The following is a 72,089-nucleotide window of genomic DNA, read 5'->3' as shown; positions in this document are numbered from 1 at the left end:
TTGAAGACTCCGTCCCGTGTCCGGATGGGACTCTTCTTGGCGTGGAAGGCAAGTTTGGCGATCATGAGTATAGATCTCCTTCTCTGTAACCGACTCTGTGTAACCCTAGCCCCCTCCGGTGTCTATATATACCAGAGGGCTTAGTCCGTAGGATGAGACAATCATAATCATAGGCTAGCTCCTAGGGTTTAGCCTCTACGATCTCGTGGTAGATCAACTCTTGTAATACTAGTATCATCAAGATCAATCAAGCAGGAAGTAGGGTATTACCTCCATTGAGAGGGCCCGAACCTAGGTAAACATCGTGTCCCCAGTCTCCTATTACCATTAGCCTTAGACGCACAGTTCGGGACCCCCTAGATCCGCCGGTTTTGACACCGACACCGCCCATAACTCTTTGTGTTCTACTTGTGCATATCATCTACACATAGACCTGGCTCGGATGCCACTGTTGGTAAATGTAGCATGCACTTTCAAAAAAATTCCTACACTCACGTAAGATCTATCTAGGATACGCATAGCAACGAGAGGGGGAGAGTGTGTCCATGTATTGTCGTAGACCAAAAGCAAAAGCGTTTGCTTAACGCGGTTGATGAAGTCGAATGTCTTCTCGATCCGACCGATCGAGTACCGAACGTACGGCACCTCCGAGTTCTGCACACGTTCAGCGCGATGATGTCCTTCAAGCTCTTGATCCATCAGATGGTCAAAGGAGTAGATGAGTTCCATCAGCACGACGGTGTGGTGACGGTGATGGTGATGTGATCCATGCAGGGCTTCGCCTAAGCACCGCGAGAATATGACCGGAGGCGTAAACTGTGGAGGGGGGGCACCGCACACGTCTTGGAGATTTTGGTGTGTCTCATAGGGGTGCCCCCCGTATATAAAGGAGGGAGGGAGAGGAGGTCGAATTAGGCGCGCCCCAAGTGGGGGGGTCTCACTTGGACTCCTAGTGGGATTCGCCCCCCCCCCCTTCCTTTTTCCGGAGGGGAAAGGGGGAAGGAGTAGGAGAAGAAGAAGGAAAGGGGGGGCGCCGCCCCCACCCCTTGTCCAATTCGGTTTCCCCCTTGTGTGGGGCGGGCCAGACCCTTGTGGGCTGGTGTGCCTCCCTCCTATGGCCCATATCTTTCCCCGGATGGTTCCGGTACTCTAGTATGTACCTGACACGCTCAGGAACCCTTCCGGTGTCTGAATACTACCTTCCAATATATCAATATTTACCTCTCGAGCATTTTGAGACTCCTCGTCATGTCCGTGACCTCGTCCGGGACTCCGAACAAACATCGGTCACCAAAACACATAACTCATATAATGCATATCGTCATTGAACGTTAAGCGTGCGGACCCTACGGGTTCGAGAACTATGTAGACATGACCGAGACACCTCTCTGGTCAATAACCAATAGCAGAACCTGGATGCTCATATTGGTTCCCACATATTCTATGAAGATCTTTATCGGTCGAACTGCAATGTCAACATAAGTTATTCCCTTTGCCATTGGTATGTTACTTACCCGAGATTCGATCGTTGGTATCTTCATACCTAGTTCAATATCGTTACCGGCAAGTCTCTTTACTCGTTTCGTCATGCATCATCCCGCAACTAACTCATTAGTCACATTGTTTGCAAATATGATGTGCATTACCGAGAGGGCCAAGAGATACCTCTCCAATACTCGGAGTGACAAACCCTAATCTGGATCTATGGCAATCCAACAAACACCTTCAGAGATACCTGTAGAGCATCTTTATAATCACACATTTACGTTGTGATGTTTGATAGCACACAAGGTATTCCTTCAGTGTCCATGAGTTGCATAATCTCATAGTTGGAGGAATATATATTTGACATGAAGAAAGAAGAAGCAATAAAACTGAGCGATCATTATGCTAAGCTAATGGACGGGTCTTGTCCATCACATCATTCTCCTAATGATGTGATCCCGTTCATCAAATGACAACACATGTCCATGGCTAGGAAACTTAACCATCTTTGATAAACAAGCTAGTAAAGTAGAGGCATACTAGGGACACGGTGTTTTGTCTATGTATTCACACATGTATCAAGTTTCCAGTTAATACAATGCTAGCATGAATAATAAACATTTGTCATGAATAAGGAAATATAAAATAACAACTTTATTATTTCCTCTAGGGCATATTTCCTTCAGATGTGTGGTGGAAAAATATGCATAAAATATCATACAATGTGGCAGGGGTATCCATGGTCCATAAGATCTCTAAGCCTCACATATAGATATGCCAAGTACCCTACAGAATCAGACATGTAAACCAACCAAGGGTAGATCGGTGACATCCGCGAGCCCTACTCCTGGAGGTGATCAAGCCTTGCGTCAAGACAAGGTGCATGTATAAAGAACCTTGAGACCCCAACAGAAAGACCAAGCAATTGAGATTATAAGACCCCAATCATAATATTCTGAGGAGTGCCACCACAATGATCGCCATCTAGCTAGGATAGATCGAGTCTAACTACTACATCATTGTAGGAGTTGCATTACCATGGCGAACATAAATCGGGTATATCATTGTCTTTGTGAAAGGATCGAGAAGAGGTGTCTAGAGGGGGATGATTAGACACTCAACTAGTAAAGGTGGCAATTTTAAGTTTCTTCAAGTTGAGGTAGAGTTTTCTCACAAGTTTAAACATTCACAATACATTTCAAGCAAGCATGGCATGAGTATGAGCAGCGGAAAAATAAAGCATGCTAATTGCAAGAAAGTAAAGGGATGGGATTGGAGTGTGCAAACGCAATGTAGACACGGAAATTTTTGGCGTGGTTCCGATAGGTGGTGCTATCGTACATCCACGTTAATGGAGACTTCAACCCATGAAGGGTAACGGTTGTGCGAGTCCATGGAGGGCTCCACCCATGAAGGGTCCATGAAGAAGAAACCTTGTCTATCCCACCATGCATGGCCATCGCCCACGAAGGACTTGCCTCACTCAGGTAGATCTTCAAGAAGTAGGTGATCTTCTTGCCCTTACAAACTTCTTGGTTCAACTCCACAATCTTGTCGGAGGCTCCCAAGCGACACCTAACCAATCTAGGAGACACCACTCTCCAAAAGGTAATAGATGGTGTGTTGATGATGAACTCCTTGCTCTTGTGCTTCAAATGATAGTCTCCCCAACACTCAACTCTCTCTCATAGATTTGGCTATGGTGGAAAGATGATTTGAGTGGAAAGCAACTTGGGGAAGGCTAGAGATCAAGATTCTTGTGGTAGGATTGGAATGTCTTGGTCTCAACACATGAGTAGGTGGTTCTCTCTCAGAAAATGAGTAGTGGAAGTGTAGGCACGTTCTGATGGCTCTCTCACAAATGCAGATGGGGGTGGAGGGGTATATATAGCCTCCACACAAAATCCAACCGTTACACACATTTGAACCAACTCGGTCAGACCGGATAGAAGAACTCGGCGAGACCGATTCAGCTCAAAATGTGAATGTTAGGAATCTCAGTGGGACCGACTGGAACTACTCGATGGGACCGATGTGCTAGGGCTTAGGGCAAACGTCAACTCGGTGAAGATGATTACATGAACTCGATGATACCGATTTTAGCAACAAGCAAACATGGAGTTGGACAAGAAAACTCGGTGGGACCGATCTCTTATCTCGATGAGACTGATATGTTATGAAGGGAAACATAGAGTTTGTAGGGCCATCTCAGTGAGATCGAGATCCGTATTAGTGTGACTGAATTGTCTAGGGTTTCTGGCAGTGGCTATGTCAACTGAACTCCGTGGCGCCGGATAGATCATTTTGGTGGGGCCGAGTTTGACTTGGAGTTTTGGACATATGTTGAAATGAGGAAGTGGCTGAGGGTTTTGGAGCAATATCACTGAGCACTTTGAGCAAGTAGACCATCAAGCAACACCTCATCCCATTTTAATAGTATTGGTTTTCCTATGAACTCAATGTGATCTTGGATCACTAAAATAGAAATGAAGAGTCTTGAGCTTTTGCCAATCTTTGTCCTTATCATTTTGAGGGGGTTCGACATCCTCTTGTCCTTGTCATGCCATTGTTGAACTCGTCTGAAATATACTAGATAAAATTATTAGTCCAACAAGAGATATTTTGACATTAATTACCAAAATCACCCACGGAGCACTTGTGCTTTCAATCTCCCCCTTTTTGGTAATTGATGACAACATACATAAAAGCTTTAAATAAAGATACGAAGAGTAACAAGTAAAGCTTTGGGAAGGCATGTAACATGCATAGGCTCCCCCTACACGTATGCAATCACGTGAAGATAGAATATAAGAACATGTGAATGCATAAACATGACAGAGCAAGCAATGGATTACATGTATCTTGGCTATATGCATCAGAGCAAATGATGTAGATAAAAGGAGGTGTACTTTCATGTTCATGAATCCTTCTTTGCAAACAATATGTACATTAGCAAGAGATCATCATGCACATGCGTGTGATGCATATACTTACCTTGTGGTCTTGAGCTGGCTTTGGAATAGGTGGACTTGAGAAAACAGGGTTAGATAACATAAGAACACTCTAATTAAAGCAACTTCAGGAAACCACAAGAGTACCAAGACTGGGATGACATGTAATGGGTGAGTACTTAGTACTTCATTTGGATATAGACATGTCCCCAAAGATTTAAAGATATGCAATGAATTCCAAAAGATTTCGTTCCCTAGAAATGAACTCTTTCTCCCCCTGAATCTGATATTGGATAAGGGGAGAAGGTAGGGTGAGAGAAAATCAGAGCAAGAAAAGTCAGAGCTGACTACAGATTAAAGAAAGTAGGTTTAGTAGTTTGGAAATTAATCAAACTCACATGTATTTCCCCTCTTAAAGACATGTGACTTCTCTCCTCTTGTACATGTGCATCTCTTTAGAAGAGGCTTTGATGCTCTCTCTCTCTCTAGTAAGCTTTGATTGAGCTTTGATGTTCTCTCTCTCCCCCCCTTGACATCAATTTCCAAGAAGGGTTTCATCAGGAATTTGAGTTAAGTGGTTTTGGTCCTTGAGAGACATTACAAAGCAGCATGTATCTTAAGATTCGGGTAGAGGATAAGAATCATTGAGTGGAGCCAGGAAAAATAGGAAAAGTGCAATGGCAAAATGTTTTTCTCAGAAGTGAAATCGGTAAAATCGAGCTGCTTCCATTGGTGACGCTGAGTTGGCTGTGTCCCGGATGATGCATATCGAACAGACCGGGTTAATCCATGTTGGTTGTACCAATGAACTATCCACAAGATATCCTTGTAGTTTGGTCTAGCCGATAGGCTTGGATCGGTGAGTCTGAGTTCAATGTAGAGGAAAAGTTTTTTCAACTCAGCTGTCTTGGCAAATAAAATTTCACAAAGATTTCCAAGGAATTGTGGGCACCCCGGATCAGAGCAACTGGTTTACCTGGCATTGCCAGCCCAGAGATCAAGTCTTCTGGCAATACACAACAACTTGGTACAGAAAAACAACTGCTTTATTGAAGCATAGAGTCGATATTACATCAAGTAGCGAGGCCAAGCGGCACACATGGTGCTGCTAAACATATGTACATTATTTAGTAGACATGAGCAGGGGCCTCGACATCATGATAAAACTACGCGGCAGTGTAACAACAACGTAGAAGGACTCCATCTCACAGGAACACTGATGTGGACACGGTCTAGACTGCGATGCACGGTGCAACTCCAACTTCGATATGACTTCTCCTGAAACTGGCATGACACACCAGGTAAGTACTTTGAATGTACTCGCAAGCTCACACAAACAAAACAATAATGACAAACAACAACAATGATATTTAGGCAGGTTTAATGCAAGAATTAACATGCTACTCATGAAGTGATTGTGCTCATAAGAGGGCCTTTCATACCCTCTTACCATCTCGGTTACCTCGTAACCACGAACCTCATCATACCAAGGTGATCACCTCCGAATCACAAACGAAACCATTTCGATGGTCTCAACAACTTCAACATAACCAGTGCCATAAGAATACATTTAGTGTGCAAGTTTAATATTTCTGTTGATCCATAGTGTGACCTACTATGAACATGTGTCCATGACCGAGGATGCGGCTATCGATAGACTAAACACACTCTGCAGAGGTTAGCACACTGTACCCACACCATAGAACCCATGGCCTTGAATTCCCATTCGGGTGGACCAACGGCATTCCGACAGATCCAATCAATTGCCATGACACTCTCCCAGCCACTCCGACCAACTCCCCTTTGGGATAAGTCATGGGTGGCCCCCATGCCACTTTGGACATCCACGGCCACTGTCGTGGTAAAACAATCATCTGAAACAGGGACATGGTACCATAACAACTACGGGCACACAAGGGTATGCCTGCCTACTAGGCCAGGGTAGCGCAAGCACATAACCTTCCCTAGTTGGAGGCACCGGCGAGAGGCATAACAATAGACCAAGAAAGGGCCTCCCCATAAAGGCAAATGTGGTTGCACTTGGGAAGCTTGATTCGGTGGCACCATGACTCGATCAACAGCATGTTCAAGTTGGTTTATTATCAGGTTTCATCTTGCAAACAATTTTCACCGAGTCATAGCATGCCATGAATATTGAAAGTGCAACTATCCCTAGGTGGTTTTGGTAATTCATAACAACATATAGCTCATTGAGCTAATGCTATTCCAAGACTATTATTTCAGGAAAGCTCAATGAATGGCATGGCATGGATGATGAAAGTGGATCCCTCAAAATACTAAGGACAAAGGATTGGCTCAAGCTCAAAAGCTCAAGACTCTTCATTTTACATTTTAGTGATCCAAGATCACATTGAGTCTATAGGAAAAGCCAATACTATCAAGAAGGGATGAGGTGTTGCTTAATGAGCCTCTTGCTTCATGTGCTTAGTGATATGCTCCAAAACCCTCAACTACTTTCCCACATCCACAAATGACCTAAACCTAAAGCCAAAATCGGTCGCACCGATTCTTTCAATCCGGCGCCACCGATTCCAAAAGTCATAGCCACTGCCACAAACCCTAAGCAAATCGGTCTTACCGATAGGGATCTCGGTTTCACCGAGATGGGATTGTAATCTCTCTGTTTCCCTTCATAATGTTTCGGTCTAACTGAAGTGAGCGATCGGTCCCACCGAGATTGCAATGTAAACTCTCTGTTTCCTTTGTGTAACATTTTGGTCTCACCAAAAAGAGAAAATCAGTCCCACCGAGTTTACCTGACCAACTCTCTGGAAAGCTTATTACCAAAATCGGTCTTACCGAGTTTGTGTAATTGGTCTTACCGAGATTACATTATGCCCTAACCCTAACCGAATCGGTCTCACCGAGATGCATGTCGGTCCCACCGAAAATCACTAACGGTCACTAGGTTTACTAAATCGGTCCGACCGAGTTTAACTATTCGGTCCCACCGAGTTTGGTAAATTGTGTGTAACGGTTAGATTTTGTGTGGAGGCTATATATACCCCTCCACCTCCTCTTCATTCGTGGAGAGAGCCATCAGACTAAAACTACACTTCCAACTTACCATTTCTGAGAGAGAACCACCTACTCATGTGTTGAGGCCAAGATATTCCATTCCTACCATATGAATCTTGATCTCTAGCCTTCCCCAAGTTGCTTTGTACTTCAACCCACTTTCCACCAGATCCAAATCCTATGAGAGAGAGTTGAGTGTTGGGGAGACTATCATTTGAAGCACAAGAGCAAGGAGTTCATCATCAACGCACCATTTGTTACTTCTTGGAGAGTGGTGTCTCGTAGATTGGCTAGGTGTCACTTGGGAGCCTCCGACAAGATTGTGGAGTTGAACCAAGGAGTTTGTAAGGGCAAGGAGATTGCCTACTTCGTGAAGATCTACCGCTAGTGAGGCAAGTCCTTCGTGGGCAACGGCCATGGTGGGATAGACAAGGTTGCTACTTCGTGGACCCTTCGTGGGTGGAGCCCTCCGTGGACTCGCGAAGCCGTTACCCTTCGTGGGTTGAAGTCTCCATCAACGTGGATGTACGATAGCACCACCTATCGGAACCACGCCAAAAACATCCGTGTCTCCAATTGCGTTTGAATCCTCCAAACCCTTCCCTTTACTTTCTTGCAAGTTGCATGCTTTAATTTCCGCTGCCTATACACTCTTTGCATGCTTGCTTGTATTGTGTGATGATTGCTTGACTTGTCCTAGAATAGCTAAAATCTGCCAAACTCTAAAATTGGGAAAAGGATAAGTTTTTATTGGTCAAGTAGTTTAATCACCCCCCTCTAGACATACTTCAAGGTCCTACAAGTGGTATCAGAGCCTTGGTCTCCATTTGCTTTGATTTCCATAGCTTTTGGTGGTCATAGCCTTGGTTTCACAACCTAGGAGAGTATGGCGTCTAGCGAGGGAAATTATCACCGTAGAGGTCCTTACTTTGATGGTACTAATTTTGCTAGTTGGAAGCATAAGATGAAAATGCATATTCTTGGACATAACCCCGCCGTTTGGGAAATTATTTGTATTGGCTTGCAAGGTGAATTCTTCGATGGGAGAGAACCGAACCGTGAAGCTAATGCGGAAGAATTGAAGATGCTGCAATACAACGCTCAAGCATGTGACATCATCTTCAACGGATTGTGCCCCGAAGAATTTAACAAAATCAGCCGTCTTGAGAATGCAAAGGAAATTTGGAATACTTTGATTGATATGCACGAAGGTACCGAGTCCGTCAAGGAATCCAAGTTGGATGTGCTCCAAAGTCAGCTTGACAAGTTCAAAATGAAGGATGGTGAAGGTGTCACTGAAATGTACCCTAGGCTTGCTCTTATCACAAATGAGATTGCCGGCTTAGGGAGTGAAGAGATGACCGACAAATTCATCATCAAGAAAATCCTAAGAGCATTCGATGGAAAGTATGATACCGTGTGCACATTGATCCAAATGATGCCAAACTACAAAGATCTCAAGCCAACGAAAGTTATTGGAAGGATTGTTGCTCATGAGATGTCACTCAAGGATAAGGAGGAACTTCACAACAAGTCAAGTGGTGCTTACAAAGCCTCAAGTGAAGTCCCCACATCATCAAGTGAGAAACAAACCTTCAATGAAGAATTGAGCTTAATGGTGAAGAACTTCAACAAATTCTACAAGAGTAGAAGCAAAGAAAGAAGCTCCAAGTCAAGGTCTTACAATGACAAGAGATCTTCTAGTCAAGAGCGCAATTTCTACAATTGTGGGAGGCTTGGACAGTACTCCAATGAGTGTACGGCACCCTACAAAAGAAGAGAAGATTCTCCAAGAAGAAGGAGCAAAAGAGAAGAATCACCACCAAGAGAGAGGAGGAGTAGAGATGATCGCTATGAACGAAAACCCTCACGGAGAAGCAAGGATTCAGAAAGGAAGGACAAGTCATCAAGGAGCTACACAAAACGAAGACATCAAGCTCATGTTGGTGAATGGGTTTCCGGCTCCGACTCCGACAAACACTCCGAGAGAAGCTATCACTCCAACTCTGAATATACTCAAGATGAAGGTGTTGCCGGTCTAGCACTTGTGTCAACCAACTCCTACGACCTATTTGATTCACCAAATGAAGGAATTGGAAGATGCTTCATGGCCAAAGGTCCAAAGGTAACACATCCCGAGTATGTTGATTTTAATAGTGATGAAGATGACTTGCTTGTGGATGATGATTTACTTGTTGACAACTCTAGTGAAGAATACTATGATGAAACATAAATTAATCATGCTAGTCAAACGAATGACAATGATAAGGAGAAAATTGAGCTTCTAACTAAATAACTAAACACTCTTAAGTTGGCTCATGAAACTATCTTCGAAGATCATCGAGAACTTTTAAGGGCTCATGAGAAGTTACGCTTTGAAAAGCTCAATCTTGAGCAAGAGCATGAGTTCTTAAAGGCAATCAATGATGATCTCCGCAAGAAAAGTTCTTCTTACATTGCCAAGCGTTTACTCTTATCTACTTACATGCCTCAAGTCAAGTCTAGTAACAAGTACAAGAAAGATACTTCCTCTAGTAGTAACAATAATAATGTTGAATCCAATATTGTTGCTTCTAGTAGTTCTCTTGATTCCACTAATGATTCTCTTAGCCAAGTTATACTTGAGCAAGAAAATAGTTAATTGAAGGGAATTGTAGAGAAAGGTGTTTACAAGAGCCTTGCCGGGAGTAAGCAATTCGAGGAAATTGTACGCAAGCAAGGCAGGCACCGGAAGAATCAAGGTGTTGGTTTTGAACGAAAGTTCAACGCCAATGGAGTTGAGTGGGAAGAAGATCAATACCCCAAGACAAAGTTTGTTCCACAACAAGAGAAGTATGATCCTACTTCCTTCAAGGGGACACAAGCTCAAGATGATCTTCCACCACAAGACCACAAGAACAAAGGCAAGGACAAGCTTCAAGAAGAGATTGATGCATTTGAAGAAGCACCTAAAGCCTCATTCAAGTGGGTCTCCAAGACTATGTCAAGTTCTACTTCATCAAGTACAACTACAACTCCAAGGATTCCCATCAAGATGATGTGGATCCCGAAGAAGAAGAACTAGAGAGTTCTTGAGGGTGACTCCGCCAACATTCTTCACTCATATCATTTTGGCAAGAACAAGTGCAATCAACCTTCACAGCTTGCACTAGTTCAAGGAGTCACAAACCCTCATGTTGGTAAGGCAAGGGACAAGGTAACCTAATGTTTTCATAGACATCATCTTGTGTGTGCATCACTCTATGTTTATGGATATTCTTGTTTGTTCCTTGTGGGACTAACCCATGTAGGTAAGTTGAAAGTGCAACTCACTCCAAAGGATTGCTCCAAATGATCTACATCAACACTGAGCATCTACATCTTCAACACCTACATGAAGTCATCATCGACAAAACCCAAGGTTAGTTCATCCCTCTAAGGGGGGATCTCACATCTAGGGGGAGCTTAACTCAAAGAATTGAGTCAAAGCAACTCTAATGGTGTGAACACATTAATGCATTATGTAAAAGTGGTAACCCCACTTGAGCTTAAACGATGAGTATGACCTATGATAAAATGTTCTCATTTGACTCCTAAGTCAATATACTCATATATAGATGACCTAGTCATCGCCAATTGTTTGATATATGCTAGAATTGGTTGTGCATCCTTTGCCACATATTTCAATTGCCATCTTATTGTGTGAGCATGTTGGTGCGTATTTTACTCATTCAAGGACATCCACTTGTTGTTTTGATTGTTTGGTTCATTTCTTTGTGCCAAGTGGATGGACAAGAATGCCTAAGAACCTTCTTTAGCTATCTATGCTTTTCTCATCTCAAACTCTATTCATGCTACATCACAAAATTTGATCAAGTCAGATTCGAACCACTCTGCGTGAGGAGCACTCGGAGTCCCCGATTCATCATAGACTTAAACTTCCAAAACCTCTTAGTGATTCTCGGTCTGACCGATCCTTCCATTTCGGTCCTACCGAGATCATCAAGTTGATCTGAGTTTTCAATCTCGGTGCAACCGATTTGAACTTTTCGGTCTCACCAATTTGCTGTAACTGAACACAGTTATGCATCTCGGTGCCACCGAGTTGTTCCACTCGGTCACACCGACAGGGTCGGGCTATATATAGCCACGGGCAAAATTTTGGAAATTTCTCCAAAACCCTTCGCCCGCGCAACAGCTCGCTCTGCCATCGTGGTCTCCGGATCGTCTCCTCGTCGCCAGCAGCCTCCTGTCGCTGGTCTTCACCGCCGTCAATGGATTTCGTCCCCGCCGTTGCCGCCGTAGCAAGTCCACCGCCAAGTTAGCGAATGGACTTGATCTTTGTGCTATCCACGTCTAATTCCTAGCACATTGCTTTCATATTGATTCTTGCCACGATTGAAACTCTTCTATCCAGCCAGAGTAGTTCATAGATTAGATGTGATTCAAATTTTTAGGTTTAGGTTTCCGCCGAAACCATCTCGGACCCACCGAGTTGAAAAACTCGGTCTCACCGATTTGGCTTATGCCATTGCACTAGTGACTCTCGGTCTGACCGAGAATTACTAATCGGTGCAACCGATTTGAGAATTCTGTGAAACCCTAGCAGTCTCGGTACCATCGAACTGAAACTCGGTCCAACCGAGATCATTAGTTTAGGTTCCAAAACTGCTTCGGTATCACCGAGTTTGAAAATCGGTGGATCCAAAATGCTTTCTGTGGAAAACTAAAACTGAACTTTTGCGTCATTCTTTTGCAAAAACCTCTGCATTTTGTGATGCTCATCTTTTCTATCTCATCTATAACTCTTCACAGGGTCAGCAGTCAGCTTTTGCAGTATGTCTGATCATAGTGACAGCCAGAACAGGCCAGAAGAGCAGATGGACTTGAGTGAGGGCACTAGTCCCTCCAGTACTTCAAATGAAGGGAGCAGAAGTACTCCTAGCAATTTGCCTAAGGCAACAACTAGGCAAAGGAGGAAAAGAACTTCAAATTCAGAGGATGGAGACTACAAGGTTGAGGAAGATGAGGCTACCTCCAAGAAAGTGGTGCTCAAGAAGGAATATGGCTCAGCAAAGGATATAAAGCCAGACATGAAGATTAAAAGGCATGCAAGAAGGCAACCAATGCCCAAGGCCAGAGCATCAACTCAACTGCCTGAAAATCCTGATCCCAAAGGGCCAGCTGAAGAAAGCAAGAAGAGGAAGGAAAGGGTCAAGAAGACCATGGCCAGAGTTGTTGGGCAACCTTCCATGATGGAAGAGGAAGAGCTTGTTGCACCAGCACCAAAGGCACCTAAGCTTATGGGTGATGCAATCAGATCAGGGGCTGCAACATCTAAGCCCAAGTAAGCACCCAGAGCTGCCCCCAAGGCCAAGTCTGCACCAAAGAGGAATACCAGGAGTATTCCAGCTGCTGAGAAGAACAAGGCCCCAGTGCCCAATGTTGCTGAGGAGGAAGATGAAGAAGGACAGTGTCAGGACCCCGATCCTAAGTCACACCGATCTAGCATGTAACACATCATATCACTTTGCGGCCTCACGCACGGTATTCCCACGGGTGCCACCTTACCTGGCCCGGGACCGTTTGCGCATTTTGGCTCACGTATATGATAGTGCCGCTAGCATCCATATGACAAAGAACCCAGGCTGACATGGCTAGTCGTGAACCCAAAGTGGCACTAACTTACAGGGACAGGCATACATGACCCAACAACGAACGCGTTGGTCATCAGCGAGTGAATCCAGGCTGTAGCAACTGGGCTAGCAGGACTCCGGTAAACCGGGCTGTAGCGGGATAACAAGACTCCGGTAGACACCGCGTGACATTTCCCCGAAGGGACAGACACAGGAACGAAGAAGGACACATGCCGGCCAGCCTAAGTGTTCCGGAGCAGTAGCAAGCTACCATGGCTCAGTGGAAGCACTAGGAGACATTTCCTGGTATGAGAGGCTACCAAGGATAAACAACTAGGTTGTCAGATCCCACACATACCAAGCATTTCAATAACATACACACAATATGCTCGATATGTGCAAATACAACATGGCATCACAACATGACTCTATGACTCAAGTATTTATTCAATAGGCTCCGAGGAGCGAGATATTACAAACATGGGTCTCATGACCCAACAATCAGAGCATACAAGTCAAACACAAGCGGAAGCTTAACATGTCTGAGTACAGACATCTACAAAAGAAAAGGGCTGAGAAGCCTGACTATCTACCAGATCCTGCCGAGGGCACAAGATCGTAGCTGAGGTAACAAGCTAAACGCCGAAGTCCATGCGGTACTACTAGCGAGACTGAAGTCTCTCTGCAAAAACATAAATTAAGCAACGTGAGTACAAATGTACCCAGCAAGACTTACATCAGATCTAACTACATATGCATCATTATCAACAAGGGGATGGTGGGGTTTAACTGCAGCAAGCCAGCTTTGACTCAATGGCTATCCTAAACTACGACTGCAAGTAACTCTTTTGAGGTGGCGCACATGAGTCCACATATTCACCATATCAATACACCACTATGGATCCGCCCCTGTCTCCCTACGAGAACGCCATCCATAGCACTCACGCTTATCTTGCGTATTTTAGAGTATCCACTTCAAGTTATCTATGAACTGTACAGGCAACCCGGAAGTCCTTTACCGCGGACACGGCTATTCGAATAGATAATGTTAACCCTGCAGGGGTGTACTTCTTCACACACGCTCTCACCACTTACCGCTGTTTACATGACATGTACTCGGCAACCTTCAAGCGGAAGCCCAGTGAGGGTGTTGGCCACGACCTGACTAACCACACAAGTCTCTCGTCCAGGTTTATCGCCTATTCGGGTTCCATCCGCAAGGAGATCCGGCCGGGGTGTCGCTCACGGCCCCAAACGATGTGTGTAGGGTTCCCAAGCCCACCATTCGGGTGCTACTTGGTACACCGGGCCACTGTGCCTAGTCTGTCCCAAGCCCACCTGTACCGGGTGCCACTTGGTAGACTACTAACACTACCTACAAACACCAGAAACTAGTTGCAACTCCTGGACAGATATGAGGTTGATTAATAAGTCGAGAGAGCTTGGAGCGCCCGGAGCCCAATGTGTGGTAGTAACTGTTCATGGATCACAAACACATAACTCAGTTCCTGAGGACAGCTGCAATGAGACAACCCACCATGTACTCCTACATGGCCTCTCACCGCTACCTTTACCAAATTGTGTTCACACACTTAGCTCACACACAGTAGGACATGTTCACACACCTCTGATTCATCCCCGATGAATCAGACCTGACTCAACTCTAAGCAGTAGCAGGCATGACAAACAAGCATGAATGAGTAGGCACATCAAGGCTCAAACAACTCCTACTCATGCTAGTGGGTTTCATCTATTTACTGTGGCAATGACAAGTCATGCAGAGGAAAGGGGTTCAACTACCGCAGCATGTAACAGTTGAATCGTTGTTGTCCTAATGCAGTAAAAGAGAGTAGAAGCGAGAGAGTGGGATTGTATCAGAATGAACAAGGGGGTTTTGCTTTCCTGGCACTTCTGAAGATAATATAGCTCTTCATCGGTGTCATCGATCTCATCGTCGGAACCACGTCTACTGAGAGGGGACAATCACCGGCAAACGAGAGGGAACACAATCAATGCAATGCACAATATGATGCATGATCATGACATGGCAAAATGTGTGTATTGGGCTAATGCAACTAAAACCAGATGGGTTTGAGTCATTTTGAACCAATGGTTCAACCCCAAACTCATCTTATGAATTTAAATAGTGCTTATCATGTTTTTCACTAAACAGCAAGGTTAAGTTGTTTAAACATGCATGAAACCAGTACAGATGGATATATTGGATTTTTCTGATCATTTTTCATATATAAATTATTTCATTCTGAGTTATGGTTGAATTTCTATGATTTTTAGAAGTTTTGGATATTTTCTGAAATAAATAAATCATTTCTGATTTATTTAAAACTCCAGAAAACATTTACTGCATCAGCATGACGTCGTTGTGACATTAGTAGGTCAACAGACCGGGTCTAGGTCAAACCTGACGTGTGGGGTCCACACGTCAGTGACTAACTAACTAACCTAAATTAATTAATGTTAAATTACTACTAACTAAAATGTCAGTTGGGTTAATTAGACTTAATTAAAAAAACTAATCTAGGATTAGCTGGGCCAGGGCCCACTTATCAGCGACCCAAGGGAGGTCAAACCCCTGGTCAACAGGGCCTAACCAGCCGGCGGCTCGTCGCCAGTGGCAACAGGCGCGACGGAGGGCTCGGGTTCGCTCCCCCGGCGCCCAAACGAGCGGCGGAGGGCACCCGCGGGGAGCTGGAGCTCGCCCGCATCCAGCGCAGCAAGCAGCAGCGGCTAGGGAGGCCGGAGCTCGTCGGTAACAAGCTCGGGGCGGCGGCCGGCGTTCGGGCGCAAGTGGCGGCGGCTACGGGGTGCGAGAGGAAAAATGGATGGAGGGAGAAGAGTCAGTGGCTCACGGCGGTTGCGACAGCAGTCGGAGTGGGCTCGGGGAGGCGTCGGAGGCGACGTACGGGCAGCGGCGATCTCCGATGGTCGACGAGGGAAATGGCGATGTTGGCGGCGTCCAGGGGCTTCCGGCGTCTTGAGGATCGGTGAGGAGGAAGAGGGCATCGGGGCGGAGCTCGTAGACTGCTTGGGGTGTCGTCGGGACGGTGGTGGTCGCGGCAACGGCGAACGGCGGCGATGGGCGGGTTCGGTGGCGTCGTAGGGAGAGAGCAGAGGAGGGAGAGAGGTCCAGGGAGAGAGGAGAGGGGCCAGGGGGTCCAGAGCGGCGCCGAGGAGGGGCTTCGAGGCGCCTCGGTGAGGCAAGCGAGCAGCCTGCAGGCGTGGCGCCTCGCGCGCGCGTGCGCTGTCCCGCCTCTGCCTACTGGCAGAGGTTAGGGATGACTGGCAGGGCGCTGTGGACTGGGCCGCATAGTAGTAGGCCGGCCAGGTGGGCTTTGGTGGGCGCCAGGTAAGTTGGCCCAGGTTAGTCTCTCTCTCTCTTTTATTTATGTTTTTCTATTATTCTGTAAGTTTGTGGCTTTATTAAAAATAGTTAGACACCTTCAAAAATCCTAAAAATAATCATAGGATCTGTTTAGATTAATTCCAATAGCCCACACTTATTTCCAGAATTATTTGAGCATTTAAAATATTTACTAGCATTTAAATGCCCAAATGCAAAGTACATATGATTTAATTCAGTGACCAAATATATCATGGAAAAATGTGCAACACCTCTGGTTATGGTTCTAGCATTTTCCAGAAATGATGAACATTTTTTAAAGCCATTTGGATTTACTGAAAATATTTTTAGGTTGAACCTATTCGAATTCCATTTCGTACTAGGGTTTGGACATCCCCATTTCAGGTTTAAATGAAATTTTAAACATGATGCAGCAACAAGCTAGTCCAAGAGCATAGCAAGGCTAGGGACGTGACAGACAGGTTCTAAGAAAACTCAAGCCCAAGATACCAGATCACAATGATGCCCATCCTATGGCTGAGGACATGAAAATCAGGAAGGATTCAGGGTTGAGACTGTGGAGAATGGCAGATCCATATGCCACAAGGTGAAGAACTGCTGTTGATTACAGGTTCCATACAAAGGAACAGCATGACTTCTATGAGACAATCTTATTGGACAAGAAGCCCATAGTTTGTGACATGAGGTGGGTTGACTGGAAATACATCAAGGAGAATGAACAGCACTATCCTGGAGTGCAAGACAGCTCTGTTGGTTGTGGAGTTGCAGATTTTGTTGGGCAAAAGCTCACAAATTGGAATGATGAACTTATCATGCAATTCTACTCCACAGCACATTTTTATCCAGATGGGAGAATTGTTTGGACGTCTGAAGGTACAAGGTACCAATCCACTATTGAAGAATGGGCAAGTCTGATCAATGCCCCAAAGGAAAATGATGATGATCTGGACATTTATGCAAAGAAGAAGATGGGACACAATTCCATGGCTCACATGTACAAGGAGATCCAGACAAAGCCCTAGAGACTTTCTCTTTTGGATCAGTCCACTTTCTGCTGTCAGGGCTGGCTACTATCAATTGGATTCTGAGGCACACTCTGTTGCCCAAGTCAGGTGACCATAGCATGATCAGAGGGCATGCCATCAACATGATACATTTATTTGATGTGCCACAAAAAATCAAAGTCATGAGCCTAATTGTTGAAACTATCAAGAGGACTGCAGCAGATCAGAAGAGGAGCTGTGGATATGCACCTCAGATTCAGGAATTGATCAACTCAAAGATGGGAACTAGCAAATATCAGTTGGATAAGGAACACTTTCCACTTTATCCAGACTTTGAGGACAATGAGGTTGTCATGAATGAAGATGATCCATCATCAGTTCAAGCTCAGGAGAAGAAAGAAAAGGCAAGGAAGGAGAAGGCTGCCAAGATGCCAACTCAAGAGGAGGCATCTGAATATTTCTTGAAAACCAAACAGGAGCAGCTTGGTTACTTGATAGCATCATCTCTGAGGATTGAGAAGGGGTTGGCCACCCTAACTCAAAACCAGGAGAGCCTGGAAAGAATCATGGAACAAAAATTCTATGATTTAGATGTCAAGGTAACTGAGATTCAGTCAGTTGTGGAGCAGCTGCAGGATGACATGCAGGAGAGGAAGGGCAAGACAACCACCAATGTGTTTGCCAGAGTGCACAGAGCCCAGAGGTCAGTTGCAGAGCCAGTGATAGACACTAGAGCAACAACTTCAGCACCAGCTACTGCCCCTTCAGCTCCAGTGCAACCAGCTTCAGCATCAACTCCAGCACCCTCTACATCAACTGAAGCCTTCGTCCTTGGAGTCATCAGGACACCACCACCAGAAGATCAAGTCTGAGAGTCGATCTAGCACTATGCATTTTCTATGAACTTTTTGGTAACTTGTTGTCAAAGGGGGAGAAAAATGTATAGATCATAGGCTTCGGGAGAGAGAGTGTTGCTTTTGTTCTCTCTTTCTTTTGGTGTGTTTATCTTGTTTGCTTTTGGTTGAGATACTATGCTTGTGAGACATTGATGATCATGTGTTTGATCATAAACTACACTTATGCATGCTTGATATTATCTTATCTATCTTATGTGATCACTCACTATGCTTGGTGATGAGTGCATGTATTCATTGTTTATTATTTGAGTGCTCCACCAAGATGTATGTGACATGCGAGAGTAACCCATGAGCCTAATTCATTGTGCATTTGCAGTCCAAAGCAAATCTAAAACTATGCACAAATTTAGGGGCAGCTCTTGCTTATCACATACTTCTCAAAGCGACGATGTTATTTAAATTTTATTATCATTTGTCGAAGCTTTGATGTATGTGTTTTCATCAATTACCAAAAAGGGGGAGATTGAAAGTGCAACTATCCCTAGGTGGTTTTAGTAATTCATAACAACATATAGCTCATTGAGCTAATGCTATTCCAAGACTATTATTTTAGGAAAGCTCAATGAATGGCATGGCATGGATGATGAAAGTGGATCCCTCAAAATACTAAGGACAAAGGATTGGCTCAAGCTCAAAAGCTCAAGACTCTTCATTTTACATTTTAGTGATCCAAGATCACATTGAGTCTATAGGAAAAGCCAATACTATCAAGAAGGGATGAGGTGTTGCTTAATGAGCCTCTTGCTTCATGTGCTTAGTGATATGCTCCAAAACCCTCAACTACTTTCCCACATCCACAAATGACCTAAACCTAAAGCCAAAATTGGTCGCACCGATTCTTTCAATCCGGCGCCACCGATTCCAAAAGTCATAGCCACTGCCACAAACCCTAAGCAAATCGGTCTTACCGATAGGGATCTCAGTCTCACCGAGATGGGATTGTAATCTCTCTGTTTCCCTTCGTAACGTTTCGGTCTAACCGAAGTGAGCGATCGGTCCCACCGAGATTGCAATGTAAACTCTCTGTTTCCTTTTTGTAACATTTCAGTCTCACCAAAAAGAGCAAATCGGTCCCACCGAGTTTACCTGACCAACTCTCTGGAAAGCTTATTACCAAAATCGGTCTTACCGAGTTTGTGTAATCGGTCTTACCGAGCTTACGTTATGCCCTAACCCTAACCGAATCGGTCTCACCGAGATGCATGTCGGTCCCACCAAAAATCACTAACGGTCACTAGGTTTACTAAATCGGTCCGACCGAGTTTAACTATTCGGTCCCACCGAGTTTGGTAAATTGTGTGTAACGGTTAGATTTTGTGTGGAGGCTATATATACCCCTCCACCTCCTCTTCATTCGTGGAGAGAGCCATCAGACTAAACCTACACTTCCAACTTACCATTTCTGAGAGAGAACCACCTACTCATGTGTTGAGGCCAAGATATTCCTTTCCTACCATATGAATCTTGATCTCTAGCCTTCCCCAAGTTGCTTTCCACTTAAACCCTCTTTCCACCAGATCCAAATCCTATGAGAGAGAGTTGAGTGTTGGGGAGACTATCATTTGAAGCACAAGAGCAAGGAGTTCATCATCAACGCACCATTTATTACTTCTTGGAGAGTGGTGTCTCCTAGATTGGCTAGGTGTCACTTGGGAGCCTCCGACAAGATTGTGGAGTTGAACCAAGGAGTTTGTAAGGGCAAGGAGATCGCCTACTTCGTGAAGATCTACCGCTAGTGAGGCAAGTCCTTCGTGGGCGACGGCCATGGTGGGATAGACAAGGTTGCTACTTCGTGGACCCTTCGTGGGTGGAGCCCTCCGTGGACTCGCGCAGTCGTTACCCTTTGTGGGTTGAAGTCTCCATCAACGTGGATGTACGATAGCACCACCTATCGGAACCACGCCAAAAACATCTGTGTCTCCAATTGCGTTTGAATCCTCCAAACCCTTCCCTTTACTTTCTTGCAAGTTGCATGCTTTAATTTCCGCTGCCTATACACTCTTTGCATGCTTTCTTGTATTGTGTGATGATTGCTTGACTTGTCCTTGAATAGCTAAAATCTGCCAAACTCTAAAATTGGGAAAAGGTTAAGTTTTTATTGGTCAAGTAGTCTAATCACCCCCCCCCCTCTAGACATACTTCAAGGTCCTACAAATATGCAATGAACCATATATGCATTATTTCACATAACGGTGATATGAACTAGATCAAGCATAACATCACATTCCTCTACTGCATAAACCTAGTTATTCAACTACAATGCTACTGACAACAGAACAAGCATAGCATGAACATGAAACTAGCATCAAATAACTTTATAGGAATTTTCTATATGCACTAAAATAACCATATTCAAGTGAAAATCATAGTTATTGAAATGACATTCTTGCAACTATTTGTGATGGCTTGATTTAGTGCATAGGAGGGTCACACTCCTCCTGGTTCTCCTCAAGGCAACAAGTTCCTTCTAAAATAATTAAAATAGAAAATAGAAAATGTCACATAACACTGTTTAATTCATCAGAAAATATCCATAGCAAGCAAAAATCTCATCTTTTACATGCTGATAGAGGAGTTCAACACAAAACCAATGCAAAAAGAATCATATCATTTGGACTTATAGAATAGAAATTAGAGCAGGTCAAAGTTTAGTCAAATTTCTGAATTAGATTTGAATTTTAGAAAAATTAGAGAGGGGGTGATGTCGAACACATAAACCAGTGAGGTGCCTCCACTCATACTGCTTCAGGAGGCGGCTGAGTGGCTGACCAGTGGGCCCCCGCGGTCAGGTTCAAAGAGGGAGAGAAACAGAGGGAGGGAGGCTCGTCGCCGACGATTCTCCAGCGAGGAGGGGTCAGCTGCCGCCGGTGAGCGATGGATGGATGCGCAAGACTACAACGAACTTGCACATACCCGTAGCTCTGCGAGAGGTGGACGGAGAGCATCGTGGTGGTTGTCTCCAGAGGCGTCGGCAGAGGGGGCTCGTGGAGTTGTTGAATCTGGCGAGGCATGGCCGGTCCAGCAGCTCTAGCAGCACCAGCGCGACCAGTGGAGCACCACAAGCACCCCGGAGAGGTTGGAGGAAGACGAGGGGCGCCGAAGGAAGCAGAACACCGAGGCGGGGTTGGTGGCGAGCTCCGGAGTAGAACGGCGGCCAGAGGACCACCTGACCTGGCCACGGCTATCTAGAGGAAGTGTGAGTGCCAAAGGAGGGTGGTGTGGTTGAACGAGCTCGGAGGGGTCCTATTTGTAGGCGGGGTGAGGGAGGGGATCAAGAGCGCCAACGAGCTCTTTGGAAGATGTGCACGGTGATGAGAGGCATGAGAGAGAGAGAGAGGGAAGTGGCCAGGGGTCACGTGGCCATTGTGGGAGCTCGCACCCGAGCACAGGGCTCAATGGGAGACAACGACAGTGAGCATGGGCTCATTGTGTGCTCAGGCACGATATGCTCATGGTCATTGTGGCGAGCTCCGGCATCGACGAGTGGCAGGGAGGGGTTAAGGATGATGAGACGAAGTAGCAGGCGCTAGGTGGCAAGCTGGTTTGGCCTCGGGCACGGGCACGAGCGAAACAGAGGCGTTGGCGCCACCCAGAGCGAGTCGAGCACCGGTCTGGCATCGTGTCCACATGCGGTCACTACGTGAACTCTGGCTATGCAGCGCGTCGAGGAGTAAGATCATGTCTGGTGGCTTGTTCTTGCAGTGTTAGGTCAAGGAGAAGTGATGGTTCACTGTCAGGCCGACCAGATTGAACAAGAGAGTCTCAGCAAGTTTCTGGACAGAAACTTGGGAGCCAAGTAGAGAGGATTCTAGAGAAAGTTAGGAGCTAATCTTTGGGGGTTAAGCTTCTCTTAGGAAGGTAATGATGCCCTAAAAATTTCAGCTCTAGAGGATCAAGGAAAAATGCACTTCCTTCACAACATGCACTTTCTGACCAGAATGAAAAAGATTTTCTATAGAAAAAATATTCCAAATAACCATGAAATATTTTTGCACAGGAAGGTTTGCCAAGGTCCAAAGAATATTCAGGAATTTTCTCAGATTTTTGTGGGCAAGAAAAATGAGGGTTGCTTTGGAGTAGAAGTGACTAAAGTGTTATTTCACAGAGAAAATGAATATTTTTCATTTAAGAAAAATATTCCCAACGTCATATTTTGATATATCAGAGAGAAAGATATGGGTTTTAAGGTGAGATGAGTCACTTGGGTGAAAATCAAAGAAATGTCCAAGTGATTAAGTCCAAATGAGTTGATTCAAAACTCAAATTAAATTCAAAAATGCAATAAAATCCAGAAAAAGAAAAAGGGCCAAAACCAGGGTGTCACAAATTGACTGAAGGATTTGTAATGAATTAAACACATAAGTTACAAAGAGAAACAAACATAAGAAAAGAGGTCTAGATGAAGTTTTTTTTATAAGGGGAACAAGATAGCAAGAAATATATGCAAGAACACAAAGAAACACTAGAGAACTTCATCTAGAAGGGGTCAGTGACAAGTCACCTATGTTAGAGTATATTGACTTAGGAGTCAAGTGAGATCACTTGATCGTAGGTCATACTCATCGTTTAAGCTCAAAATGGGGTTACCATTTTCCGTTTAAGCATTTTGATGTACTAACATCTCGTTGAGTTGCTTTGACTCATGACTTGGGTCAAAGCTTCTCTAAGATGGAGTGACATACCTTGGGTTGTGATGTTGATCTTGATCATGTAGTCGAACTTGTGTTGGATGCTCAAGGTTGATGTAGTCCATCAAGAGTTTGGAGCACAACTTAGAGTTTGAGTTCATCTTTCTACATGGGTTAGATTTGTAAGGAAGAGCACTTGTGTATCCAAAATGTTAATCATGAAACTTGATACAAAATGAAATTTGATATATAGAAATTGTCAAAGGATATGTTGAGTGGATTCATGCTTCCTTGTATTCAACATCCATATAGTGGGAGCTTGGTGATGTAGAGATTGCAGCAAAATGTGAGTGGATTGCAATCTCATATATTTGAGCTTATCCAAGTACCTACAAGGGTTAGATAACATGCAAGGGTACAAGTATAGATCCAAGACATATGATTATCATCATAAGAGAAATATCAAGGATTAGTCATAAAAAGGCACATGCCTTGCATGTATCCAAATGGAGTTCCTACTCCAAGTTTGAGGCATCAATGATGTTCAATTCACCTCTTAAACGGCAAAATATTTTCTCATCAAGCGGTTTGGTGAATATATCCGCCAATTGCTTGTCGATACGGACATGCATAAGATTGATGTCTCCTCCTTTAGCAACATGATCCTGAATGAAATGATGACGAAGTTTAATATGCTTAGTTCGAGAACGTTGCACGGGATTGTGAGCAATCTTAATAGCACTCTCATTATCACAAAGCAATGGAACATGTTTCACATGTATCCCATAATCCTTAAGGGTTTGGGTCATCCAAAGTAATTGAGCACAACATGATCCGGCGGCAATGTATTCCGCTTAGGCAGTGGATAAGGATACCGAGTTTTGTTTCTTGGAGGACCAAGACACAAGAGATCTACCAAGAAATTGACAAGTAACCGGAGTGGACTTTTTATCAAGCTTGTCACCGGCATAGTCCGAATCGGAGTAGCCAACAAGATCATAAGAAGACCTCTTAGGATACCAAATGCCAAAATTTGGTGTATGAATTAAGTATCTCACTATCCTTTTCACATCTTTAAGATGACACTCTTTAGGGGCCGCTTGATATCGAGACGGGAGGCACATAGATATAACAATGACCCAATCATAGAGCGATAAACCTTTTGGTCACCGATTTGCCATCCTTAGTCAAGTCAAGATGTCCACTAGTAGGCATGGGTGTTTTCATACCTTTTCTTTCTTGCATGTTGAACTTCTTGAATAGGTCCTTGGTATACTTTGTTTGAGAAACAACGGTACCTTCCTTAGTTTTCTTGATTTGCAAACCAAGAAAAAAAAATTGAGTTCACTCATCATAGACATCTCAAACTTCTCCGACATTAGCCTTCCAAACATTTCACTAAAATGAGGGTTAGTCGAAGCAAATATAATATCATCCACATAGATTTGGCACACAAATAATTCACAATTAACCCTTTTAGTAAAAAGTGTAGAATCAATCTTCCCCATTTCAAAGCCTTTTTCAGTAAAAAAAACTTGGTCAAGCATTTATACCATGCTCTAGGAGCTTGTTTAAGACCATAAAGAGCTTTGTGAAGTTTGTAAACATGATTACGTTTCTTAGGATTGACAAAGCCGGGAGGTTGTTTAACATAGAATTCCTCCTCAATTTCACCACTAAGAAAATCACTTTTAATGTCCATTTGATACAAAGTGATGTCATGGTGATTGACATAAGAAAGTAAGATGCATATGGACTAAAGTCTAGCAACGGGGGCATATGTCTTACCATACTCCATACCTTCGAGTTGAGTATAGCCTTGGACGACAAGACGGGCCTTGTTACATACAACTTGTCCATCCTCATCTTGCTTATTCTGAAACACCCACTTGGTTCCAATGACGTTGTGGTTTTCGTCCGGCTTTTCAATCCAATGACGTTGTGGTTGTCGTCCGGCTTTTCAACCAATGTCCACACTTGATTCCTCTTGAAGTTGTGTAGCTCTTCATGCATAGCATTTATCCAATCTGGGTCATCAAGAGCTTCCTCAACCTTCATTGGTTCAATACTAGAAATGAATGAGTAATGTTCAAAAAAGTTAGCTAAACGAGTTTTAGAGCGAGTGATTGTCCTGGTTTGAATGTCATTGAAGATTTGTTCGACGGGATGATCTCTTGAGACTCTTGCTCTAACTCGTAAGAGCTTTTGTTTGGGTTGGCATGGAACATCCTCTTCATTGTCTTCTTCTTCTTGTCCTTCTTCGTTGTTGTGATGTTTTTGTACTCTTGTGGAGGTGGAGAAGGAGGTCGATGAGGTTCATCTTGTTGTACTTCCTCGTTTCCTTGTTCTTGACGTGTTCCACTTGTTGATGCCTCCAAGCCAACTTGTGCTTCACCTTGTCGTGAAGTTGAGGCTTCCACTTAAACGGACGAGGTACTCTCTTCACCTCCGTTGGGCGAATCTTGCCAATAGACAAGTCTTGAATTGCTTCCGAAGGATCTTTGTCTCCTACATCAATTGGCAATTGCTCTACTTGCGAGCCTTTAGATTCATCAAACTTCACATATACCGTCTCTTCAACCTTTCGGGTGAAATTGTTGTAGACACGGTAAGTGTGAGAGTTTGAGCCATAACCGAGTAGGAAACCTTCATGAGATTTAGGGGAAAAATTTTGAACGATGATGCTTATCAAGAATGTAGCGCTTTAAGCCAAATACTCGAAAGTATCTAACTTGGGGTATGTTACCAGTGAGAAGCTCGTATGCCGTCTTGCCGAGAAGCTTTTGAAGGTATAATCGATTCATAGCATGAAAAGCTGTCTCAACCGCTTCCGCGCAAAAGTGTCTTGCCGTCTTGTATTCCACAGGCATCGTTCTTGCCATCTCAATAAGTGTCCGGTTCTTCCTCTGAACAACTCCATTTTGTTGAGGTGTATACGTAGCCAGGAACACATGTGAAATCCCTTCTTCGTCAAGAAAGGTATCCACATTTGCGTTCTTGAACTCCGTTCAGTTGTCGCTTCGAACCATCTTGATCTTCACTTCAAATTGATTTTGGGCCTTCCTAGCGAAGTTCTTGAAGATCTTTTGGACCTGCAATTTATCATCAAGAAAGAACACCCACGTAAATCTGGAAAAATCATCAACAATGACTAAACCGAACGAGTTACCACTGAGGCTCTTGTAGGCATTGGGACCAAAAATATCCATATGAAGTAGCTCAAGCGGTCTTCTCGTGGTCATGATGTTCTTCACGGGATGACTTCCTCCAACTTGTTTTCCTGCTTGACAAGCACTGCAAAGTCTATCCTTGTCAAATATAACATCTTTTACACCAAGGATATGATCACCTTTAATAAGCTTATCAAGATTTCGCATGCCCACCTGACCTAACCTTCTATGCCATAACCAACCTTTAGAAGATTTAGAAATTAATAAAGTTCAAGGTTGAGCTCTCTTAGTGAAATCAACAATGTATAGATCACCTCTATGAATACCGGTAAATACCAATTTATGATTATCTCTTCGAAACACTTGGCAATTTACTCCAGTAAATAGAACATTAAAACTGAAGTCGGCTAGCCTAGATACGAAAAGTAAACTGTAGCCAAGAGATTCAACGAGCATAACATTTTGAATAGAGCTATCATGGGAAATGGCCACCTTACCAAGGCCAACTACCTTAACCTTTGAGTTGTCACCAATAGTGGCCTACTTTCGGGGACCGTCATTTTCAGCATGCTCTCAAAACATGTCCTTATCTCCGGTCATGTGATCGGTACATCCACTATCAAGAACCCATTCCTTTCCTCCGGCCATGTAACCACGAAGGTTAGCCATAAGACCAAAGTGTCAAGATCATAGTCACTATCATCATCCTCATCATAATATCGATGTTCAACATCATCATGTGATTGATCATCACCTAGAGAGAGTGATTCATTAGATTTATGATCATGGCAATGTGCATCTTTACGAATTCTAATGACTTGTGAAATGATGCTACTAATGACTCCCACATCTCCTTTGTCACGCGTAAGGTCACGAAGCTCAAATAGACAATCATCGAATTTAGGATCACTAGGTTTCATTTTATGAAAAGCAATGGACTTTTGAAGAATCTCATCTAGATTTTTCAAGGAATAGTTTGGAAAACGCTCCTCAAGATATCTCAATATAAGCACATTCAAATGTAGGCAAGCATATAAGCAAATTTCTAGGCAATCCTCTTATGATAAGATTGATAGTTCTGATTGTGGGTCATGTCAAGATACTCATCGAGGGTAGGATGCAAGGGATCAATAGGAGTCACACAAGGGCTAGTAATATACTTGTTCAAATTATACTCATTGAAAATCTCAAGCATCTCATTTTTCCAAGCACTATAGAACTCTCTGAAGGAAATATGCCTTAGAGGCAATAACAAAGTTGTTATTTATGTTTCCTTATATCATGATAAATGTTTATTATTCATGATAGAATTTTATTAACCGAAAACTTAGTACATGTGTGAATATATAGACAAATAGAATGTCACTAGTATGCCTCTACTTGACTAGCTTGTTGAATCAAAGATGGTTAAGTTTCCTAGCCATAGACATGAGTTGTCATTTTATTAACGGGATCACATCATTAGAGAATGATGTGATTGACTATACCCATTCCGTTAGCTTAGCACTTGATCGTTTCGTATGTTGCTATTGCTTTCTTCATGACTTATACATGTTCCTATGACTATGAGATTATGCAACTCCCGAATACCGGAGGAACACTTTGTGTGCTACCAAACATCACAACATAACTGGATGATTATAAAGGTGCTCTACAGGTGTTTCCGATGGTACTTGTTGAGTTGGCATAGATCAAGGTTAGGATTTGTCACTCCGATTGTCGGAGAAGTATCTCTGGGCCCTCTCGGTAATGCACATCACTATAAGCCTTGCAAGCAATGTGACTAATGAGTTAGTTGCGGGATGATACATTACGGAACGAGTAAATAGACTTGTCGATAACGAGATTGAACTAGGTATTGAGATACCAACGATCGAATCCCAGGTAAGTAATATACTGATGACAAAGGGAACAACGCATGTTGTTATGCGGTTTGACCGATAAAGATCTTCATAGAATATGTAGGAGCCAATATGAGCATCCAGGTTTCGCTATTGGTTATTGACCAGAGACGTGTCTCGGTCATGTCTACATAGTTCTCGAACCCGTAGGGTCCGCACGCTTAACGTTCGGTGACGATCGATATTATGAGTTTATGTGTTTTGATGTACCGAAGGTAGTTCGGAGTCCCGGATATGATCACGAACATGACGAGGAGTCTCGAAATGGTCGAGACATAAAGATCGATATATTGGATGACTATGTTTGGACTTCTGAAGTGTTCCGGGCAAGTTCGGGCATATACCGGAGTATCGGGGGGTTACCGAAACCCCCTGAGGACTATAATGGGCCTCATGGGCCTTAGTGGAGAAGAGGAGGGGTGGACAAGGCAGGGCCGCGCCGCCCCCTTCCCCTCTAGTCCGAATTGGACAAGGAGCCCCCCCCTTTCCTTCCCCTCTCTCTCCTGCTTCCCCCTTCTCCTACTCCTATTAGGAAAGGAGGAGTCCTACTCCCGGTGGGAGTAGGACTCCCCCCTTGGCGCGCCCTCCTCCTGGCCGGCCGCCTCCCCCCTGGATCCTTTATATACGGGGGCGGGGGGCACCCCAAGACACACAAGTTGATCATTGATCTTTAGCCGTGTGCGGTGCCCCCCTCCACCATAATCCACCTCGGTCATATCGTAGTGGTGCTTAGGCGAAGCCCTGCGTCGGTAGCTTCATCAACACCGTCATCATGTCATCGTGCTGACGGAACTCTCCCTCAAAGCTCTACTGGATCGTGAGTTCGTGGGACGCCACCGAGCTGAACGTGTGCAGATCGCGGAGGTGCTGTACATTCGGTACTAGGATCGGTCGATCATGAAGACGTACGACTACATCAACCGCGTTGTCATAACATTTCCTCTTACGGTCTACGAGGGTATGTGGACGACACTCTCCCCTCTCGTTGCTATGCATCACCATGATCTTGCATGTGCGTAGGAATTTTTTTAAAATACTTCCCCAACACTCTCCGTCAAGCATAGGCACTTTACGTCTAATACTCCCAATTGTAGACTCATCCATCTTCCTCCAATGGTGATTAAACTAAAACAATGGAGACCAAAGCTCTCATACCAATTGAAAGGATCGAGAAGAAGTGTCTAGAGGGGGGTGATTGGACACTCAACTAGTAAAGGTGGAAATTTTAAGTTTCTTCAAGTTGAGGTAGAGTTTTATCACAAGTTTAAACATTCACAATACATTTCAAGCAAGCATGGCATGCGTGTGAGCAACGGAAAAATAAAGCATGCTAATTGCAAGAAAGTAAAGGGATGGGATTGGAGTGTGCAAACGCAATGCAGACACGGAGATTTTTGGCGTGGTTCCGGTAGGTGGTGCTATCGTACATCCACGTTGATGGAGACTTCAACCCACGAAGGGTAACAGTTGCGCGAGTCCACGGAGGGCTCCACCCACAAAGGGTCCATGAAGAAGCAACCTTGTCTATCCCACCATGCATGGCCATCGCCCATGAAGGACTTGCTTCACTCGGGTATATCTTCACGAAGTAGGCGATCTCCTTGCCCTTACAAACTTCTTGGTTCAACTCCACAATCTTGTCGGAGGCTCCCAAGCGACACCTAACCAATCTAGGAGACAACACTCTCCAAAAGGTAATAGATGGTGTGTTGATGATGAACTCCTTGCTCTTGTGCTTCAAATGATAGTATCCCCAACACTCAACTCTCTCGCACAGATTTGGCTATGATGGAAAGATGATTTGAGTGGAAAGCAACTTGGGGAAGGCTAGAGATCAAGATTCTTGTGATGGGATTGGAATGTCTTGGTCTCAACACATGAGTAGGTGATTCTCTCTCAATAAATGAGCAGTGGAAGTGTAGGCACGTTCTGATGGCTCTCTCACAAATAAAGATGGGGGTGGAGGGGTATATATAGCCTCCACACAGAATCCAACCATTACACACATTTGACCCAACTCGGTCAGACTGAATAGAAGAGTTCGGTGAGACCGATTCAGTTCAAAATGTGAACGTTGGGAATCTCGGTGGGACCGACTGGAACAACTTGGTGGGACCGATGTGCTAGGGCTTAGGGCAAACGTCAACTCGGTGAAGCCGATTACTTGAACTCGGCGAGACCGATTTCAGCAACAAGCAAACAGGGAGTTGGTCAAGCAAACTCGGTGGGACCCATCTCTCATCTCGGTGAGACCAAAATGTTACGAAGGGAAATAGGGAGTTTGCAGGGCCATCTCGGTGAGACCGAGATTCGTATCGATGTGACTGAATTGTCTAGGGTTTCTGGCAGTGGCTATGTCAACTAAACACTGTGGCGCTGGATAGATCATTTCGGTGGGGCCAAGTTTGACTTGGAGTTTTGGACATATGTGGAAATGATAAAGTGGCTAAGGGTTTTGGAGCAATATCACTAAGCAATTTGAGCAAGTAGACCATTAAGCAACACCTCATCTCCTTTTAATAGTATTGGCTTTCCTATGGACTCAATGTGATCTTGGATCACTAAGATAGAAATGAAGAGTCTTGAGCTTTTGCCATCTTTGTCCTTAGCATTTTGAGGGGGTTCCACATCCTCTTGTCCTTCTCATGCCATTGTTGAACCCATCTGAAATATACTAGATAAAAGTATTAGTCCAACAAGAGATTTGTTGACATTAATTACCAAAATCATTCAGGGAGCACTTGTACTTTCACTTTCAAGTCCTTGATGGAGTAGCCACATCACCCAACCTGGCACCCAAATTGTATACGTACTGTTGCAAGATAGACGAGTGACAAATTGTCAATTTGAAAGGTTTTTATTAGATGATTATTATCAACCATGCCTAAACCAAACAACAACCCTTCTAGCCCTAAATTATATTGTGTCGAACTGAAGATGTACCATATAAGTTGATTCATGAATGCAACATTTGGGCGTTTTGCAGTTGAGTATAGTCTATGCCTAGGAAACTCAAATTTGCTTTTTTACCATGTGTCGTTCCGTTGTCAACATTTCTTGTGTCTTCTTTGTCCTGTGAAATGTGACTTGCAAAAAAAAGTTACCTAATTTTTCTTAACCTTGCTTATGCTTAAATTTAAACCACATCTTCAAGTAACTACACATACAACTATATAGTCCATGTACTAAAAGTTTGCGCTCAGATTATAATAGTGCTGCAAAACTTCAAATAGTCAAGTTTTAGGCTAGTAATACTGAATTGGTATACTTTCGGGCAATGAGTCTATGAAAAGAAAAAATCATAGCCTGAAATCAGCCCTCCTGCCTTGCGTTGTTTGATGCTTATGACTTTGCACATGGCATGCTTTTCAAGGGAATGACATTTTAGCTCTAATTATCATGTATATGAGTATTATGCCAAGTATTCTCTAAAAATGTAACTTAGTTACCATGCTGGTAATTTTGGTGTGGGTGAAGATCTTAAATCTAAGACTTTCTATGTTATTTTTGTTAAATGGTGGTAGCTTGTGATCAGCCTCATGAAAACCCTTTATTCCCAAATAAAGTATGTCGCAAAGTTGAGAAGAAAATCTTGTGATGGGGCTTCACCGATGTTATATGCTACTCCGATGGGCAATGAAAACAACAGAGCAATCCATCAATTATTCTATAAAAAACAATGCACCAAATCACCGGCATAACAATTATGCACAATACAGCCCCCTTGACTTGTAATGAATTTTAAGAACAACTTCAACCAATGAGTGAGAAACGGAATAAATACAAACAACATGCACATGTGACACAAGATTTAATGTGGGAAAGCCTCCTCGACTTGAGTAAAACAACAGACATGTATAATGTCTTTAGAAACTCTAGAGAGATTTATAACACACTCGACATGTTGCTAACCAGGAACAACAAGTACTACAAGAGGCAAGATCTCAGCAAAACAGAGTAAGCACAACTTCTGTCCCCTTCTATATCTCGTCGGCTGCTCTAAAATCGCTGAGCCAAACAACACGAAATTTGGCAGACAACTATAGACACAAGTTCCTGAGATACCCTCAAAATTTCAACTTAATCAGACATTGTTAGCCTACCAAATTTATTAGTATTTGAAAACTATTATGTGCTGAAAATGTAGCAGTCTAAACCGGCAAAAGCACTCCCAAAATTGATGCTCCAATGACACAATCATCAAACCAGCTAACTAAGTCGAATTACTCAAACTAAGGAACAAACTCATCAAGTTTGGTGCCAATCCAAGCATGTTTGCGCCTTTGAGAAGCACCTTGAACATTGTCTAGTTAGATACATCAAATCTCGATAAAATCACCTTGTTCTCTTATCTCACCAGTTGTGTAGTTCTGTCTGTGCTCTTTCACTCTCACAATGGAATCCACCACCATACCGGGGTGGAGTAACTAGAGTTTTCTTCTACTCCCTTCACCACGAAGTGCTCATGGCCATTGGATGTAACTAAGATGATGGCTCACAAGTGTTGGACTTATGGGTTGTAGTTGGGCTATGAGCACACCTCCATGCAGAGGAACTTGCACTTTCACCACTCATTGTTTCCTCCTGCTAGTTGGCAGACACTGGTGACGATGCGTAGTGGAAAATATGTATAAAATATCATACAATACAATAGTGGTACACATAGTCCATAATATCTCTAGGCCCGCCATATGGATATGCAAAGGTACCTTATAGAATAAGACATGTAACCAATCAAGGATAGGTCATTGACATCTACAAGCCCGAATCTAAAAGGAGATCAGGCCTCGCCCCTAAAGACAAGGTGCATGTATAAAGGATCTTGAGGCCCCATCAAAAAGATCAAGAGATGATTGAGATTATAAGAACTCAATCCTAGTTTTCTAAGGAGTAGCGCCACAAAGATTGACATCTAGCTAGGATAGATCTACTCTAGTCACTACATCATTGTAGTAGTTGCATTACCATCACATGCATAAATCTAGGTATATTGTTATCTCTAAAATCCTTGATGGAGTAGACACATCACCTCACCTAGCACCCAAGTTATATACCTAGTGTTGCAAGATTGATGAGCGACAGATCACCGATGAGCTTGACTTTTCTTAGATGATTGTTATCTGTCATGCCTAAGACAAGCCACAACCTTCTAGCCTCGATATCGCCAATGTAAAGTAAAGGGATTGAAAGCAACGTGATGGCAAAAGAAAAGAAAGTGTTTGTCTTGGGCACATCTAAATATGCCTTAGTTATTGCACATCTAAATGACTCAATCAAACATAAAAAGAAAAAGAATCTTCACCTAAAATCAATGACATCGAACTTAGGTGTGCAATCCTTAGGACACATCTAGATGAGCTTTAGCAAAACCAAAAAAGAAAAATAAATCAAAACACATGTGTAAATATGCAATACTTATGGCACAGCTAGATGTGATTTAGCAAAACCGGAAAGGAAAATTCAATCACTGGTTTTTCAATAAGGGTGTGTGAGGGAGTCCTGGATTAGGGGGTGTCCGGATGGCCGGACTATGACCTTTGGCTGGACTCCCGGACTATGAAGATACAAGATTGAAGACTTCATCCCGTGTCCGGATAGGACTTTCCTTGGCATGGAAGGCAAGCTTGGCGATATGATATGAAGATCTCCTCCCATTGTAACTGACTCTGTGTAACCCTAGCCCTCTCCGGTGTCTATATAAACCGGGGAGTTTTAGTCCGTAGGAACAACAACAATCATACCATAGGCTAGCTTCTAGGGTTTAGCCTCTCTGATCTCGTGGTAGATCAACTCTTGTACTACCCATATCATCAATATTAATCAAGCAGGAGTAGGGTTTTACCTCCATCGAGAGGGCCCGAACCTGGGTAAAAACATCCTGTCCCTTGTCTCCTGTTACCATCCGCCTAGACGCACAGTTCGGGACCCCCTACCGGAGATCCGCCGGTTTTGACACTGACATTGGTGCTTTCATTGAGAGTTCCTCTGTGTCGTCACCTTTAGGCCCGATGGCTTCTTCGATCGTCAACCACGACGCGGTCCAGGGTGAGACTTTTCTCCCCGGACAGATCTTCGTATTCGGCGGCTTCGCACCGCGGGCCAATTCGCTTGGCCATCTGGAGCAGATCGAAAGCTACGCCCCTGGCCGTCAGGTCAGGTTTGGAAGCTTAAACTACACGGCCGACATCCGTGGGGACTTGATCTTCGACGGATTCAAGCCACGGCCGAGCGTGCCGCACTGTCACGATGGGCATGATCTAGCTCTGCCGCCGGACAGCGCCCAGAGCGCTGCTCAGGTGTCCGCTCCGACCATTAGCTCAGAGCCGACTGCCCCAGTCGGGGACGGACGGTTGGACGCTGCCCCAGGAGCCGCAATCTCTACGGCAATAGAGCCGAATACCAGCCTAGTCCTTTGCGAGGCCTGTGACTCCAAGGTGCCGGACTCCTTTCCGGACTCCGAATCTTCCGCACCCCTTCCGATCGAACCCGATTGGGCTCCGATCATGGAGTTCACCGCCGCGGACGTCTTTCAGCACTCTCCCTTTGGCGATATCCTGAATTCACTAAAATCTCTCTCTTTGTCAGGAGAGCCCTGGCCGGACTATGGTCAGCAAGGTTGGGATGCGGACAACAAAGAAATTCGAAACCCACCCACCACCCACTTTGTAGCCACTGTCGACGACCTAACCGACATGCTCGACTTCGACTCCGAAGACATTGACGGTATCGACGCCGATGAAGGAGACGACCAAGAACCAGCACCTATAGGGCACTGGAAAACCACCTCGTCATATGACATATACATGGTGGACACCCCCAAAGCAGGGGATGGCGATGAAAAAACGGAGGACGACCCCTCCAAGAAGCAACCCAAGCACTGACGTCAGCGGCGCCGCTCTAAATCCCGCCAAAGCAAAAACAGCGAGTCCGGCATTAGAGACAACAACACCCCGGATAGTGCTGAAGACAACCCCCTCCAGCAGGAATCAGCGCAGGAGGACGGAGGAGCCAGCCCTCATGAGAGAGCGGCAGACAGGGAGGTCGAGGACGACTATTATATGCCTCCCTCCGAAGACGAGGCAAGCCTCGACGACGACGAATTCATCATGCCAGAGGATCCCGTCGAACAAGAGCATTTCAAATGCAGGCTTATGGCCACGGCAAGTAGCCTCAAGAAAAAACAGCAGCAGCTTAGAGCTGACCAAGACTTGCTAGCCGACAGATGGACTGAAGTCCTGGCGGCCGAAGAGTATAAACTCGAACGCCCCTCCAAGAGCTACCCAAAGCGCAGGCTGCTACCCCAACTAGAGGAGGAAGCAACTAAACCTACATCACCAGCGTACGATGCGCCCGATCGGCCACCCCGTGGCCGCGACAGAGAGGCCTTTCGGCCCTCAACTCAAGCCGCACCCCGGTGCCGCTCCAAAAATACCAGAGCACGGGGAAACGCAACAGACCTGCGAGACATATTGGAGGATAAGGCAAGGCAAACAAGATCGACCTACGGATCGCGTGGGCGCCCCACATCACGTGACGATAACCGTCACGCTGGATATGATAAATACGGCCAGGCCGAACACAACAGACAAAGCTCATCCGAGCTACGTCGCGATATAGCCCAGTACAAGGGCGCCGCGCACCCACTATGCTTCATAGACAAGTAATGGATCATCAAATCCCCGAGGGTTTTAAACTGGTGAACATTGAATCATACGATGGCACAACAGATCCCGCGGTATGGATCGAGAATTATCTCCTTCATATCCACATGGCCCGTGGTGATGATCTACACGCCATCAAATACCTCCCGCTCAAGCTTAAAGGACCAGCTCGGCATTGGCTTAACAGCCTGCCAGTAGAGTCAATTAGTTGCTGGGAGGACCTCGAATCCGCGTTCCTTGACAACTTCCAGGGCACTTATGTGCGACCACCAGACGCTGATGACCTAAGCCACATAATCCAGCAGCCAGAGGAATCGGTCAGACAATTCTAGACACGGTTCCTAACCAAGAAAAATCAAATAGTTGATTGTCCGGACGTCGAGGCCCTTGCAGCCTTCAGGCACAACATCCAAGACGAATGGCTTGCCTGACACCTAGGACAGGAAAAGCCGAAATCTATGGCAGCCCTCACGACACTCATGACCCGCTTTTGCGCGGGAGAAGACTGCTGGCTAGCTCGTAGCAATAACATAACCAAGAGCCCTGGCAATTCGGATACCAAGGACAACAATGGCAGGTCACGTCGCAACAAGCACAGGCGCCGCATTAATGGCGACAATACTGAGGATACGACAGTTAATGCCGGATTCAGAGGCTCTAAACCCGGTCAGCGGAAGAAGCCATTCAAAAGAAACCCTCCGGGCCCATCCAGTTTAGACCGGATACTCGATCGCTCGTGTCAGATACACGGCACCCCCGAACAACCAGCCAACCACACCAACATGGATTGTTGGGTGTTCAAGCAGGCAGGCAAGTTAAGTGCCGAAACCAGAGACAAGGGGTTGCATAGCGATGACGAGGAGGAGCCCCGGCCGCCGAACAACAGAGGACAGAAGGGCTTCCCCCCGCAAGTGCGGACGGTGAACATGATATACGCAACCCACATCCCCAAAAGGGAGCAGAAGCGTGCCCTCAAGGACGTCTATGCGTTGGAGCCAGTCGCCCCAAAGTTCAACCCATGGTCCTCCTGCCCGATCACTTTTGATTGAAGGGACCACCCCACTAGCATCCGTCACGGCGGATTCGCCGCATTGGTCCTAGACCTAATCATTGACGGATTTCACCTCACTAGAGTCCTCATGGACGGCGGCAGCAGCCTGAACCTGCTTTATCAGGATACAGTGTGAAAAATGGGTATAGATCCCTCAAGGATCAAACCCACAAAGACAACCTTTAAAGGCGTCATACCAGGTGTAGAAGCCAGCTGTACAGGCTCGGTTACACTTGAAGTGGTCTTCGGATCCCCAGATAATTTCTGAAGCGAAGAGTTAATCTTCGACATAGTTCCATTCCGCAGTGGCTATCACGCCCTGCTCGGACGAACCGCATTCGCAAAATTCAATGCGGTGCCGCACTATGCATATCTCAAGATCAAGATGACAGGCCCTCGCGGAGTTATTACGGTAAATGGAAACACCGAACGCTCTCTCTGAACGGAGGAGCACACGGCGGCCCTGGTGGCGGAAGTACAAAGTAGCCTCTCAAGGTAATTCTCCAATCCGGGTGTTAAACGTCCGGACAACGTCAAGCGCGCCCGAAGTAACCTACATCAAAACCGGATGGCACGTTCCGAGCAAGCATAGCAGTGCGGCCCCAACCCCAGCCCTCGCCAGATGGCGATAGTGGTACCACGCGTACATAATTACGCTTTGGAAATACCATGGGCATAAGGGGAGGGGCACAACCACGGCACACCCATAATGCGGCTCAACCGCACTAGGGGCTCCCTATTCTGCCATTTCCTTTTTATATATATATACTTTCAGGACCCAACTATCCGGAAGGCCTGTCCGGCAATACACTCGCTGAACACACGATGCAACAGCCAGGGAGAGAACAAGCCACGTCAAATGTCCAGGTGGTCTCTATAACGAGCTAAATACCTGTTTTACTTAAAGTCTCGCAGCTTGCCCCTGGAGGGGGACATGTCAAACAATCCCATCTCTTGCTTATCGCACTATTTGTATCGTTCTGCTTTCATAGCAGCCCTTTTTAATAAACAATACATAGCTCTTATCTATTATTGTATTCATCTATTTTTATACAAATATGTTCAGTCATGACATTATGCAACCGTACACTTTGGTACGGCCAATACACCAGGGGCTTAAGCACCCCATAACACGGTGTGAGAAGACCGAACACTCTCATGAGTGCGGCACCCCGAACTTATAGCACTATATGCATCGGCTCCGAATCATGTCTTGGGTCAATAGTTGGGTTTGCCCGGCTCCCATGTTTTGGTACCTTATGTTCCGCAATGTTGGCTAAGGTAGCGCTGGGAGAACTACTGCGATTGTGCCCCAGTTGAGCTGGGTTAACACCTCAGTAGAGAAAGCTAAAAGTGACTGTCATGATAGTGCGAGAGACCGGTCGCTGTTCGCGAGATTTTTCGAGTCCCTAAAGACTTATGCCGCTTAGAGCGAGGAGCCGGATTTATCTGGCCTAGGCGTGGATAGCGCCCCGAACTCGGTCTTTCGAATACTAGGGGCTTCGCCGAAATTTAAAATTACAGAATTCTATGGCTAAGTGAGAGTGATAAAGCATTATAAGTCCGATGGCCTTGTTCGTTGTGTTGAGCGCCTCCCTAGATGGACCCAAGAATGGGAACAAGAGCGCTCAGGTTTATCCCGAACACCCCAGCACTCGTGGCATGGGGGTAGAAGCCGACGACTTGCATCTTTTAGATTTCATAAACAGCCGCACAGAAGGTAATATTTTAAATTCAAAAGGCGTTGCTTAGCGCATATGAAAAAAGTTTTCAGCGTACAGGATAACAGATGCGAGTCTACTCAAAAATTACATCTTTGGAGCATTCACCTGCTATAAGGCAGGCACCCTTCAAGACGCCCTTATAATACATCTTGGGATTGCGATACTCCTTGCCCGGCGGTGGCGCGTCCGTCACAAGCTTCTCGGCGTCCATCTTGCCCCAGTGCACTTTAGCACGGGCAAGGGCCCGACGGGCACCTTCAATACAGAGGGACTGCTTGATGACTTCAATCCATGGACAGGCGTCCACCAACCGCCGCACCAGACCGAAGTAGCTCCCAGGCATGGCTTCTCTAGGCCACAGCCGAACTATGAGGCCCTTCATGGCCTGTTCGGCCACCTTGTCGAGCTCGACCAGCTGCTTCAGCTGGTCGCTCAGCGGCACCGAATGTCCGGCCTCAACATATTGAGATCAGAACACCTTTTCCGTTGATCTCCCCTCCTCGGCTCGGTAGAACACGGCAGCATCAGACACACTACAGGGCAGATCGGCGAACGCTCCTGGAGAGCTCCGGATTCGGGTAAGTAACAGATAATTCACTTTTATATGCTTGCTTTGCATAAAGAATGCCTTACCCGCTGCTATCTTCTTTATCGCCTCGATCTCCTAGAGGGCCTTCCGGGCTTCGGTCTTAGCGGTTTTGGCAATCTCAAGAGCCAAGGCGAGCTCAGACTCTCGAGTCTTCGAGTCACGCTCCAAACTCTCGTGTTTCTCCACGAGAGCCTGGAGCTCTTGCCGCACCTCCGCCACCCACGCCTCCTGCTTCTCTCGCTCGGTGCGCTCCAAGGCCGCACTGTTTTCGGCCTTGGACACCACTTCCTTCAGGGTCGCCACCTCGGTCATGGCCCCTGCAATACCCATGTTATTCCTATCATTTTTTGCAACCAAATCCTTTCTATAAGGTATTACTTTAATAAGGTATTACTTACCTTCCTTGTCCTCGAGCTGCTTCTTGGCAAGGCCGAGCTCGTTCTCGGACCGCTCGAGGCTCTCCTTCAATGCATTAACCTCCGCAGTCAGTGCGGCAGAGGTCAGCAGTGCAGCCTGCATTCCCATATTGACATATTTATGTTAGACTCCTGCGTATATTTTTTTTAGATCCTCAGTCCGGCTTTTCTTTCCGAACACCACACTGAGCATCAGGGGCTACTGTCTATGCGGTAACATTTTTATATGTTTTGAATACATACCTCAAAGCCTGTTAACAGGCTCGTACAGGCTTCTGTCAGCCCGCTCTTGGCGGACTGAACCTTCTGAATCACTGCACTCATAACAGTACGGTGTTCCTCATTGATGGAGGCGCCGTTAAGCACCTCCAGCAAATTGCCCGGCGCCTCCGGTTGGACGGAGGTCGCCGGTGTCGTAGGCTTGCCCTTCTTACGAAGGCGCCGCCTGCCGGACTCCGGAACCACTGAAGGTTCCGGAGCACTGTACGGCCCATGGCCGGACTTAGACACCTCTGGGGCTTTACCCCCTTTGGGCCTGGAATCCGAGAGGTCGCCTTGCGGTGCCTCGAGGACCACCTCCTCCTGGTTTTTTCCCTTTTGGGACTCCACCTCGGCGTCGTCCGCAGGGAGCAGGGAGGAGGCCGTCGGAAGTGAAGCGCTATTCACATCCGACGAATCCAGGGAGCCGCTCGACGAATCGCCGAGCTGAGCCTTGGGCGGACTGCATGATTGAATTCGGCGTCAGAAGGTATCGTATAATAGAGGAGCGCCATAAGTTATTCGGGTATCCTTTTCTTTCCTCCCCCCGCTGGAGGGGGAGAGGCTTCTTCTTCTTCCTCCTCCTCGTCCTTAGAGGCGGAGGGTGCTTCGGGGTTGTCAGGCGATGAATCCGACACCACCAGGCGTCGGGAACTCTTTCGAGTCCCCGTGGCCTTCTTCTTGGCCTTCTTCTCCGGCACCACGTGAGGTGCCAGAACCAGCAGCTTTGTTAGACGAGCGTCCGCTGGGTCTTCGGGCAAAGGAGCCGGACAGTTGGTCCGTCCGGCCTTCTTCTGCCATTCCTGTTAAAGGGGTGGGAGTTTAGATCCCGCATAGAATCAAAACTATGGAAAACAAATACCCCGTAATGGGAAAATTAAGCTTACCGCACTGGCTTGGCGCTTTGCGCAGAATCCGCGATCCTCGGTGATGGGAGGGTGGACCTCGAAGCTCTTGAAAAGCATCTTCCAGGCATCTTCGTGCGTTGTATCGAAGAGCCTGGACAAAGTTTGGTGCTGAGCCGGGTCGAATTCCCACAGATTAAAGGCCCGTCGTTGACACGGGAGGATCCGGCGGAAAAGCATGACCTGGACTATGGTGACGAGTTTGACCTTCCTGTCTATCAGATCTTTGATGCAGGTTTGAAGTACGGTCACCTCTGCCGAACTACCCCACGACAGGCCCGTCTCTTTCCAAGATGTGAGCCGTGTGGGGATGCCAGGTCGGAATTCGGGGGCCGCTGCCCATTCAGGGTCATGCGGCTCGGTGATATAGAACCACCCCGACTGCCACCCTTTGAGGGTCTCTACGAAGGCGCCCTCAAGCCATGTAACGTTGGCTATCTTCCCCACCATGGCGCCTCCGCACTCCGCTTGACGTCCGCTCACGACCTTCGGCTTGACGCTGAAGATCTTCAGCCATAGGCCAAAGTGAGGCTGGATGCGGAGAAAGGCCTCGCACACGACGATAAACGCCGAGATGTTGAGGATGAAGTTCGGGGCCAGATCGTGGAAATCCAGGCCGTAGTAGAACATGAGCCCCCGGACGAACGGGTGAAGAGGAAAGCCCAGTCCGTGGAGGAAATGGGGGAGAAATACGACCCTCTCATGGGGCCTCGGGGTGGGGATGAGTTGCCCCTCATCTGGAAGCCGGTGCGCGATGTCGTCAGACAAGTATCTGGCCTTCCTTAACTTTTTGATTTGCCCCTCCGTGACGGAGGAGGCCATCCATCTACCTCCGCTCCGGACATGATTGGAGAAAGGTTGAGGTGGGAAGTGCGGACTTGGGCGCTGGAGCTTGAGTGCGCAGGGATGGATAAGCAAAGGAGGAAGAAGGCGTAAATGGAAAGGGTGGATCCTTATCCCCTTATATGGGTGGTCGAAACTATAAGCCCCCACCAGCCTAATAAAACTCGCTTATCTCCCAAGCGTCGTGGTTAATGGCGTGGTTGGGTTACCCACGCCCGTATTGATGAGAATCCCGGAATAAGGGGACACGATCTCTGCTTTGACAAGACGTGCCAAGGAAACCGCCTCGCTAAACATGCTGAGGTGGAACGGTAAAATGATTCGAATAAAGGCTTGGCCGTGGCGTGATGTCACGCTGCAGAATACGTCAACAGATTAGATTTGTGCAGATATTATTCTCTCTACGATGGTATGTGGAACTTATTTTGCAGAGCCGTACACTATCCTTGTGTTCAACATCTTCTATGAAGTATTCGGAGGAGGAACCCGCCTTGCAATGTCGAAGGCAATTTGCGCGCCGGACTCGTCGTCATTGAAGCCTGGTTCAGGGGCTACTGAGGGAGTCCTGGATTAGGGGGTGTCCGGATGGCCGGACTATGACCTTTGGCCGGACTCCCGGACTATGAAGATACAAGATTGAAGACTTCGTCCCGTGTCCGGATAGGACTTTCATTGGCGTGGAAGGCAAGCTTGGCGATATGATATGAAGATCTCCTCCCATTGTAACCGACTATGTGTAACCCTAGCCCTCTCCGGTGTCTATATAAACCGGGGAGTTTTAGTCCGTAGGAACAACAACAATCATACCATAGGCTAGCTTCTAGGGTTTAGCCTCTCTGATCTTGTGGTAGATCAACTCTTGTACTACCCATATCATCAATATTAATCAAGCAGGAGTAGGGTTTTACCTCCATTGAGAGGGCCCGAACCTGGGTAAAAACATCGTGTCCCTTGTCTCCTGTTACCATCCGCCTAGACGCACAGTTCGGGACCCCCTACCCGAGATCCGCCGGTTTTGACACCGACAGTGTGTGTTTCACATTAGTGTGGCATATGTTTTGTTATATAAGAGTGTGTGTTTCGCATATTGATCTCGGTTTTTGACAAATTTCTTGTGTTTTCTCTGATGGAAGCAGTCACATGACCCCAACTTTCATTACGGAAATGGAGTTATACATCATCCAACTGACAACCTTTTACACTTGACTGATGCGACAAACTGCAACACCAAAAATACCAGCATGCATCCTCCTCATATATCTAGCTATATCTACAAGATGCTCTCTCGGAAATTTGCACGGAACAACATACCATGCAAATAATCTTTCTACTACTAAGCACCAATAACCTCCCAACACCATTGAACAGAGAACAACAAAGGACTAAAAATAGACAAGCTGAAGAGCCACGCCGACGGAACAACTTCATTCTCCCCACAGTCGGTCCTATCCATGACCACCACCATAGACATCGCTCGCCACTTGGGCCAGCCTCTTAGTCACTTCCCTAAGAATGTTTAGCACTCCTCCTTTCTGTAAAAGACTTCCCTAAGAATGTTTAGCACTCATCTTTTTCTGTAGAACAACCCAAAAAATCCAGTAGAGAGCATAGAGTAGAGATCACAACACTAGGATCTTTAAGTAAAATGCTTTGAAACCATGACTTTTTTCATAACAACCAAAGTAAAGCAGCACACCAACGGAAACATCGACACGATCTTTATCGGTATAGGTTAGGATCCTAAGATGAGCAGATTTTTTCTTAGATGGTTAATATCTGTCATGCCTAAGCCAAGCCATGACCCTTTTGGCCTCCACATCATCAATGTAGAGGAAAGGGGTGGAAAGGAATGTGATGGCAACCAAAAATAAGAAGGATTTCTAGGGGGTGATGGAGTCACCAAAGGATGACCTATCTTGCTAGAAGACAAATCCTGGTACTCACATGTACACACGTGCACGCCGATGTTCATGGGTCACTGGTCGACCATAAATCGTGTTCAATAAGGGGAACACATTAGGTGTGGCGTGTGTTGCGTTATATAAGAGTGTCTATTTCACATATTTATCTCGATTTTTGATGATTTTCTTGTGTTTTTTCCGGTGGAAGTGGCCGCACCCGCACGGCCCCAGTTTTCATTACGGCAATGGAGTTACACATCATCCAACAGACAACCTCTTTCACTTAACTGATGCAACAAACTACAACACCAAAAGCGGTAGCATAGATCCTCATATGTCTAGTTATATCTATATGACCCTCTTTCAGAAATTTGCATAGGACAACATATCATGAAAACAACTTTCTACTTCTGAGCACCAAAAACCTGCAACGCCACTAAACAAAGAACAACAAAAAGACTAAAAATAGACAAACTGAAGAGCCGCACTGACGGAACAGCCTGAGCAGATTCTCCCCACAGTCACGCCCAACCATGAGCGCCACCATAGACATCGCATGCCACTTGGGTCAGCCTCTTAGTCACTTCCCTAAGAATGTTTAGCACTCCTCTTTTCTACACAAACAGCCCAAGAACCCAACAAAGAGCATAGAGTAAAGATCACATCAGTAGGGTCTTTAGATAAAATGCTTTGAAAACAAGATTTATTTCTTGTTTTTCATAACAACCAAAGTAAAGCACCACACCAACGGAAAACAACCGGCACGATCTTTACCAATATAGGTTTTTTGGGATCTAGTTCCGACAAAGATCAAATAAGGACATTGGCTTTTGAGATTGGTTGTGGCTAGGTCCCTGTCGACTGAGATCCAACCAAGCCTCAGTCAACTGGTATAACATACAAGAAAGAAAAAGGAAAAGCTGAAAAGAAAATTTTGCACGGATCTTAATGCAGGATCTCACGGATATAGCATCGACTGAGACTTAACCAAGTCTTAATTGACTGGGATTTAGCAAGACTGTTTGAGATTGCCCAAAGAACTCCCTACAACATTCCAAAACGATTTTACCATGTTGAATAAATAAGAGAAAAGATGTTCATGTGAAGGTGTGTGGGCTATGTGATGGTGGCGGTGCCTCGCTCGTAACTAGTGGAAGAAAAACCCAGCTGCGTGCGCGCTGCACTGCACTGCACTGGACAGCAGCAAGCGCATGCAGGAGTAGGAAGAGCAGGGGTGAGCCGCGCGGGTCGCGCGATGGGAGCTCGCGGCCGCTGCATGCGGCGTGGACCGGTCGTGCGGCAGTGAGCTACCCCCGCCCGCGGCGAGCCCAGTGGCGCGGTATAAGGATCCTAGGGCGCCCACCTCCTCGTCTTCTTCAAGCACCACACGGACCGCCACCTCCCCCCTCCCTCCTCCCCATCCATGAGCTCCTAACCCCCCAGTCGCTCCCAGCTTGCTCGGCGCGCCACCAGCACACCACACCACAGCTCAGCCCACCAGCCGCCGCCGCGGACCACCACCACCAGCAGCAGCAGCAGCGCGCGCCTCCCCTCCTCTCCCCTCCCCGCGCGCGCGCGGCCACACCCACCCACGCACGCGCCAGGGCGGCAAGGCGGCCGAGAAGGAGCGGGCGGGACCGAGACCGGCGGAGGCAGCCGGCCGGCGGCATGGCGTCCATGACGCTGGAGGACGTGAAGAACGAGACGGTGGACCTGGAGACCATCCCGGTGCAGGAGGTGTTCACCCACCTCAAGTGCAGCAAGCAGGGGCTGACCGGCACCGAGGCCCAGAACCGGCTCACCATCTTCGGGCCCAACAAGCTGGAGGAGAAGACGGAGAGCAAGCTGCTCAAGTTCCTCGGCTTCATGTGGAACCCGCTGTCCTGGGTCATGGAGGCCGCCGCCGTCATGGCCATCGTGCTCGCCAACGGCGGCGGCAAGCCCCCCGACTGGCAGGACTTCGTCGGCATCGTCACCCTGCTCTTCATCAACTCCACCATCAGCTTCATCGAGGAGAACAACGCCGGAAACGCCGCCGCCGCGCTCATGGCCGGCCTGGCACCCAAGACCAAGTGCTTGAGGGACGGCAAGTGGAGCGAGATGGACGCCTCCTTCCTCGTGCCCGGCGACATTATTAGTATCAAGCTCGGGGACATCATCCCCGCCGACGCCCGGCTGCTCGAGGGCGACCCGCTCAAGGTCGACCAGGCCGCGCTCACCGGGGAGTCCATGCCCGTGAACAAGCACGCCGGCCAGGGCGTGTTCTCCGGGTCCACGGTCAAGCAGGGCGAGATCGAGGCCGTCGTCATCGCCACCGGCGTGCACACCTTCTTCGGCAAGGCGGCGCACCTCGTCGACAGCACCAACAACGTCGGCCACTTCCAGCAGGTGCTCACCGCCATCGGCAACTTCTGCATCATCTCCATCGGCGCCGGGATGCTGGTGGAGGTCGTCGTCATGTACCCGATCCAGCACCGCGCATACCGCGACGGCATCGACAACCTGCTCGTGCTCCTCATCGGCGGCATCCCCATCGCCATGCCCACCGTGCTGTCCGTCACCATGGCCATCGGCTCCCACCGGCTGTCGCAGCAGGGCGCCATCACCAAGCGCATGACCGCCATCGAGGAGATGGCCGGCATGGACGTGCTGTGCAGCGACAAGACGGGCACGCTGACGCTCAACAAGCTCACCGTCGACAAGACGCTCATCGAGGTGTACGGCAAAGGTGTAGACAAGGACATGGTGCTCCTGTACGCCGCCAGGGCGTCCCGCGTGGAGAACCAGGACGCCATCGACACGTGCATCGTGGGCATGCTCGCCGACCCCAAGGAGGCCCGCGCCGGCATCCAGGAGGTGCACTTCCTCCCCTTCAACCCCGTGGAGAAGCGCACGGCCATCACCTACATCGACGGCAAGGGCGACTGGCACCGGATCAGCAAGGGCGCGCCGGAGCAGATCATCGAGCTGTGCCGGATGCCCAAGGAGGCCGAGAAGAGGGTCCACGGCCTGATCGACCAGTACGCTGACCGGGGCCTCCGGTCGCTGGGGGTGTCGTACCAGGCGGTGCCGGCCAAGAACAAGGACAGCCCCGGCGAGCCGTGGCAGTTCGTGGGGCTGCTGCCGCTGTTCGACCCGCCCCGGCACGACAGCGCGGAGACGATCCGGCGCGCGCTGCACCTGGGCGTGAACGTGAAGATGATCACCGGCGACCAGCTGGCGATCGGCAAGGAGACGGCGCGGCGGCTGGGCATGGGCACCAACATGTACCCGTCCACCACGCTGCTGGGCGACAAGAGCACGGACATGAGCAGCCTCCCCATCGACGAGCTGATCGAGAAGGCGGACGGGTTCGCCGGGGTGTTCCCGGAGCACAAGTACGAGATCGTGAAGCGGCTGCAGGACCGGAAGCACATCTGCGGCATGACCGGGGACGGCGTGAACGACGCGCCGGCGCTGAAGAAGGCGGACATCGGGATCGCGGTGGACGACGCGACGGACGCGGCGCGGTCGGCGTCAGACATCGTGCTGACGGAACCCGGGCTGAGCGTGATCGTGAGCGCGGTGCTCACCAGCCGCGCCATCTTCCAGCGGATGAAGAACTACACCATCTACGCCGTGTCCATCACCATCCGCATCGTGCTGGGGTTCATGCTGGTGGCGCTGCTGTGGAAGTTCGACTTCGCGCCCTTCATGGTGCTCATCATCGCCATCCTCAACGACGGCACCATCATGACCATCTCCAAGGACCGCGTGAAGCCGTCGCCCACCCCCGACTCGTGGAAGCTCAAGGAGATCTTCGCCACCGGCGTCGTCCTCGGCACCTACATGGCCCTCGTCACCGTGCTCTTCTTCTACCTCGCGCACGACACCGAGTTCTTCCCGGTACCTACCTACCTCCGACTCTTCTTCTTCCTCCGACTCCTCCTCCTCCTCTCCGGCGATCCACCATGAATGATTGATTATAGGGAAGATAACTGAGATGATGAAATGAAAAATGCAGGAGACGTTCGGGGTGCGGTCGATCCGGGAGAACGAGAAGGAGATGATGGCGGCGCTGTACCTGCAGGTGAGCATCATCAGCCAGGCGCTCATCTTCGTGACGCGGTCGCGGAGCTGGTCGTTCGTGGAGCGGCCGGGGGCGCTGCTGGTGATCGCCTTCTTCGTGGCGCAGCTGATCGCGACGTGCATCGCCGTGTACGCCAACTGGGAGTTCTGCAAGATGCAGGGGATCGGGTGGGGGTGGGGGCTCTCCATCTGGGCCTTCACCGTCGTCACCTACATCCCGCTCGACATCCTCAAGTTCATCATCCGCTACGCCCTCAGCGGCAGGGCCTGGAACAACATCAACAACAAGGCAAGCCACTCCCATCTCTCCTCCATTGCCCACCTCCATTTCTAAGCTCCATTTGCTAGAGCTCATCTCATGTTTGTCCATGGAATGAATCCAACAGACGGCCTTCACCAACAAGAACGACTACGGCAAGGTGGAGAGGGAGGCGCAGTGGGCGACGGCGCAGAGGACGCTGCATGGCCTCAACCAGGGCAGCAGCAACTCGGAAATGTTCACCGACAACAACGGCTACCGCGAGCTCTCGGAGATCGCCGAGCAGGCCGCCAAGCGGGCGGAGGTGGCCAGGCTCCGGGAGCTGCACACGCTCAAGGGCCACGTCGAGTCGGTCGTCAAGCTCAAGGGGCTCGACATCGAGACAATAAACCAGAGCTACACGGTATGATCGTCGACGACGACCATCCTCCTCGTCGTCGGCGATAGGCAGGGCAGCGCAGCGATATCTACACTTCTAAGTTCTTTTGCCTCCCGGCGAGGGAGGCTGGAAGCGGGGAAGATTGGTTCGGATTCTCAGGGTTGGGTTTTTTCTTTGACCTAGATGTTAAGAAGAAGTTGGTTTTATTTGTATTTTTCAGTGGGGAGGGGGAAGAAGAGTGCCCTCTCTTCAGTATGTATAGGAGTACGGTTTTGAGTTTATGTTCTTCTTTTGCTTGTAATATGTTAGCGTGTTGTGTGGAATAAATACTCACTCATACAAGGAAAGTGAAACTTGTTCAAACATACTCCGTCCGTCCCATAATATAAGAGCATTAAGCGTTTAGTGTCGAAAACGAACGCACTAGTGTTAAAAACGCTCTTATATTATGGGACGGACGGAGTACTTGCCTAGGCAAACCCCAGCAGACAATGTACACCAGTAATTTCATCGCTGGAGACTGTCAGCAAAAGAGAGACAGTTTAACAGAGCAAAACCAGCTGAAAGAAACCCCCACACAACCCAACAGAAGTGCCGTGGATCAAGAAAGGTTAGCATCGCTTGAACACAGTAGCCTCAGAGCAATCTAAAGGAACTCAAAACAGGGGTACAGAGAAAGCAAATTCGCTGGACATAGCTCGGCTAAGCATGCACGAGCTCCTGCAGCGATGCGTAATCTTTCATTAATGAAGCCATGGCTTGTCTACTACACACACCAGAAGGCAGATGAAATAGTGGTGACTGATGATTCAAAAAAGAAGAGCTCAAGGTGAAAGGCGGTATTCTTTAACAGTCATAATTATCAACATACAGCCATAAACATAACTAAACAGAGCGAAGAACAGATGAATTGAAATACTTCAAGTGGTCATCGTCATTCAACACAGTACATATGATTAACAGTCATGAACTGTCAAATGCACACACAAACAAATCAGGGATGCTTAACCCATGAAGAACACTATACCTATAAGCAGATGGATCAGTGATGATTCAACATAGCGCAAAGGCGACTGGGTATTCCAACATTGCACAATAACTAGGTAACCAGAAAACCTAAACAAAATCAGTTGGCTCAACGTATGCTCAGAAACCAGAACTCACAGAACCTCTGGCGATCCTCTAACGCTAGGAAGACCGTATTTAAGTTACTAGCGGTCATATTTTGGTCACCAGCCATAAGCTCCAGCTAAAATTGAAAATACATCAGCTCCTATAGGGGGAATGTAGTTTTTACCGACTAGACAGAGACATGGCTCTGAGGTACTCCTATCACTGTACATAATTAATCAGCAAAACTATAACTAATCCGTATGTCAATTTGTACAAGTCATAATACAGTACTAAAAACTGTGATTGAGTTGGTAACTGGCAAGTGAAGGCATGGTTAAACCAGAAGTGAACTCAAAACTATACTACGTGCCATGTTCTGAAGCATGGATAAACTATCTGTGAACTCACAGCCATACTACATGTAAAAAGGGTTACAAAACATGACCCTGCTTATAAAAAGGGTTACTATCTGTGAAATCACGTCCCTCTTTCTCTACTAAGTGGGCTGCAACAACATATCTCCAGAAAAAAAACCACAGCTAACACAAACATCAACTAGATAGCATAACTAGCAGCCAGTTCACTACAATTACCATGCCCTTTGGCCATTACAATGACACAACACAAACAGACCTGCACAGAAATAAACAACAGCACAATACAGTAGACCATTTGAACCAAAATTAAGCCATGGAGACAAATTTAACAAGGGTGGCATATAGCAAAGGTTCTTTACTTGGCACAGCATGGTAACATGAGTACACCAGAGTACAAGCAATCCTCATGACATAGACGAAATTGATAACAGAGACAGCATCCTGGAATCACTTCCTAGCTTGCATAACAAACACTAAAACGTCCATAAAACAAAATGCAGATAAGTCTTGGAACCATGGCTCCCCCACGCGGCGGTCGGCAGGCACGGATCTAGAACCCGAGCTTGGTGCGGCGCCAGTGCCTGCGCTTCGCGTTGTACCTGAGCACGGCAGAGAAGCAATGGTGGGTCAGCTCACGGACGCCTGGGCTGGATCGAAGAGGGGCGGAAGGAGGAGGGACGGAGGCGGCCGTTACCTGATGGTGTTGTCGGTCCGCATGCGGATCCAGTAGGGGATGGGGCGGTTCTGGCGCTGCTTCTTGGCCAGCTTCTGCTTGATGCGGAAGGTCTTGTGGGACGGCTGCGCGGGGGCGAGAGACGAACGGGAAATCGGGTCAGCGGGAGGTTGGAACGGTAGAGGAGAGGGTGGGACTCCATGGAAAGAGGGGAGGAGAGCGTACCATCGTCGCGGCGGAGACGAAGACGCGGCAGCGGCTTCGGCGGCGGCGGCGGCGGCGGGAGCAAAACCCTAGGTCCGTGAAGTGCTGGAGTGGTGGGCAGTGGGGAATATATAGTCCGGACGAGTAGCGACCAAGGATGGGCTCGTTGGGCTAGGCCTTGTCTTTTGATCGGTATAGTCCTTTGGACGTTAGAGAAGCAAAGGAGCCCATGAGTAAATCCAACTGTGGCCCATATGTTCATTATATCCAAATGAATTGGACGGCTCTCTTTGCTCGAAATCACTAATTAAAGAACGACAAATCTATCCACTGTAATTTTGCTTCAGATCCGCACGAGGTCAAAGACGTCAGATGCGCATCGTGCGGCGGAAGGTTCTCCTGGCAGTTACATGCAGGGCTAGTTGAGACCTGTGGCTTTGAGCGAGAAAAAAGAGTCGCTGACGTGGGATTCGATCCCACAACGCTGGCTTAAACATACAGCGCTGATAGCCATCTGTCTTTCTATTCGATTGTTGCCTGTTAGCTAGGAAAAGCCAAACTATTTGGCGTTGACTTTGTTACTGGTTAGCAACCACGTACAATTCCTTTTGAGTTTCCTAGCTTTTTCTAACGCCGGTAATTACAGATGCTCAAATCATTCATCGTTTAGCCTTTTGAAACTATACTCTGACTTGAAAAAAAATCACACTAATATCATTTAAGAGCATCTACAACAGGACTTACCGAAACCGGCACTCTATACGCCCGCAGGTGCGCCCAAGCTTGTCCGTGGATAGTGACCGGGTAGTCCTCAAATGGTTGCGTCCACAGCCGCATATCTCATATACAGCAAGCAAACGGGCATAATTCACATCTAAACATCACCAAAAGTTCAGCCGTCTGACAAATTCTAACTAGATTAGTAGTACAATCTAGATTATAGAAACGGATAGAGGATCGAGCTTCACCACTTCCTCGCCGATCCTTGGCCCTTTTGGTCGTCGACACTGATATAGGGGTCCGTGGCAGGAGGTGGGTCGTTGTCGGAACCGTCGTCATTGGAGGAAGAGGAAATGACGATGTCACCCTTCAAGCGTCTGACGACGCGGTCCTGCTTACGCTTGACTTTCGCCACCCTCGTCGCCTCCGCTGCCTCCCGCTTGGACTGCTCAATGCGGAGCCGGAGTGCCTTGCGTTTATCATCCGGAGCCGCCTGACGTCCTTCTCCGCCGTCGTAAGTGACCGATGGTACACCCACTGGAGGAGCCGCTCCTTCTCGCCGAGCACCGTCGGCATCCCACGACGGCGGCGGGAGGACTAAGTGTTGAACTTACATGAACCACAAACCTGATAACTTACATACAAACACCGTGGTAACTTACTGCAAGGGAAAATTGGTTGAAACATACCCTCGGACGGGTGTTGTTGTTGAAAACATACCCCTGATAACTTATGTGTGAAGAGCATGGTAATTTATGAATCACACACCTGATAACTTGCGTACAAATTGTAATAACTTTGGCGGGGTGGGGACGGGTTGTTGTAATATTCCCTTGATTACTTCTGTATAAATAGCATGGTAATTAATGCACCATAGATCTGATAACTTGGGTGCAACACGTTGATAACTTTTGACGCACAATAATATAGTTGAGGAAACATACCCCCGGAAATTTTTGTGCAAATTACATGGTAATTTATGCACCGCAGACCTGATAGCTTATGTACAAATACGGTGATAAGTTTGCCCCGGTAACTCATGTGTAAATAGCATGGTAATACATGCACAACTTAGTGATAACTTACATGCTCCAGGTGTGATAATTTTTGACTAGGAAGGTGGGTTGGATTTGTCTGAAAAACATCCTTCGGTAACTATGTGTGAATAGCTTGGTAATACACACACAACAGGGCTGGTAAGTTAGTTGGCCCATGTCTGACAACTTTTTGGCCGAAAAAAGCTATCGAAACCTACAAACATGAGATCTAGTTCCGAAGGTGTCGTCTCAACGAAATTTTTATGTGAAAATAATTTTTATATCGAAGTGAAAGTTTGAGTTACAAAACATTTCAACTTTTTTGAATTTCAGTGGAATCTTCCCTGACATTAGCATTTTTCGTCCTCTAAGGCATGCGTGAATATGCATGTGGAGAGAAGATCAAAGGAACCATTTTCTATGTCCCGATAATTCGTGTGTAAACAACAAAAATAACTTTCGTAGAACATGCATGGTAACTTTTTACTTGGAAAAAAGTCGTCGGTACATACCAACATGGGATCTAGTTCCGTAGATCTTGTCTCGACGAATCTTTTATGTGAAAACAGTTTTTTTGATCAGAGCGACGGTTTGAGATGTTGTGTATTCGCATCAGCCGCTTGCCTACTCCTGTGCTGGATCTCTCCAAGATGAAGATCTTCATCATGTACGCGCGTATGTACACCGATCGAGCATTTTGTTATCTAGTGTGTGCATACTTGTACACGTGGGAAGAAAGGTTAAAGATCATTTTTCATTCCCGGTATTTTCTATGAAAACAACTTGGTAACTTATGTGTCGCAGGCGTGATAACTTATGTAGTACATGCCTGGTAACTTTTTACCCGAAAAAAAGTTATCGAAACATACCAACATAGGATCTAGTTTTGAAGGTCTCGTCGCTACGAATTTTTTATAGGTTTTGACGAACTTTTTTTCCACAAAAAACCGGATGAAAAAAACGACGAAAAAACCGAACCGAGAAAACGGGTATTTTTCCCTTTCCGAAAGAGGTATGCCCGTGCCTCTGACAAGATCACAACTGTGCCTCTCGCGGAAGCAAAACCGCGCCTCTCGTGAAAAAAAGACAGAAAACGTGTTTTTTTCCTTTTCGAAAGAGGCACGCCCGTGCCTCTCGCGAAAGCACAACCTGTGCCTCTCGCGGAAGCAAAACCGTGCCTCTCACGAAAGAAAAAAAAAACAGAAAACGCGTTTTTATCCTTTCCGAAAGAGGCACGCTCGTGCCTCTTGCGGAAGCAAAATCGTGCCTCTCGCGAAAGAAAAAAACAGAAAATAGGTTTTTTCCGTTTCCAAGAGGCACGGTCGTGCCTCTCGCGAAAGCACAACTGTGCCTCTCGCGAAAACAAAACCATGACTCTCGCGAAAAAATGAGTTTTTTTGCGCAAAAAAAATAGTTTTTTAAAAAAATTGGTCGAAAAGCTAGGGAAGACCGGTAGAAAACCAAAACATAAAAAACCCGGAAAAACGTTTAAAAAGCAGAAAACGCGTGTGCAAAAATAAAAATAAAAATCCGAAGGGATCGCCTAGAGAACGACACGTGGCGAATGGCTGAGAGCGCGCCAAGTGGCGCTGATCGTTGCGAGGCTCCCGAAGGAGTGCTAGTTAATTAGCTGCCCCCCTCTTTGCTATGTGTCCTTAAGTTTAAGTTGAAAATAAGCTCTCAGAAATATCTATTGTAACAAAGAATCTCAAAAGAATATTTTCTAAGAAAAGCCTTTTGGAGAGCTTTATTAATTGGATTGCATCACTTATAAGAATTAGCAAATGAAAGGTAGGGGGGATAGTGTCCCACAAACAAATCAATGTGATTTTTTGTAAAAATATGCATAGATAGCTAGTGTGCCATCCCCATTAATTTCCCTGTGGCAATGTTCAAGAATGATCTTTACATCGGAGGACAGAAGTCTCCAGACATAAAAAAAATATGCCTAATTATCATGGATTTGTTATGTTTACGTTTAAAGCACCGTGATCCCAATCTTCACAACATAGGCAGATTCACCGGCGCGCGGTTGTGTCTCGCTTTATGCAACACACTAGCTCGGCTCGCCTACAAGGAGTCGATAGTGGGCTAGCCCAGTAGCCATGTGGGTCCATCATGCCAACGTCACACATGTGTTTTTCCTTTGTTACTCTTGTTTATATTTTAAAATACTAAGAACATATCTTATGAAAAGAATAATTAATTTTTTAGAATTGCTCAACAAACATTTAAAACATGTTCATGCAATGTAAAAATAGTTCTCTGGACTTTTAGAAAAAAAATTGTACCATTCAAAAACATATATGTGACATTTAGAAAATGTTCACGCATTTCAAAAAATGCACATGACAATTTAGAAAAATGTTATACAATATAAAAAATCGTGCAATCAAGAAAATCTTAGCATTCAAATATACATGTTATATTTTAAAAAATGTTCATGCATTTAAAAATCTCTTCATGACATTTAAAAATTATACAATGTAAAGAAATAGTTGCATGGTTTTAAAAAGAGGTTTCAGATCATTCAGAAAAATGTTTCAACATGTATTTGAAAAATGTTTAACACATATTAAAAAACAAAAAAATGTATTTGAAAAATATATAATATGTATAATAAACTGTTTTGGATGTATGTTAATATTGTACAATGTGTTTGAAAATGTAGACACCAAAAGATATGTTTGAAAAATGTTAATCATGTATTCGAAAAATGTTAAACATGCATAAAAAATTCTGGTGTATACGAAAAGTGTACAATATGTATGACAAAATTAGATATATGTTTAAAAAACAAAGAATGCTAATGCAAAACAGTGAAAAACGATAAAGATAACCATAGGGAAAAAGCTTACGCGATGGGTACAGTACTGGGCGGACCCAATAATCCCGCGCCCAGAGGCAGGACCAATTTACATATTGCAAAATGCGAAAATAGCTATGCGGCTTTACCGTACCTACACCGTGGACACATGCCCGGCCTTGGTGCCACCGTGTACACTAGGGCGACCTCGTGGTGGTGGAAATTGCTAGAATGGCTAGAAATGACGACATGGACGGAAGACAATTCATTTGGGCAAGCCAGGGCGTTCCATTAATGCTTAGGCCCATAGCCATCAGGCAACATGCCCATTTCTCTGATTCTACTTGGGCCACGGAAGGCCACCGCATGAGGATATTGCATGATTTTTTTTCTTTGGACAAGATATCTCATGAATTTGGTCTCCATTTCTTTTACAATAATGTCCAGTTGCTTTCGTTATGTTACCCTAAAAAAGTCGTGCTCATTTTATCAAGATTGTGCAAGCAGTGAAGGTCTTCTAAAGTAGGCAACGGTCCTAAAAAAGGTTATGTAAATTAGACAATAAGATGGAAAAAATGTGTGGTTCAGTAATTTGATGTTTTAGTACATCAAACATAAGTTTTTTTAAAATATTTTGATGACAATATTGTCAAAGGTTTTCATTCAGTGAAGTTTAAAAATGACATTGTGTAGGCCTAGTTAAGACATTATTTGTATTTGGAATGGTTTACAACATTGTCGCCAATGAATTCCTATTTCAGTCTTGAAATACTATATAATTTACCAATCTAGTTTCTTATCTTGTGCATCTCTATGGCGTATGCACATGAGTGTGTGGTTGAACGTTGGGGGTTGAACTTTTGTCGAGTCGTCCAAATTTTGCTTGTGTGGCTAGTTTTCCGTGACTTATTTGTTATCATATCTTGAGTTTGTTGTACATGTATAATCTATGAAAAATCAATGCTTATTTCTTTTTAGGAAAGGGATTCCTCTCCGATTTCATTAATTAAATCATTAGAAGTTCCTTGCATAGCCATGCCTCCGAAGGAAAAAAGTGAAATGGGTCTGCAGGATTCAGAATATGCTCATCTAAGCCAGGAAACAAAATGAGACATTTCTCAACCGTGCCCCTAGGCTAAACTGCAACATAATTTCATATTACAAATACAAAAATATGGGGGATGAAATACACTGCAACAACTCCGGAATGATCATGTTTCATTCTTGATAGAGAGGCAAGGTGTCACACTTCTTGTCTAGATTAAAGATCAGTTCGCAATTGTTCTCACCATGGCGCCCATCCCTTGGCCTGGTCAGAAAACCTCAGCCGCCACCGCCATGAGTCTTTCAGACCCACATCGGAGGGCATACATCACACCTTTTCCTTCTGCAAACATGCCCAATCATGAACATTGGCAGATATATGCTAATATGGCATACATTTTCATAGATTGGTATTGTACGGGAGTTATAAATAACGAGTTATGTCACCATTTATCCTTAGCTCTATGCATTCACTTAATACCCACCTCCTTCAATACATTATTTAGCTCACCCTTCTAGAGAATTTTCTGTTAAATTTCATAAGCATCAGGATCATAAATCTCTCAGTGCATATCTAAAGTCTATAGTTGAATGGTCAAGAAAAACTTTCTTTTTCTGAGCTCACCAGAGAAATTAGCATTCCAATCTTTCAATTTCTGCCTCAACATTCTCAATCTCCATTGCCATTCATGTAAAGTGCCTTCCTCTATGAAGGGGATATCCCAACCAACTCGAACAAGCTTTCTAAGGTTTTCTCTTTCTACCCACTAGTAAAAAAAGGGTCAAATGTGAAGCACATTAGTGCCGGTTTGATTTTTGAGCCGGCACTAATGTGTCCATTAGTGCCGGTTCCAACGGCTAGCCGGCCACTCTCATTAGTACCGGTTCGTGGCGAACCTTTAGCACCGGTTCGTGCCATGAACCGGTACTAAAGAGAGTGGTGGCAGGATGTTGTTAGTCTGGGGCCCCTCCAGCACCTTTAGTGCCGATTCGTGGCACGAACTGGTACTAAAGGTCGTCGTACATAAACCCTTCGTCCACCCGAGCTCGCTCTGTTCTTCCCCTTTCCCCTCTCCTCCTCTGTTCTTCCCCTCTCTTCCTCGAGCTCATCACACATTTTGCCCAAAATTTGTCAAGATTTGAAGGCCCCCATCCATTCAAATGATCACAAAGGTTAGCAACTTTGTCCTTTCATCTCTCATTGCTAGATTAGCTCTTGCAATGCTTTGTATAGTGATTAATTTGTGAGTTTAGTAATTTGGGAGGAATTATATGTGCTAGTATTTTATTTATATGCAATTTGAGGTCAAAAATAACACTTAGTTTGCATATGTAGGTGTGGTTTACTTAGTGCCTTTTAAATCTCCGTTGTAACCACCGTCGATCGCCCGCACCGTCCCGTCGCCGGCACCACCTTGTGGTGAGGCTCTTGTTCATGAATGTTTTACATTAACAAATTGATGTTTGTGTGATTTGGATATATAGTTACTCGTATAATTATCTTACCCATATGTTGTTTGTTATACATAGTGCCATGGTTTTGATATCCGTCCCCGTCGGCCCTCGTCCTTGTTATGATTCGGATGTGGTATATTCTCTTTTAAAACTAGTTGTTGCATTTCGTGTTTATGACAAATTATGCCCATCAAGTTGACATAGATATTTTTATCTAGGAGGTATGTGAACTGGAAATTCCAACCGACCCTATTGTCGAGAGGTTAAATTTAGTTGAAAGAGAAAACGAGTATTTGAAAGAAAAATTGAAAAGAATTGAGGGGGAGAAGATGGAATTGGAGTTGCATGTTGCCGATGTCGTCGATGATCACAAGATTAAGATGGAGAAAATGCGCTTGAAGATTAGAAAGATTAGAAAATATGCCATTGATAGTGTGGCTTGGTATCATTATGCTGTTGGATCAATTGTTACCTTAGTTGCGATCTTGATCGCATTTGTTGTTGCATTTAAATTCTTTAGCTAGAGAGTTATTTGTATGTTGCATTTAATTAAGTGTTGTATATGAACTTTATGTATGAACTTATATTAATTTGGTCTATTCGGTGTTGTGTAATGAAGATGAGCTGACAATGGATGTATGATGACCGATGCTCTCCCGAGTTCATTAATGGTGTGCATACTTTTCTGCTTGCCGCTGAGGCAAACAAGCGGGCGGATGGTTTTATGCCTTGTCCATGTGCTGGCTATAAGAATGGTCACAATTACTCTACGTCAAGAACCATTCACGTCCACCTATTTGAGTCCAATTTCATGCCCCACTATAATGTTTGGACCAAGCACGGAGAAAGAGGGGTTATGATGGAAGACAATGAAGAAGAAGAGGACGACGACAGCTATCCTAGCCATGGATTCCTTGAATACGATGATACAACAATGGGGGAAGAAGCTGAGCCGGCAATGCGGGAAGAAGCTGAAGAAGAGGCATCAGATGAGCCCGCTGATGATCTAGGTCGGGCCATTGCCGATGCAAAGAGAAACTGTGCAAGTGATTTGGAGAAGAAGAAGTTGCAGCGCATGTTAGAGGATCACAAGAAATTGTTGTACCCGAATTGCGAAGCTGACAAAAAAAAGTTAGGCACCACACTGGAATTGCTGCAATGGAAGGCAGAGAATGGTGTATCTAACAAGGGATTTGGAAAGTTGCTGGTAATGATAAAGAATATGCTTCCAAAGGACAACGAATTGCCCGAGAGTACGTATGAAGCAAAGAAGGCTGTCTGCCCTCTAGGGTCAGAGGTGCAGAAGATACATGCATGCCCTAATGACTGCATCCTCTACCGCGGTGAGTACGAGGATTTGAACGCTTGCCCGGTATGCGGTGCATTGCGTTATAAGATTAGTCGGGATGACCCTGGTGATATCGAGGGCGAGCGCCCCAGGAAGAAGATTCCTGCCAAGGTGATGTGGTATGCTCCTATAATACCACGGTTGAAACGTTTGTTCCAAAACAAAGAGCATGCGAAGGTGATGCGGTGGCACGGAGAAGACCGTAAGAAAGACGGAAAGTTGAGAGTTCCCGCTAACGGGTCGCAGTGGAGAAAAATTGAGAGAAAGTACAGGGAGGAGTTTGCAGGTGACCCAAGGAACATATGGTTTGGTCTAAGCGCAGATGGCATTAATCCTATTGGGGAGCAGAGCAACAACCATAGCACTTGGCATGTGACTCTATGTTTGTATAACCTTCCTCCTTGGTTGTGCATGAAGCGGAAGTTCATTATGATGCCAGTGCTCATCCAAGGCCCTAAGCAACCCGGCAACAACATTGATGTGTACCTAATGCCATTAGTTGAAGAACTATTACAGCTGTGGAATGGAACAGGTGTACGTGCGTGGGATGGGCACGGGCAGGAAGAATTTGACCTAAAGGTGTTGTTGTTCGTGACCATCAATGATTGGCCTGCTCTCAGTAACCTTTCAGGACAGACAAACAAGGGATACCGCGGATGCACACACTGTTTGGATGATACCGACAATATATATTTGGAGAGTTGTAGGAAGAATGTGTACCTGGGACATCGTCGATTTCTTCCGAGTAGGCATCCCGTAAGAAAGAAAGGCAAGCATTTCAAAGGTGAGGCGGATCACCGAACGAAGCCTCTCCACCGTACTGGTGCTGATGTACATGAGATTGTCAAGGATTTGAAGGTAATCTTTGGACAGGGTCCTGGCGGACAACCTGTTCCGAAGGACGCTGACGGACGCACACCCATGTGGAAGAAAAAATCTATATTTTGGGACCTGCCATATTGGAAAGACCTAGAGGTCCGCTCCGCAATCGACGTGATGCACGTAACAAAGAATCTTTGCGTGACCCTGCTTGGCTTCTTGGGCTGTATGGGAAGACAAAAGATACACCAAAGGCACAGGAGGACCAGCAACGTATGCACAGAAAAGACAGCATACATCAGGGTCAGGCCAGCTACGCTCTTACCAAAGAAGAGAAGGAAATCTGCGTTGAATGCCTGCTTAGCATGAAGGTACCGTCTGGCTTCTCGTCGAATATAAAGGGAATCATAAATATGGCAGATAAAAAGTTCCAGAACCTAAAGTCTCATGACTGCCATGTGATTATGACGCAACTGCTTACGGTTGCATTGAGGGGGCTTCTATCGGAAAATGTTTGATTAGCCATTGTGAAGCTATATGCATTCATCGATGCAATCTCTCACAAGGTAATCGATCCAGAAATTATACCAAGGTTACAGAATGATTTGGTGCAATGTCTTGTCGGTTTCGAGTTGGTGTTCCCACCATCCTTCTTTAACATCATGACGCACGTCCTAGTTCACCTTTGCGAAGAGATTAACGTTTTGGGTCCTGTATTTCTACACAATATGTTCCCCTTTGAGAGGTTCATGGGAGTCTTGAAGAAATATGTTCATAACCGTGCTAGGCCAGAAGGAGGCATCTCGAAGGGCCATGAAAATGAGGAGGTCATTGAGTTTTGTATTGACTTTATTCCTGACCTTAAGCCGATTGGTGTTCCTAAATCGCGACATAAGGGCAGACTGGATGGAAAAGGCACGCTAGGAGGACATCACATAATATGTATGGACGGGCATTCTCTCACTGAAGCACACTACACAGTTCTACAGAATCCCGCCTTGGTGGCTCCGTATATGGAGGAACACAAGAATTTTCTACACTCCAAACACCCGGAGAAGTCTGACGACTGGATTACATGTGAACAAACAAGGACGTTCGCCGGTTGGTTGCAGAAACATGCCATGCATGATGGCGATATTGAAGATGACCTGTACTCGTTGTCCCAGTTACCATCTTCGGATATAATGACTTTCAAAGGGTACCGGATAAATGGGAATGTATTTTACACAATCGCCCAAGATAAGAAGAGCACCAACCAAAACAGTGGTGTCCGCTTTGATGCAACAACCAACACGGGAAAGGAAACATATTATGGTTACATAGAGGACATATGGGAACTTAACTATGGAGGTGGTTTGAAGGTCCCTTTGTATCGGTGCAAATGGGTCAATATGACACGAGGCGGTGTAACGGAAGACCCGCAGTACAGAATGACAACAGTGGATCTCAACAATCTTGCGTATGCAGACGAACCATTCGTCCTAGCCAATGATGTGGCGCATGTTTTTATGTGAAAGACATGTCTACCAGGCCGAGAAAAAGAAAAGATAAGGAAGCGAATGGATCATACGACGAGCCAAAGCGCCACATAGTTCTTTCAGGGAAAAGAAACATCGTGGGAGTGGATGACAAGACAGACATGTCAGAAGATTATGAAAATTTTGATGAAATTGCTCCATTCACAGTGAATATTGACCCGAGCATCCAGTTAAATGATGAAGATTTTCCATGGCTATGGCGCAAAGGGACACACGCGAAGAAAAAGTTTCACACCCAAAGATCTGGGATGTGATCGGCTTCACTATCATCACTTTCTTCTGTGTTTCACACCCAGGAGGGAATCTCTGTAATAGTTAGGGTAGTTATGTGTTTTGGCATTTGAAACGCGAAGAAATTTTATGTGCAGACAAATTCTTTCATGCATTTACTGATTTTTTCAGCTAAATGACCCTGAAATTGAAAAGCATTTCAAATGAACTCAGAAAAGGTTGAAAGTTGGCATGATATCATAATTTCACCCACATAGCATGTGCAAAAAAGTAGAGAGGGTTACAGCAAAAACTGGATGCACTTCGTGTACAAAATGGACAATCTCTTTTAAAGTATCAGCGTTTCGGACGAAAACTCATCTGTTACAAAGGCATTTCATTTTTTAAATAACCTAAGCATTACCAAATTAAATATAATGATAAAACACACTAATATTAAACATAAGAAAAAAGAATCACTGAAAAATATATTTTCAAAGTTATGTTATTCACAAACTAGTGATTCACACAAATTTCAAATAATTCAAAATTTAAACTATTCAAATTTGAAAACTACTCGCACTAATAGAAAGTTTGTAATTTTTTGTACCTAAAGCAAAATATTCACAAAGAAACTCTAAATACAGCAAAAAACAACTCAAAAATAAATAAAACAAAAATAAATAAAGCAAAAATAAATAAGAAAATAAAAAAGCCCGCCTACTGGGCCAGAGCGGCCTACAAACGACTAGAAAAACAATGTTTTGTTGGGCCAGGATGCACGCCCGCAAAGGCCCAGTAGGCCCACAAGGCAGCAGAGAACATGTAGGCCCAGTAGGCCTGCTTTGGGGAGGAGCTCGAGAGAGCTACTGATGACCTGTAAGTATACGGGATAGTTGTAGCCTCTTTCGATAAGTAAGAGTGTCGAACCCAACGAGGAGCTAAAGGTAAAATAAATACTCTCTCAAGTCCTATCGGCCACTGATACGACTCTAGGCACGCTTGACGTTCGCTTTACCAAGAACAAGTATGAAAGTAGAAGTACTTTGTAGGTGTTGTTTGATAGGTTTGCAAGATAATAAAGAACACGTAAATATAAACTAGCGTTTTTTTTAGATAAAGATACAATAAAGTAAGTATTAGTAGAGAGCTTTTTGTTACGAGAAAGTTATTTGTCCAAGGCAAACGATAACTAGACCGGTAATCACTATTGCAATTCTATTTGAGGGAGAGACATAAGCTAACATACTTTCTCTTCTTGGATCATATGCACTTATGATTGGAACTCTAGCAAGCATCCGCAACTACTAAAGATCATTAAGGTAAAACCCAACCATAGCATTAAAGTATCAAGTCCCCTTTATCCCATACGCAAACAACCTACTTACTCGGGTATGTGCTTCTGTTCACTCACGCCACCCACCATAAGCAAACCATGAACATATTGCAAACCCTACAACAGGGATCGCTCACGCTTGCGCGACACGGAGAGCACCATAGGACAACACCAATAATAAAACATGCAACTCAAACCAATCACGATCATCAATTAACCCATAGGACAAAACGGATCTACTCAAACATCATAGGATAGCCATACATAATTGGGAAATAATATATAGCGTTGAGCACCATGTTTAAGTAGAGATTACAACGGGTAAGAGAGAGGTTACACTGCTGCATAGAGGGGGGAAGAGTTGGTGATGAAGGCGGTGAAGTTGTTGGTGAAGATCGCGGTGATGATGATGGCCCCCGGCGGCGTTCCGGCGCCACCGGAAGCAAGGGGGAGAGGGCCCCCCTTCTTCTTCTTCTTCTTCCTTGACCTCATCCCTAGATGGGAGAAGGGTTTCCCCTCTGGTCCTTGGCTCCCATGGCGTGGGAGGGGCGAGAGCCCCTCCGAGATTTGATCTATCTCTCTGTTTTTGCGTTCCCTGATTCTGCCCCTTCACCGTTTCTTTTATATCTGGAGATCCGTAACTCCGATTGGGGTGAATCTTTCGCCCAGATTTTTCTCATAAAATTAGCTTTCTTGCCGCAAAAGAAGAGCGTCAACCGCCTTACGGGTGGCCCACGAGAGTGCCAGGCGGGCCCAGGGGGGAAGGGCGCGCCCCCTGTCTTGTGGCCACCTCGGACACCGTTTCGCGTTGATTCTTCCTCCGAAAAATCGCAAATATTCCAAAATAATTCCCCGTCTGTTTTTATCCCGTTTGGATTCCATTTGATATTGGGTTTCTGCGAAACATAAAACATGCAACAAACATGAACTGACACTGGGCACTGGATCAATATGTTAGTCCCAAAAATAGCATAAAAAGTTGCCAAAAGTATATGAAAGTTGAAGAATATTGGCATGGAACAATAAAAAATTATAGATATGACGAAAACGTATCAGCTTCCCCAAGCTTAATTCCTGCTCGTCCTCGAGTAGGTAAAAGATAAAAAAGATAATTTTTGATGTGGAATGCTACCTAGCATAATCTTGATCATATGTCTAATCATGGCATGAATACTGATATACGAGTGATTCAAAGCAATAGTCTATCATTTGACATAAAAACAATAATACTTCGAGCCTACCAATAAAGCAATCATGTCTTTTCAAAACAACAAGGCCAAAGCAAGCTTATCCCTACAAAATCATATAGTTTGGCCATGCTTCATTTTCGTCAAACAAAATGCCCCCATCATGCACAACCCCGATGACAAGCCGAGCAATTGGTTCATACTTTTTAACGCGCTTCATCTTTTTCAACCCTCATGCAATACATGAGCGCAAGCCATGGATATAGCACTATAGGTGGAATAGAATATGATGGTGCAGGTTTATATGGAGAAGACAAAAAAGGGAGAAAGTCTCACATCGACGCGACTAATCAACAGGCTATGGAGATTCCCATCAATTGATGTCAATGCAAGGAGTAGGGATTGCCATCCAACGGATGCACTAAGAGCTGTAAGTGTATGAAAGCTCAAATTGAAAACTAAGTGGGTGTGCATCCAACTTGCTTGCTCATGAAGACCTAGGGCATTTGAGGAAGCCCATCGTTGGAATATACAAGCCAAGTTCTATAATGAAAATTCCCACTAGTATATGAAAGTGACAACATAGGAGACTCTTTATATGAAGAACATGGTGCTACTTTGAAGCACAAGTGTGGAAAAAGGATAGTAATATTGCCCCTTTTCTTTTCTTTTTTTCTTTTTTCTTATTTTTTTGGGTGGGCTTCTTTGGCCCCCTTTTTTATTTAGGCTTCTTTGGCCTCTCTCTTTTTCTTTTTCATTTTTTCTTTTTTTTCATGGGGCAATGCTCTATAATGATGATCATCACACTTTTATTTACTTACAACTCAATATTACAACTCGATACTAGAACAAAGATATGACTCTATATGAATGCTTCCGGCGGTGTACCGGGATGTGCAATGATCTAGCATAGCAATGACATCAAAAATGGACAAGCCATGAAAACATCATGCTAGCTATCTTACGATCATGCAAAGCAATATGACAATGAATGCTCAAGTCATGTATATGATGATGATGGAAGTTGCATGTTAATATATCTCGGAATGGCTATGGAAATGTCATATTAGGTAGGTATGGTGGCTGTTTTGAGGAAGATATAAGGAGGCTTATGTGTGATAGAGCGTATCATATCACGGGGTTTGGATGCACCGGCGAAGTTTGCACCAACTCTCGAGGTGAGAAAGGGCAATGCACGGTACCGAAGAGGCTAGCAATGATGGAAAGGTAAAAGTGCGTAGAATCCATGGACTCACATTAGTCATAGAGAACTCATATACTTATTGCAAAAGTTTATTAGCCCTCGAAGCAAAGTACTACTACGCATGCCCCTAGGGGGATAGATTGGTAGGAAAAGACCATCACTTGTCCCCGACCGCCACTCATAAGGAAGACAATCAAAGAAACACCCCATGCTTCAAATTTGTCACACAACGGTTACCATACGTGCATGCTACGGGACTTGCAAACCCCAACACAAGTGTCTCTACAATCCACACCCACCCACTAGCATGACTCTAATATCACCATGTTTATATCGCAAAACTATTGCAAGGAATCAAACATATCATATTCATCGATCTACAAGTTTATGTAGGATTTTATGACTAACCATGTGAATGACCAATTCCTGTCATCTCTCTAAATAGATATAAGTGAAGCAAGAGAGTTTAATTCTTTCTACAAAAGATATGCCCATGCTCTACCAAATATAAGTGAAGCAAAAGAGCATTCTACAAATGGCGGTTTTCTATGTGAAGAGAAACAGGCAATCCAAACTTTAAATGATATGAGTGAAGCATTCTATAAAGCCACACTCAAAAGATTTAAGTAAAGTGCAATGAGCATTCTATAAATCAACCAAGGACTATCTCATACCAGCACGGTGCATAAAAGAAAAATGAAAACTAAATGCAAAAGACGCTCCAAGACCTGCACATATCGCATGGACGAAACGAATCCGAAAACATACCGATACTTGTTGAAGAAAGAGGGGATGCCTTCCGGGGCATCCCCAAGCATAGATGCTTGAGTCTCCTTGAATATTTACTTGGGGTGCCTCGGGCATCCCCAAGCTTGATCTCTTGCCTCTCTTCCTTTTCCTCATATCGAGACCTCCTCGATTAGACACTTCATCCACACAAAACTTCAACAGAAAACTCGGTAAGATCCGTTAGTATAATAAAGCAAATCACTACTCTAAGTACTGTAGAAAACCAATTCATATTTTGTTTTTGCATTGTGTCTACTGTAATATAGCTATTTCATGGCTTAATCCAGTAATAGAAATTGATAGATTCATCAAAACAAGCAAACTATGCATCAAAAAACAGAATCTGTCAAAAATAGAACAGTCTGTAGCAATCTGAACATTGACCATACTTCTGGGACCCCAAAAATTCTACCAAAATTAGGAAAAATAAACAAGTTGTACAGAAAGACATTGCAAAAGGAATCAGAACCATTTGACGTTCCAGATAAAAACGTAAAATCGTGCACTACAGCCAAAGTTTCTGTCCTGCACCGTACAAACCAACAAGCATTGTAAACATCCTAAAGGCAAACCTTGGCACATTATTTTTCTAATACAATGGAATTATACAAGGGGATAATTATTTTTGATGAAAATTTTCTATAATCAAGATTCACAAAGTTTCCATGAGCATGAACAAAGTTCAAGGCTAGCTCCCACTTCAACAATGCTTGTCTTTCTCACTTTCACTTTCCTTTTTGAAAAGTTTTTAGGTTCCCCTCTTTATTTTTTGTTTTTAAACTATATGAAAGCACTCGACAGAAATAAATGACTCTCTAAAACTTCCGGGTTGTCTCCCTGGCAGCGCTTCCTTTAAAGCCATTAAGCTAGGCATAAAGTGCTCAAGTAATGGATCCACCCAGATCCCAAGGTATATCAAAGCCAATTTTAATTAGCAATGATTTGTAATTTAGTAGTGAGCACAAAGTAACATATATCAAGCAATGATGAAGTCTAACTCTCTTCATATGCATCGGCATGTCATAAAAGAACAATTCATGCACACATAGTAAAGGCCAATGCATAGTATAAGCAGTTTCTTGCAATTCTATCATATTGGAAACATAAAGAGGCGGAGATATAGTGCCTCTCTCATAATAATTGCAAGTAGGAGCAGCAAGCACATGCATATTACATTCATCAAAATCATCATGTGCAATGGTAAAAGGCAACCCATCAATATAATCCTTAATAAGCGCAAACTTCTCCGATATAGTGTAGTCGGGAGAATTCAAAAAGATAATAGGACTATCATGCATGGGTGCAATAGCAACAATTTCATGTTTAACATAAGGAACCATAGCAAGTTCATCTCCATAAGCATAATTCATATTGGCATCTTGGCCACAAGCATAGCAAGCATCATCAAAAAGGGATATTTCAAGAGAATCAACGGGATCATAGCAATCATCCTTCGGTAGGCACAAAGGGGAATTAAACAATGTATGAGTTTAAGAGTTACTCTCATTAGAATGTGGGCACGGGTGATCAATCCGCTCTTCCTCCTTTTGTTCTTCGCTCTCCTCATCATCTTTTTCATCCAATGAGCTCACAGTTTCATCAATTTCTTCTTCCATAGCTTCCTGCGAAATATTAGTCTCTTCTTGGACAGCGGAGACTTTCTCAATAAAAGCATTAATATTGTAATTGTATTCATAATTTTCATAGCAATATCTAAGTATAGCAAAATTTTCTGGTCTCTAAACTGAATCATCAAAATCGTCAAACGCTTTAAACATAGATTCAATCTCATAAGCACCCATAAAAGCAACAAATTCTTTTATTTGTTCCACATCATAGTAATCATAGATACCATTAGCATAAGAAGCTAAGGTTTCATTATCATTAAATTTGCATGAAAAGGGAAGGTGTGGAGCCTTCATCCTAGAGCAGCAAGTATAATCATGTATCAAGCATAGTTGCCTAGCATACCACTTCAACATATTAATTTGATCCCATAATAGTTTCCCTTTTTGTGTCAAGCGATAACCCCTAAAGTATTCACGTTGATCCAACGTTACTCCCATTACAAAGTTGAATGGGGTTTTCTTAGAATTATCAAAGTAGTACATAATTTCTGTCACATAACGAGCATCGAGGGTTTTAGGAGGTTCCCCATTTCCAAGAGTAGCAAGTACACCTAATTTTTTTGGTATTTCGTGTTCCATATCCATAACTAAAGATATAAAACAACTTATAACAACAAATAAAAATTACTTAGTGATAAAGCAAACAAGCACACACGAGAATATTCACCCCACGCTATGACTCCCCGCCAACGGCGCCAGAAAAAGGTCTTGATGACCCGCAAGTATACGGGATAGTTGTAGCCTCTTTCGATAAGTAAGAGTGTCGAACCCAACGAGGAGCTAAAGGTAGAACAAATACTCTCTCAAGTCCTATCGGCCACTGATACGACTCTACGCACGCTTGATGTTCGCTTTACCTAGAACAAGTATGAAACTAGAAGTACTTTGTAGGTGTTGTTTGATAGGTTTGCAAGATAATAAAGAACACGTAAATATAAACTAGGGACTGTTTAGATAAAGATGCAATAAAGTAAGTATTAGTAGAGAGCTTTTTGTTACGAGAAAGTTATTTGTCCAACGCAATCAATAATTAGGCCGGTAATCACTATAGCAATTCTATTTGAGGGAGAGGCATAAGCTAACATACTTTCTCTTCTTGGATCATATGCACTTATGATTGGAACTCTAGCAAGCATCCGCAACTACTAAAGATCATTAAGGTAAAACCCAACCATAGCATTAAAGTATCAAGTCCCCTTTATCCCATACGCAAACAACCTACTTACTCGGGTCAGTGCTTCTGTTCACTCACGCCATCCACCATAGGCAAATCATGAACATATTGCAAACCCTACAACAGGGATCCCTCACGCTTGCGCGACACGGAGAGCACCATAGGACAACACCAATAATAAAACATGCAACTCAAACCAATCATGATCATCAATTAACCCATAGGATAAAACGGATCTACTCAAACATCATAGGATAGCCATACATCATTGGGAAATAATATATAGCGTTGAGCACCATGTTTTAGTAGAGATTACAGCGGGTAAGAGAGAGGTTACACCGCTGCATAGAGGGGGGAAGAGTTGGTGATGAAGGCGGTGAAGTTGTTGGTGAAGATCGTGGTGATGATGATGGCCCCCGGCGGTGTTTCGGTGCCACCAGAAGCAAGGGGGAGAGGGCCCCCCTTCTTCTTCTTCTTCCTTGACCTCCTCCCTAGATGGGAGAAGGGTTTCCCCTCTGATCCTTGGCTCCCATGGCGTGGGAGGGGCGAGAGCCCCTCCGAGATTGGATCTATCTCTCTGTTTTTGTGTTCCCTAATTCTGCCCCTTCACTGTTTCTTTTATACCCGGAGATCCGTAACTCCAATTGCGGTGAATCTTTCGCCTAGATTTTTCTCATAAAATTAGCTTTCTTGCGGCAAAATAAGAGTGTAAATTGCCTTACGGGTGGCCCACGAGAGTGCCAGGCGCGCCCCCTTGTCTCGTGGCCACCCCAGACACCGTTTCGCGTTGATTCTTCCTCCGGAAAATCCCAAATATTCCAAAATAATTCTCCGTCCATTTTTATCCCGTTTGGATTCCGTTTGATATTGGGTTTCTGCAAAACATAAAACATGCAACAAACAGGAACTGGCACTGGGCACTGGATCAATATGTTAGTCCCAAAAATAGTATAAAAAGTTGCCAAAAGTATATGAAAGTTGAAGAATATTGGCATGGAACAATAAAAAATTATAGATACGACGGAGACGTATCAGCTACCGCACCGGGGCTTATAAACCAGTGCGGACGCCCCTCAGCTAGCGAGGTGGGACTAAACTTGCCGCACCGCACCTGCGCCATCGCACCCCCTTTAGTACCGGGTGGTGGCTGCAACCACTACAAAAAAATACACTTCCGTGATGATACGTGTTTGTCACGGTAGGTCGCGTTTTTTGTCATGCATGTACATCCATGATGATTTTATGACAAAATCAAGATAGTCATACCTGTGCTGTTGTAGAAGTGTTCCATGACATTACCAGAATTATCATCACGGAAGTGTCCACTTCCTGACGATAAATCGCGCGTCACATAAGTGCTTTTGTCAAGGGTGACCGACACGTGGCATCCACCGTAACGGAACACCGTTAAGCTCTCGGGTCGGGTTTTGGATCCGATTACCCGTTAACAGCCCCGACCAATGGGGATTTTCCACGTGTAAAATCATCATTGGCTGGAGGAAACACATGTCGGCTCATCGTTGGGACAGATGTCGTCCACTCATTGGACAGAAGGCGCCTATGATACGTCGACACGTGGCACGGCCCATCAAGTTTAAATGGGCCGGCCCAACTAAAGGCCCAGAAGATTTTGTGGACCATAATGGGCTGGCACAGCTAAAGGCCAACGAGATTTTGCGGACCATAATGGGCTGGCCCAGCTAAAGGCCCACAAGATTTTGCAGGCCATAATGGGCCGGCCCAGGTAAAGGCCCACAAGATTTTTGTGTGCCATAATGGGCCGGCCCAGGTAAAGGCCCACAAAATTCTTGCGGATCATAATGGGCCGGCCCAACTAAAGGCCCACGAGATTTCGCTGACACTAATGGGCCGGCCCAGCTATAGGCCCACAAGATTTTGAGGACCCTAGTAGGCTGGCCCATTAACTGGCTGCCATGTTTTGGGCCAAATGCCGGCCCATATTTGATCCGGTCCATTAATGGCCTGCCACGTTCCGGGCCTAATAATGGCCCATATGAGATCTGGCCCATTAAATGTCTCCCACGTTCTGGGCCAAATCACGGCCTAGATCTGGTCCGGCCCTTTAAGAGGCTTTGGCCTCAATTATGGCCCATATCAGATTCGACCCGTTAATTGGACGCTATGCTTTTGGGCCCACTTGCAAAAGGCCCATTTAGTAAATTGGCCTGATATTAGTTTCGGCCTGTTAAGGGCCCGTTTAACATTTCGGCCCTATATTAATTTCGGCCTGTTAAAAGCCTGTCATATAGTTGGGCCTAACTACGACCCGGTTTGCATCCGGCCTGCTCGCAACCGATATCTGATTGGGCCAAACAAGGACCGAGACAATCTTGGCGTGTTAAAAGCTCGTGATTTGATTCGCACAATCATGGGCCGGGGTCCATTTCGGGCTGCTGCCGGCCCGTGAGCTGTTCGGCATGTTTCAGGCCCAACCTACTTCTCAGCCTCCTAAAAGCTCATTGAATTTTCTTGTGAAAAGAGGGTCGGGGGTTACTCGGCCTATTAAAGACCCGAATCTACTAGTGGACCAGTTTGACGGGGCCCATGATGCGGATCATACATCGTGATTGCGTGACGACCCGATTATGTACCGTAATTTTACGGTTTGGCCGCTTTACTGCGAAACAAGATATATATACAGTAAAATAACTGCAACATCGTGAATAAGAAAAAACCTAGACTATAAAATAAAGAAATTACAATATATTACATCCACTGGGCATCAAAGTTCGCCACTATGATAATAAAGCACAAGCAGACAGCAGATTACATACGCTGGGCATCAAAGATTGCCACCAGTGCAAATAAACACGCCGACAAAATAATATAGAAAAGTGACATCACTTCAATAGAGTTCAAGAAAGGTTAGCCCTGCTGGCGACCTGCAGCGCAAGCACCTGAGCAATATGATGAGACTGTGCTTGTTCAACACTTATATCTTCCCCACTCTGAAAGATAAACAAGCAGACAGATGACAAGTTTTGCACATAAAAGTATTAGTGCTGACAATTCATCACATTTCTTACTGACGAATAAAGTGACACAATTTAAAAATGCATTAACAGAATATGGTATTGTTCAAGTCAAGACATGGCAGGAAATGACATTGTGAAGGAGTTGGCAGCTTCACGACACCACTGGATTACAGATCAAGAACTCATAAGTATCAATGGTTAGTGTGTTGTCAATTTATCCCATTTCAGATTGGCAAATAAAGATTCGGTTTAAATAATAGTAGAATGATATGACATTGTTCATAG

The 72,089-nt window shown here is 45.4% G+C and overlaps 2 protein-coding genes across 2 annotated transcripts; one reads left to right on the top strand and one right to left on the bottom strand.

Moving 5' to 3' along the window:
* Nucleotides 1–45,092: 45,092 nt before the first annotated feature.
* On the top strand, nt 45,093–48,482 carry LOC119320854 (ATPase 2, plasma membrane-type-like). Its single transcript, XM_037594776.1, has 3 exons — nt 45,093–47,325; nt 47,444–47,797; nt 47,895–48,482. The coding sequence occupies exons 1-3, from the start codon at nt 45,109–45,111 to the stop codon at nt 48,174–48,176; spliced, it is 2,853 nt and encodes a 950-aa protein (XP_037450673.1). The 5' UTR covers nt 45,093–45,108; the 3' UTR covers nt 48,177–48,482.
* Nucleotides 48,483–49,942: 1,460 nt separating this feature from the next.
* LOC119324385 (60S ribosomal protein L39) lies at nt 49,943–50,655 on the bottom strand. The gene is made up of 3 exons (XM_037598172.1): nt 50,535–50,655; nt 50,331–50,434; nt 49,943–50,235 (listed from the first exon to the last, which is right to left on the bottom strand). Exons 1-3 carry the CDS (start codon nt 50,535–50,537, stop codon nt 50,187–50,189), a joined length of 156 nt encoding a protein of 51 aa, XP_037454069.1. The 5' UTR covers nt 50,538–50,655; the 3' UTR covers nt 49,943–50,186.
* Between the last annotated feature and the right edge of the window lie 21,434 nt (nt 50,656–72,089).

The sequence above is a fragment of the Triticum dicoccoides genome, chromosome 6B (genome assembly GCF_002162155.2).
Source record: "Triticum dicoccoides isolate Atlit2015 ecotype Zavitan chromosome 6B, WEW_v2.0, whole genome shotgun sequence".
NCBI lineage: Eukaryota > Viridiplantae > Streptophyta > Magnoliopsida > Poales > Poaceae > Triticum > Triticum dicoccoides.
The sequence above is the reverse complement of the archived record's forward strand: the minus strand, read 5'-3'. Positions and strand labels throughout refer to the sequence as shown.

Bases quoted from the DNA above. Each gene is read 5' to 3' on its own strand.
- LOC119324385 (XM_037598172.1), bottom strand. The intron at 50,236-50,330 runs GTAACGGCCGCC...TGCCGTGCTCAG, and splicing joins CGGACCGACAACACCATCAG to GTACAACGCGAAGCGCAGGC.
- LOC119320854 (XM_037594776.1), top strand. From the start codon at position 45,109: ATGGCGTCCATGACGCTGGAGGACGTGAAGAACGAGACGGTGGACCTG. The intron at 47,326-47,443 runs GTACCTACCTAC...TGAAAAATGCAG, and splicing joins ACGACACCGAGTTCTTCCCG to GAGACGTTCGGGGTGCGGTC. The intron at 47,798-47,894 runs GCAAGCCACTCC...TGAATCCAACAG, and splicing joins GGAACAACATCAACAACAAG to ACGGCCTTCACCAACAAGAA.